This window comes from Setaria italica, chromosome I, assembly GCF_000263155.2.
Source record: "Setaria italica strain Yugu1 chromosome I, Setaria_italica_v2.0, whole genome shotgun sequence".
Taxonomy (NCBI): Eukaryota; Viridiplantae; Streptophyta; class Magnoliopsida; order Poales; family Poaceae; genus Setaria; species Setaria italica.
Genome location: NC_028450.1, coordinates 25,351,593 through 25,423,053, shown reverse-complemented (window position 1 = coordinate 25,423,053; position 71,461 = coordinate 25,351,593). Strand labels below are relative to the sequence as shown.

The 71,461-nt window shown below is 46.1% G+C and overlaps 3 protein-coding genes and 1 long non-coding RNA gene across 8 annotated transcripts; 3 read left to right on the top strand and 1 right to left on the bottom strand.

The window, feature by feature from the left end:
* The first annotated feature begins 27,309 nt into the window (after positions 1–27,309).
* On the top strand, positions 27,310–32,035 carry LOC101765581. The gene is made up of 4 exons (XR_002676046.1): positions 27,310–29,281; positions 29,360–29,819; positions 31,555–31,730; positions 31,813–32,035. It is a non-coding gene; the product is annotated as an uncharacterized LOC101765581 (long non-coding RNA).
* A 922-nt stretch (positions 32,036–32,957) lies between these two features.
* On the top strand, positions 32,958–35,302 carry LOC101765176 (probable BOI-related E3 ubiquitin-protein ligase 2). Its single transcript, XM_004952549.3, has 3 exons — positions 32,958–33,432; positions 33,527–33,947; positions 34,082–35,302. Exons 1-3 carry the CDS (start codon positions 33,371–33,373, stop codon positions 34,583–34,585), a joined length of 987 nt encoding a protein of 328 aa, XP_004952606.1. The 5' UTR covers positions 32,958–33,370; the 3' UTR covers positions 34,586–35,302.
* A 5,520-nt stretch (positions 35,303–40,822) lies between these two features.
* On the bottom strand, positions 40,823–49,707 carry LOC101764096 (inositol polyphosphate multikinase IPK2). Of its 5 annotated transcripts, XR_214499.4 has the most exons (3): positions 48,692–49,707; positions 47,102–47,276; positions 40,823–41,216 (listed from the first exon to the last, which is right to left on the bottom strand). XR_214499.4 is itself a non-coding variant. In XM_004952546.4 (2 exons), the coding sequence occupies exon 1, from the start codon at positions 49,705–49,707 to the stop codon at positions 48,730–48,732; it is 978 nt and encodes a 325-aa protein (XP_004952603.2). In that variant the 3' UTR covers positions 40,823–41,216; positions 48,692–48,729. The 5 variants fall into 5 exon arrangements, 4 of the variants coding, with proteins under 4 accessions (XP_004952603.2, XP_022685380.1, XP_004952604.2 ...); XM_004952546.4 differs by lacking the exon at positions 47,102–47,276; XM_022829645.1 differs by lacking the exons at positions 40,823–41,216; positions 47,102–47,276 and adding an exon at positions 42,356–42,806.
* Positions 49,708–54,236: 4,529 nt separating this feature from the next.
* LOC101763417 (ribonuclease TUDOR 1) lies at positions 54,237–61,080 on the top strand. Its single transcript, XM_004952545.3, has 17 exons — positions 54,237–54,461; positions 55,398–55,563; positions 55,792–55,866; positions 55,969–56,082; positions 56,168–56,272; positions 56,372–56,578; positions 56,651–56,866; positions 56,963–57,070; positions 57,249–57,419; positions 57,514–57,711; positions 57,811–58,173; positions 58,262–58,492; positions 58,570–58,755; positions 58,825–58,902; positions 58,976–59,170; positions 59,679–60,053; positions 60,576–61,080. Exons 2-17 carry the CDS (start codon positions 55,414–55,416, stop codon positions 60,762–60,764), a joined length of 2,961 nt encoding a protein of 986 aa, XP_004952602.1. The 5' UTR covers positions 54,237–54,461; positions 55,398–55,413; the 3' UTR covers positions 60,765–61,080.
* Positions 61,081–71,461: the final 10,381 nt, after the last annotated feature.

Here is a 71,461-nt window from a genome sequence, read left to right as displayed (position 1 = left end):
GCCCAATCAGGTAGTAACGATTTACCGTACTCAAATCTTTGAGGACAATCCGATAAATCTGGTATATCATTCACTCCAATGATCAAGTTGTACTTTATGTTAGTGCGGGGCCTGTAATATCCCGGTCGTCGAATGTCTTGCGTATTGTCTGCCGTCTTGGCTGTCATCTTGTCCGCCATCTTGGCTGCTTTGTTGCTCGCGTGCCATCTTCCTGCAATGTCTGATCCTTCCTTCTTGTAAACTCGTATGACTTGAGGCGGTATATCTGGATCCACCTGTTGTTGTTGTGGTTCCTCTGGTAGGTCCACCTATTGATGTTGTGGTGATGCTTGAGCTGGTGGTGGATGGTCTTCTGGCCAGTCCATCGGCTCTGCAGCTGGTGTTGGAGCTGGTGGTGTGGACACCTGTTGTTCTTCTAATGTTGCAGCAGGTAGTATGGCCACCCGTTGTTCTTCTGATGCTGCAACTGGTGGTTCTGGACCCGGCGGTAGCGAGTGCACAACTGCATGCTCAGAAGGAACCAAAGACAGTATGATATCTCGTTTATGCTACAGTATGGTATTGCCGACGCTTTGTCCAAGGCAATGGATACCTTCGACAGTGGGAATGTCTATCTTGTGATCATCATAGTTTGAATTAATTTCAAGCACTGTTTCGCATAATAATAGCACGGGATAGGTTTTCCCTCAAACAAACCACCAACTGGAATCGCAAGGCCCTTGGCAACCTCCTTTGTCTTGCCAGCTCTGCCAACTGGAATGTGAAATGAGCAAGGAGTACTGATGCATATAGAATCTATCGGATATGGTTGTGCTATCGTAGAGTCGATGCTGCTCAGAGCATAAACTGTATTCGCTTAGCCCAATAGCAGAGGTGATAGCATGAGCATCGGTATCTGTATATTGGCCTCACCGCTTTGTTGCTGCTCTGCAAGTGTTGCCACCAAAAAGTCCTTAAACCTAGCTTCTTGTGCTTTCTTTGCCACCTCTCTTAGATCATCCTTGTAACAGGAGTGGCTCTTGTAGCTAGCCCTATCTCTCTCGAACCCATCCTTGATGGTCAACTTTTAGGAAACCCCTCTAACGCGTCCTCCATGCTCTTTCGTCCCAAGGATCGAAATGAGCACATCTTTATCTATATTTGGTATGAACTCGCGTTTCCTTTAACGCTCGGAAAGCTGGTATATCCTTTCTACCATCTGATTGGTTTTGGATGTTGAAAATGTAGGTTTGCCATCTACTATTGTAGGTTGCCTTACTACAAGTCACTGCTAGGCACGCTCATCGAGGCCTTCAAAAGGGTCGGGTTACCCTGCGACTATTGCTGCCTCCCTATCCTACCACCACTTGTCGATCTTCCCTCGGTACCCACCTGGTCCAAGGTGAACTTTATGTATGTTTCTCAACGCAAGTTCTCTATTCCTAGTTTTTTTCAAAGGTGGAACTCCGCCGGCGCGTGGCTGCAAGGAATGAACGGGAGGAGGCGGCGGCGCTTAAGGAGCGGAAGGTGCACCAGAACTAGTTTATATGTAAATGTTGTCAATGTAATGAACTGGTCTTTTATTTTGGTTGTCGAACTTGTTCTTTTTATGTTTTAACGATAGTGGTAATGGTAACCAGTTAGTAGTTTTATCTTGTTCTTGGAGTTTTTGCCAATGTTACCGGTCAGCATAGTAACCTAAAAACACGGTGCAAAGGATCCAACACTCACTTGAGTAGGAGTAGGTAATAGCAGAAGTTAGCTAGTGCAATCAATGCAAATGTGGCGATCAACATCAAGTCACATCAGTCGCCCAGCCCATTTTGACGTACACATCTAGTACTCGCTTACTGCTGAAGCGGCACATATACACAAGCGGCTTAAAACCAAATGCGCATCTACACACAAGAAGAGACCCCGGAGACAGTGGCATGTAATCATACTTAGTCACATGTAATCATATGTTTCACAAGTCTTAACTAAAATTGTTAGGAATTTGGTAGGTTCTACAATGTTCGTTAATCTAAAAATATGCACAATATATGTAGTAAAAAAATAAAAGGTAAAAAAAAGGACCACTACTGAAGGGGGCCCGATGAGGCTCAACCTCATAGGGAGCCCAATAGAAGGCTCAACCACAGAGGGAGCCCAACCGAGCCCACCGAGAGCAAGCAGTTAGGTAGCGAATCAGGTGGCGTATCATATGGCAAGTCAGAGAATTTTGACGGTGCTTGTGGGCCTCCCTTTTTAAGTATGGCAAGGAGCTTCTTCGTGAGCGAGGTGGTACTAAAAATTGTTGCCACGAACTCTGGCGCAACAGATTTCGTACGTGGGCTAGCCCATTACGAATTCTTCCATGTTCCCCTGTCTCGCTCGCTTCTTCCCACATAAAGCCCCAAATCGCTCTGCCCCGAGCTCCTGTGCTGGCCGCCGCTCTTCCGCCGCACCGAGATCAAGCGCCGCCTTCCGGTGAACTTGGGATCCGACGCCGCCTTAGGGTCAACGGGTAGGTCACCGTCCGGCGGGAAACAGGTAGGTCGCCATATCCTAAATCTTCAGTTTATTATATTGTTAGATTTACTGTTAATTGCAAAGAACTACAAATTATGACTATTAAACAAAAAACACATCTTCCGCTCCATCCACAATAGAATTCACAGGCGCAATGTATCCATCATCGATGTAGTCGTCCGTGTGATCTTCTTCATCTTCATTTGCTAAGTCAATAGTTGTTGGTTCGGGTACGGACTCAGCAAGAGCCTTTTCAATAACAGATGCGTCACCGGTGACACCTTCAATGCCAGTCCTAGTCCAGTTTGTCAAATCTTCATGTGTGCCCGATTTGATCATATCTCCCACTCCGACATCGAGTGAATCAACATCAATTTCTTCCTGGTTGTCTAATTCGGGCATGAAGAACATATTTCTGGGGTTCATTCTAATAACAATGCTCCAATCTTGTTTCTTTGAACCTTTCACATAAAACACTTGCTGAGCCTGTGTCCCCAAAATATAAGGTTCATTTAAATATCGCAATCGAGTTGTATAAATATCTATAATACCATACTGATCCTTATTGAATCCTCTACCTTTGCTCCTACTGGCAGCTGGCACATCATACCAGTCACATGGAAACAGGATGACTTCCTTTTGTGTCGGGAAATCTAGTGCGTAAATTTTTTTGACCACACCATACCAGTCGATGTTGCCAGTAGTAGGATCACCATTCACAACAACACCAGAATTTTGTGTAGTCAGATTCTTCTCTACATGAACAGTTCTGAACAGAAATCCATTGACGAAGCACCTATTGAAAACACGTGCCCGATGGTCTGGTCCCTGAGAAAGTCCCTGAGAAACACTTGTTTTTCTTTCTGCATAAAGTATGTTGATCTGCAAGAAGTATAAAAGAACAATGTATAAGTACATGAGCACTAAAAGCAATAAAACCTGTGAGGAAATTGTACTTCACCCTACACTCGAATCAGCCTACAAATTGTTCTGTATGACGTTGTTCAACATTCCTTACACACTGTTTTCTGAGTAAATCCTTATGCATACTACAGTAACGGGCAAGGGGGGAATACAAAGTCAACAAAAAAACATGTATGTGCATACTCCAATGTAAGTAAATTAAAGTTACTACTTACTTGGCCCATGGAATAACCTCATCACAATTTGTTAATATCCAGTGCCTCATCCGCTGCATATCTAGCCTAGTAAGTTGCTCAATTGCAAATCCTTTCTTAGTATAATCAATGTTGCTGAATATGCTTAAACATGCTGGTGGTTCATTCACTGCAACCCTTTCATGACACTCTGGACGATTAATCTTTGTGTCCACATCATCCAAAAAGCGAGAGCAAAAAGTCATGCACTCCTCTAGTATATATCCCTCTGCTATTGAACCTTCAGGATAGGCTTTGTTCCGCACATAGCCTTTCAACGTACATAGATACCTCTCTATTGGATACATCCATCTATAGCATACAGGTCCTCCTAGTTTAGCCTCTTCAGCAAGATAAACTGGCAAATGCATCATGATATCAAAAAAAGCTGGGGGAAGATCATCTCCATACGACAAAGAGTCTCTCTAATCGAAATGTTCAATTTTTCTAACTCTTCGGTGCTCAACTCCTTAAAACATATTGCATTGAAGAACCTACTAAGCTCAATCAGTGGTTTAACAACCTCTTGTGGTAGTATGTGACGTACCACAATGGGTAATAGTTTCTAAAATATAACATGGAAGTCATGAGTTTTAAGTCCAGAAAGCTTACACCTCGACACATCCACACATCTCTTGATATTAGACATATAACCATCAGGCATCTTGACACCTTGCAGAAATTTGCATAGATATACCTTGTCATCTTGACCTAAACTGTACAATGCTGGAGGCAAAGTGTATTTGTCATTCATCACCAAAGGATGTCGATCCTTCCTCATGCCCAAATGTTTCATGTCCAGACGAGCCTTCTCGCTATCCTTGGATTTTCCAACCATGTCAAGTAAGGTCCCCAGTATGCTCTCGCATATATTTTTTTCAATGTGCATCACATCCAAATTATGCCTTACAAGCAACTTTTTCCACTAAGGCAGTTCAAAAAAATACTCTTCTTCCTCCAATTGTGCCATCTAGTGTTCTCTTCACGCTGCTTCCTCTTTTTAGTCGTGTTCCCAAATGTCACTTGCTCAAAACTTTCATACTGTTTCAGCACACCTTCCCCATCCAGTGGCACTGGAGGCTCCCTGGTTTCCACCTGGTTGTTAAAGCTAATCTTGTTGCGGCGCCACCTGTGATTCATTGGTAAAAAGCGGCGATGACCCATGTAGCAATGCTTTGAACCAAATTTCAGCCATAAATAGTCAGTATCCTTGTGGCAGTATGGACATGCAAACTTGCCTTTTGTGCTCCAACCAGATAGCATGCCGTATGCTGGGAAGTCATTAATTGTCCAAAGTAGAACAGCACGCAGAGTGAAATTCTTCTTTACCTTTGCATCCCATGTCTGAACACCGTTGAGCCAAAGATCTTTGAGCTCATCAATAAGGGGCTGCAAATACACATCAATGTTATTTCCTGGAGATTTTGGCCCCGGTATCAACATTGACATCATCCAGAATGGTAGTTTCAAACACAACCACGGAGGCAAATTGTAAGGGATTAGGATCACATGCCATGTAGTGTATGTCACATTCAACATCCCAAATGGATTGAAACCATCAGATGCAAGACCCATCCTAACATTACGAGGATCCAAAGCAAATTCCTTATAAATTTCATCCACGTGTTTCTATGCCATGGAGTTAGCAGGGTGCCACATTTTTCCATCTTGAACAAGTCTCTCCTTATGCCAACGCATATATTCAGATGTGGTCGCTCTCATGTATAACCTTTGCAGATGAGGGGTCACTGGAAAATACCTTAGGATTTTCTATGGAACACGCTTCTTAGGTGTAGCATCACCACTAGCTGCCTCCTTCTCACTTGAACCAATAGCTTTCAATCTAGTCTCTCCACATGTTGGACATTTATCCAAGTCAGCATATTGTTTTCTAAATAAAACACAATCATTGATACATGCATGTATCTTTTCGTAGTACAGTCCAAGATCACGAACTACCCTTTGCACTTTATCCAAAGTATTTGAAACACAATGACCTTCAGGGAGCACAAGCGAGATTAGCTGAAGCACAGCCTCCAGAGCACTGTTACTGAGACCAAACATGCACTTAATCTGAAATAGCCTGACAATGAATGAGACCTTAGTAGCCTCCTTGCAACCTGGATATAGTTCCTTCTGCGCCTCAATTAATAACTTAAAGAATTTCTTAGCGCTTTCATTTGGCTCTTCAGTTCAGATTTCTCCATGTATTGCACCACTGATTAGTGAGGAAACCAAATCATTCATAGATGGACCATCCCCTGATTCACCATCATTGCCAACTCCTTCAGTGATGCTCGCATATGAATCCTTTTCTTCTCCTTCCCCTTGGATGAAACATTCAGAAAATCCCCTAAAAAGCAAATGATTTCTAATTTCCTCAACTATTCTGTATGACATGGAATGGCATCTTGAACATGGACATGGTGTCGTATCTCCTTTACAAGTGCCTGCAAATCTAGTCTCCATAAATTTCTTCAATTTTTTTTTGCCACTGATCTGATACTTGTGGCAGTCGCATCCAACTCCGATCATCATTATGCGACATTAATCCCCTACATATACAGTTAGTTGCTCATATCAGTACGCTAATAAGTCACTGCTTTCTCCATCTATATATAATTACCTCCACGGCGTCCGACGTCCGGCCGTCGCCATCCTGCTGCCGCCGCAACTAGACCTTGCTGCCGTCGCCGCCCTGTAATTACCCTAGGGCAACGACAAGGGTAGCAACGCCAAACAACAGGCACGAACGCAACGACCAGGGTCATAAGATAATGCAAAGCCCAGCACCACAAAAAAACTAAAGCCCATCCCAACCGTTTTTTCCGTCGACGCCTCCCCTCCCATCCTCGTGCAGTCCGCGTCCTCTCGTCGAGCCTAGACCTCCTCCCCATCCTCCTGCTGTCATCCTCTGCCAAGATCCGCATACCTCCCCCTAGATCCGGTCCCCTCCCAAGTCCCCGCCACTCCCCATCCGCACCGCCTGGGTTAATGAAGGAGTACCATCGCGACGCTAGGGGTCATTTTGCTCGGGGGAACAAGGTCATAAAGTTGGAGACGCCATCAAAGGCCCACACCGCGGTAGGTCGGGGCCACCGTGGCGAAGCTTCTTCCTCACGTTGTCAACAATTGCACAACGGCGTCAACAGGCGGCCTACCACGCGGTCGGTTTCGAGGGGGTTTACCCCGGGGAAATCTTTTCAGGTGAAGATAACTGCCGACTCCGACTACGATTCTGATGTAGTTATCATCGGCCTGAACTCTGAAACTGAGTCCGACAGAGAGACGAATGACGATATTGACCACATGTACGACCAGTGCATCGATGAAATCGTAATGTTCTTACTTTCTTCTATGTTTTTATCTATGTATCCCTCATTTGTACTACAATTCAAAGATGATTAAGATAGTCACTAAACCATTGAACATTTATCTATGTAGCTATGTGTTGCACGTTGACCCCTGAACCATTGAACATTTAGGCAACATTTAGGCAATATTTGGGAGACTGGTTCAACATTGATCATTGAACATGACAGGAATGTGAACAGGGGAATGTCTATGTTTTTATCTATGTATCTATGTCAGAATGTCAGTCATGCATAAACCCCTAAAACATTAATCATTGAACATTAAAAGAATCTGAACATTGAATGTCAGAATGTATTGCAGACTGATTTTATTTAACTGTTTGATGTATTGCAGACTGATTTTGATGAGTTGAAATCTGCTTTCAAGAAGTACGCGAATCATGCAAACCAAAAGTACAACAAAGTGGTGCGGGAGCGCCATGACGTTGCCAAGAAGCTTTACATAACTAAAGAGAAGGCAAAAACATTAGTTGCAGCAGTTAAGAGGCTTGGCAAGAAGAAGGTAGACAATAAGTAGGTCTTGGTTCACAAAGTGTTTAGTTTCGTCAGTAACATAACCTCTAGTGCTATGATCTCCATCTGTTGTGTTCTTTTGGATTGCCTGTGTGCATGGTGGAAAAACGTTGCTTGATAAGCCTCATTTTTATCAATGTGTTTGCTATGATCCCCATCTGTCATGTTACCTTTGATCAATCTGTTGGTCTAGCTGGAAAATACATTTACAGTATTAAATTACTGATTAAATGAGGTTACTGGAATAACTGTCAAAGCCTTGCAACATTGCCTACCTATTGCAATGAATTTTCATAGAATTTATTTCTGTAACTAACATAGAATTTATTTCTTTTAGTTCGGCTCCTATCCATCATCCAACTGTTGCGTAGCGTGGTGGTGAGGTGCTCGAGTCCAAACTCTGGAGACCCTGGTTCAATTCCCTCATTGCATCTTTTAATTTTTCCATTAAGTAAAACTCGCAACCATTTTTCAACTCGTGGCGACAACACCTATCTATTGCAACAATTTTCTTGTTATTGCCATGGGCTATGTGGCAACGTAACAAATTCGTTGCAATATTGCTTCCTACTTGCAACATTACGTATTTCGTGGCAATAACCCTTACATATTGCAACGCAAAAAAAACTTTATAACAACGCAAAAAAACCGTGGCAATTTTTTCAGCAACTCGCAACCATTTTCAACTCGTTGCGACAACACCGACCTATTGCAACAGATTTTTCGTTGTTGCCTTGGGCTATGTGGCAACGTGACAAATTCGTTGCAAAAATGTCAAAGCCTTGCAACATTGCGTATTTCGTGGCAATAACCCGTCGACATTGCAACGAAAAAAATTAATTATTGCAACAAAAAACACACGTGGCGATATCGCCTACCTATTGCAACGAGTTTTCAAATGGTGGCAATAACGCCTACCGGTTGCAATGAAAACTCAAAATCGTTGCAATAACCCCTACCTATTGCAACGAAATTTGAGTTGATGGGATGATGGCCGTGGCAATAGCCCTAAAATCTAGTAGTGGGACATGTCAAGTAGCTACCCATTGTGGGTGCCAAGCTGCAACCAGTTCATGCCACACCCCCTCGTCGACTGCCATAAGTGCGGAATCAGGGTGATTTGGCTCAGGAGCACTGCTGGCTACATCTTCTACAAGTGCCCCAACAATATTAAGGTAAGATTGCAACCCTAACATCATGGAATCAACCGTGTTGGAATCCTAGGGTTCACTTGCATTTGTGTTGTTGATGTAGGGAGATCCTAGAACATGTGACCAATACTGGTTTAAGGCTCAGTACTTGAACCATTTGAAGGAAAAATTTCACCATTTAGTGCCTCCAAACTATCAATTGGTGGGTAATGCTCCATGAACAGCAGTACCTCAATCAAGTGCTGAATGTCAGCCTCCTCAGCTATCAGAAAGCACTGGTTTGTTGAATGAGATAAGTTAGTTAAAGTTGGCAAATTGTAATCTGAAGATGGAGATGTGTGAATTGAAGATCCATGTGGAGAAATGAAAGGGCATGTTAATGAACTGAAGCTGGAAGTCGGAGAGTTGAAGAATCTTCTGGGGAAGAAAAACAAGGTTGTTGTGACCAAGAAAAATAAGATTGTTGGGGTCGATGAAACATGGCTGCCATTACTGCTGTTGTGACCTTAATTGTAGGTGTTATGCTTGGGATCTTTGCCTCAGGAGTAGCTAATGCTAAGTGAAGAAATAGATAGTGTAGTAGTGCTAGTTGTCAATGAATCTTTGTTCTGTTTCTGCTGTGTGGAATTTATCATTTAGTTAGGTTAAGTTGTGATCTATGAACTTCATATGTAATGTGACATGTCTTATCTCTTATGTGGAATCTATCATTTGGTTATGGTTATGTTGAGTTGTGACATATCTTATCTATTGGTTTATATGTCACTTATTTTTGTGACCTATTGTTTATATTTTTATGAGCTGGTTTTTTAACATAATCACATTCAAGAAGGCAGTGAAGCTCTATGCAATAAAGACTGGCTTGAGTTTGCAAAAGGCATAAAGATAGATAAAACAAGATTCATTGCCAAGTGTTCATTACGCATTCATGCATCAAGGATTTATGATGACTACAAAGTACAAAGTGTACCCATCTTTTCTAGGGGCAGATCACGTCATCACCCGCCCCTAGAAATTATTTTCGGAAGCGGGTGATGCCGTCACCTGCCCCTGGAAATGGGGACTATTTTCACGGGTGGGTGATGGGGTGACTCGCCCCTGAAAATGGTGATTTTCTGAGGCGGGTCACCCTATCGCCCGCTCCTGGAAATAGTCCCCATTTTCAGGGACGGGTCGTCCCGTGGCCCACCCCTGCAAATGGTTCTCCAGGAATGGATCGTATGCTACGGTAACCGCTCCTGTTTTGTAGGTACGGGTGGCAAATTCACTCACCCTAGGAAAAAAATGGAACGCCCGTGCAAATGGTTTTTTAAGTAGTGCGATCCCTGCTTGCTTTATTTGTGCCGCTCGCTCGGGGCCCCGGCCTCCCGCTCCCCGGACGTCGGTGTGCATGTGCTGGATGCTGCCGCGCGTGTAGTGGCCGCAGAACACCGGCGCGCTAGCTAGCTCCTGCCCTTCCCTGTCCTCCATGCCAAAATCGTGCATCCTGTGCTGCGCCCCGGCAGGCCCCAGCCGGCCGGCCGGTGGTGACGATTATTGGCGGAGTAAATGAGCAAGTGCCGGCTAGCTACAAGGATATATGTCCATCAGCCCATCACACCGCGGCCTAGGCCTACTAATTGGATTAATTAGATTGTAATTCAACTCTAACCTACACCAATCCACATCAAGTTAATTTATTCTTTCAACCCAACTCACCCCATATTTATGTTATCTAGATCCAAGCCAATCCACCCTACTAGTTGATAGAACCCATGAGTTTGCTATAAAAAATCATGGTTTGCTATATAAACCTATGGGCTCATATAAAAAACTCGTATATATTTGAAATAAATGTGAGTCCGACATGTGGGTCCTATCGAAGTCTCAAACTAAGACATCGTGTTCACACCTTAAAATTTTAGCGAAATTGATCGAAATTTATTGAAGATGATAGAGTTTGACTGCCCGCTACTTTATGCTAAATAGTATGGCTAAACATACATTTGGACCCCGCATTAAAAGCCGGACTCTAGAATTTAAACCTCATGTTCACACCTTAAAATTTTAGCGAAATTCATCAAAATTTGTTGGAGATGACTCAATTTGACTGCCCACTACTTTATGTAAAATAGTATGGCTAAACATACATGTGGATCCCGCGTCAAGAGCCGAACCCTAGAATTAAAACCTCACGTTCACACTTTAAAATTTTAGCGAAATTGATCGAAACTTGTTGGAGATAACTCAGTTAAAATGTCTGCTACTTTGTGTAAAATAGTATAGCTAGACATATATATGGCCCCACGTCAAGAGTCGGACCCTCGAACTAAAACCTCCATTTCACACTTTCAAATTTTAACAAAATTAATTGAAATTTGTTGGAGATGATTTAGTTTAATAATTAGCTACTTCATGCGAAAAAGTATAGCTGGACTTATATATAGGCCCACATCAAGAATCGAATCCTTGTTTTGTGAATCAAAGTAAAGCAACCACTCTAAACCACTCCCAAACTATTTCCTCTTTTTTACAAATCAGCCTATTAGTAACCAATCTAAACAACTTCAAACAAAAAACCAACTCATTAAAATCATTAAACCCAATCCATTTAGCAGGGCTACCGCAACCATACCAGCTGTGCGCGCATGCATGCAATCACACCTTATTTCGTGTACTTATCCAACTAAGGGGGTGTGGATCTATGGACTAATTTTTTAGTTCGGGTCACATCGGATGTTTGGATACCTAGGACTAGGCATTCGGTTTTCGGTTCAGTTTCGGTTCGGTTCCTCAGTTTTTGAAGAAATTCGGTTCTTATAAAATAGGAACCGATCGGTTCTATTTCGGTCGGTTCTAACCGAACTAACCGAAATTTTTGAGAAGAGGTCAAGACAACAATAAATATATTTGTTCTAAGGCAAATTTATGCAACGCTATATCCATTTTCAATATTAATAATTTATAAGGGAACAATAGCAATATAGTAACACAAATATATAGTAGTTCAAATATGAAACACCACACGTAAACCAAACATAATCTTACAAAATACAAGTGAAGTATGATTCATGTAATCGGTTCTTTCGGTTAATTCGGTTAACTGAGAGTAGGAACCGAATTTTCTTCGGTTATTTCGGTTCCTCAATGTCAGGAACCGAATAAGGAACTGAATTTTTTGGTTCCGGTTCTTTCGGTTCAGTTTTCGGTTTTGGTTATTTTTGCCCAGGCTTATGATACCAATTAGAAGGACTAAATGTGAACTAATTATAAAACTAATTGCATAAGCCGTGGCTAATTTGCAAGATAAATCTATTAAGCCTAATTAATCCATAATTAGCACATATTTACTGTAGCATCGCATGGTCAAATCATGGACTAATTAGGCTTAATAGATTCATCTCGCGAATTAGCCTTCATTTATGCAATTAGTTCCGTAATTAACCTATATTTAATACTCCTAATTAATATTTAAATATTTGATGTGACGGGTACTAAACTTTACCTCTTTTCTCCGAACGGGGCCTAAACATTTGCTCCGTGCCTCCGTACGTGCTGAGATTATTGGCAGCTGCAGCGGCGACATGGATGGCGCATGATGTGTAAAAACATCATATCACTGCACTCTATAACGAGACTAGCTAATAACCAACAAGACTACAGCCAGCCCCGCTGCGTGCGTAAACAGCTCGGGGTGCGATTTTGTAAAGTTGCCGGCCGGGACCAGGCGTCCAGCTCGTCGGCAATTTCGTCCGTCCATCTCATCGATTCCATAGGGACAGTGCTCATCAGCTCATGTTTAAATTGGGATGGGGGCACGGGGCCACCCTGCCGTACATACGTACGTACGTGGATGTGGCCCTGACTCCTTTTAAGATGGTCGAGCGAGGACGCCGGCGTCGTGTTTAGCAGTATTTGTTATCAGAGCGCGCGTGGCGTGGCTGCAACGATCAATCAACGGGTCCCGGCCTCCACACTCCACGGGCTCGCAGGGACGACGATTCTTTTCATGCATGAGTTTCGTCGGCTCACCCGGACATACTCACTCCAACTCCATTCCATTTCAAATTATGGATCGTTTTATATTTTTTTTAATTAATAAATATTATTATATATCTAGATACATACGGTGTATAGCAAAAATTATTAAAAAACCCGTACATATCCTCCGGACGTGCGGTGCTTCCGTGCATGCATGATCTCACGTACGATTCCTACGGAGTAGTACTGCCAGTGCCTGCACGGCTGCACCGCTCCGATGCCTCGTGAGGCGGCCAGCAGGGGCAGGGCCCTCTCCGGGCCAGCATATCTAGTTCAACATTATACATACACAGCAATCCTAATCTGCACAGGGCTACCTTTTCTCTTTCACTTTTATCATCTTGCTCTTGCATGCATGCGAAGGCAGGAGCAGCGGGGAGCCAGGGCTGTGGCTGTGGGCGATCAGATCACGTCCGTACCATCACCAGTCGTCGGCCCGCCCCAGGCCGCTGGCAACAAGCATCAGCAGCAGCACGGTGCAGGCCTGCGGTCTGGATCGAGCGCGCCCTCCTCGAAAGCCAAAGAAAAGAGACGAAAGGAAAGCTGCAGCTGGCCCGCTGAAACTGTGCGATGGCCGGCCAAGGAAGCAGGAAAAAGAGGAGGCTGCTGCTGGTCTACAGGCCGGCCTACAGCTACAGTACCGGCTCGTGGCTGGTGTGATGACGCTGCTAGCTACGGATCGTGCACCAAGCCGTGCATCCACAGAGGCCATAGGGCACGGCCACCGGGCGGCTGGCGGTGATCTGCACGAACGCACGCGCGCGTCGTTCTCTTCATCCCGGCCGGCCGGCAGCACGTACACGGGGCGCGCTTTTGCCCCGAGTGCCCTGCGGTCTCGATTGGTCACGGTCCCTATGATCCAGCGCGCGATCGAGCGATGCAGGCGCAGTCTACGGGCTACGGCGACGTGCTTTCCGTCGCCGTCGACGCACGACTATAATCTCTGGTCTGACATGATATATCACGCATGTGAAACACAAGCGGCGGTAGTTATTAGTCGGCCATCGGTCGATCACGCACTTATCTAGCTGTGCTTTATTACCTCGTGACGTGGTCCTCCTGGTTTTGTTTGACCTGACCATCTGACCACAAAATACCGTACTACATGATCGCAAACAAACACTACCCACACGTACACTCTTATTGCTGACATGCAACCACAACCTGCCGGCCATGACATGATGACATCTGCTACTCTGCTGCCGCCTTACGTTGCATGCATGTGCATACACACCGTGAAGACGGCCGTGAATACGATGCCGTTGAGAACACATCATGCGCGCGAGGTGCGAACGTACCCGGCCGGCGGGTCGTACGGCTATATAGGTCTACCGTGTGTCTGTGAGTGCTACCAAAAATTGACAAGGTTAGCTGAAGTGGACCCGGTTGAAAGAGAAATCGATGTGTCATCACATTGATGAGATCTTACTAGCTAGAGTGGCAGGATTAGAATCTAAGGTAGACCTGGCCAAAAATTCCAAAACGCAATACTAATAGCAATTCAGTAACAATATGTTATCTTATTGGAGGCTCCATTTGAAGCCGCTAGGTGAAGCTAGCTAAGATCTTAGCTGGACACTCTAGAAAAAGAGAGAAATACTATAAATTCTCACAAAAAAGCAAAAGATATGGTCATAGACTCAAATCATCGTAACCATTGGATCTATTATTATATTTTCTAAAAAATTACCAACCTATGCCATTATGAAAATAACCTAAAGTAACCCCCTAAATCTACATCTAAATTACCCACCTCTGCCATTATATAAAATAAACTAAAGTAACCCCCTAATCTTCATCTAAAATAATTTAAAATAACCTCCTAAATTTGAAACTAAATTGCCCACCATTAATACTTAAAAATAACTTAAAGTGACCCCTTAAATTTGCATCTATATTACTAACATATGTCATTATTAAAAATAACACGAGGAAACCCAAAATTTGAATTCAAATCATCTTCATTAAAAATATACACCAATATAAGATTCTAAAATTTTTCTATTTATTGGTATCTGATATAATAATTAAGGTACATGCGTATGATGTGGGTCACTACTTACAAAAAATATAGAGGAAATGATGAGAATATAGATTTCTATGTTAAAATTATAGCTCAAGTTTAGGGTCCAATAAAGAAATTCAAGCACATACATGTGATGCAAAGTGAAAAGTTAAATATTATAAATGTGGGTGAAAATATTATAGAGTAATTAATAACTAAAATCTAGCACAATCAGATGAAGATAACAAGTATATATATCTATATAAGTATTGTGTTCGAATATTCAATAAATGAGAGGTAGCTCAGGGTAATAGATTTGTAGCAATGTGGAATTATTTTTTTCCATGGGAGACTCCGTATTACTTCTCACAAGACATGCTAGAAAAAAAAAGACAAATCCCAAAAATTCTCATAAAAATCATAAACAGCAATCCTATAAACTCTAATAATCATAGTCATTTGTCTATTATATTCTAAAAAACTACCCACCACAATTATTATAAAAATATTCTAAAGTAAACCTCTAAATCTATATCTAAACTACCGAGCCCTACATTATAAAAAAATAATATAAAGTAACCCCATAATTTTATCCAATTTACCCATACATATCATTATAAAGCATAACTTAGAATGCCATTCTGAATTTGTATCTAAGTTACCATGTATATAGTTATTAAAAATAACCTAAAGTAAGCACCTAAATCTTAATCTAATTATATTCATGTTCATTATACAGAAATTTCTGAATAACCTAGTTATATTATTGTTAATATACAAACACTAAGCTTAAGGTATAAATGCATGATGGGTGTCATCAACCATTTTGTACATGTATGTGAGGAAGTGATAAAAAAATTGATTTTTATGCTAAACATAAAGTATGGAGGTGCGGTACAAATGAAAAAAAATGTGAATGTGGATAGAAAAGTGTATATAGTAATTAGTAATTAAAAAATCAATCACAACTGAATAAAGATAAGTATACATCTATTGATATATATGAGTACTATGTTGAAGTATTAAAAAATTGAGAGAGTAGTAGGTAAACAATTTTGATTATTAGCTAGGAGTCTAATTTCTAAATAATTTTTAAATACGATAGCTTTTAAAAATAGTAGTCCGTGCGGGAGCATGGGTTGATGGACTAGTATAAAATAATGAAAAGTACAGTAACATATTTAAGAAACTCAATTAAATTTCTTCTCAAAGGGTTATTATATATATAGAAGATTACGATACTAGTCTAGTTTAAGGCTTTTGCTTTACGCCTACTCGTGTGTCCATAAAAGTGTGAAACATGTCATCCTCACTTACACTATTACAGAAAATATCATGCTTGATAAAAGTGAGCAAATAATCATTCAATAATTTATCACCCATACGATTTCTCAAATGATTCTTCACTAGACCCATTGCAGAGAATTTTTTTCCACACTTTTTTGCCACTGGTAGAACCAATGTCAATTTAAAGACCAAGAACACCATATCATAAATATCATGTTTCTTCATTTGTCAAAACAACCTTAATAGAGAGCTCACCAAGATTGTTTAGGCCTTGGAGTCTAGCATCCTCTCTCACATAGTCACATCATCAATATATGTATCAAGTTTCATCAATTAGCACTTGAAAAGTCATTGGGATAAAAAGTTGCAAGCCTAAGTACCTTTTGTGCATCATGGCACACCAAGACAACATGATGTTTTGAGTAGCTAACACCACAATAGAAGTAGACTAATCATTTTTTCGGATTTTATCATCCTATTCATCTTATTCTCTCATCTTGCCACAAAATGTGTGGATGCATATGTAGATTGTACGAATAAATTATGCTTGCTGACGAGATATAATATAATTTTTAGCACGTGGCATGGGCTATGCTTGCCGAGGCTTGTCAGGCCAGCACGGCACAAACATGATGAGAGCAGAGTGCTAACCAAACACGTTATAATGCAAAACGAGACTAAGAAAAATGCCACCTCAATCTTTTAAAAAAAATCGGTAATGCTTTGGTTAGGGCGTCCGACGCCCTATCCTTTTGTCGGACGCGCCATCCACTGTCTGCATCCGTATCTGAATCATACGGCTGTGAGTTACCTCGTGTATATTTCTCCCTAGCAACTTCTTCTACCACATGCCACCCGCCAATTCCCCTACCCGTTCCCTTTCTCTCTCACCTGACTACCCGACGCGATTCCATAGCGACGATGCCGATGCCCCGGCCGGCAGCCCCCCGGCCGACGGCAAGGAGAGTGGCGGAGGCCACCGCTCGTGAGCCAAGCTGACTTGGAGGAGCACAGTGTCTCCTCGCGCACGTGCACATGCCTTGCGCGGCCATCGGCTTCCGCCACGACGGCCCCGGTGGTCCTTCCTGCCTCAAGTGAGGTGATTGAGGCCAGCGATGCGATTGAGGCCAAGGTGAACAACGGCGTGAGGCTAACCAGTGAGTTCATCGTGCCCCTGCATCTTGTTCACTAGTCTGTGCAGATTTGGGTTGTAATTTTGTTCGATTTAAGGTTTAGGGGTTCATCCCCGAAGACAATTTACTGAGTTCATACGTTCCCTGCATCTAGTGGCTTGATTTTGCAGGTATTTGGGTGGGGATTTTGTTCGATTTAGGATCCAGTTTCATCCACTCATACTCTTCATGTTGCAATATTTCATGTTCAGCAGAAATGGTGGGATATGTACTTATTTTTCAGTTAGTTTCACATAGTTAGCATGAGATTCCCCCAATTCATGTTGCGAGATTTTTAGATCCCCCATGTTACCCATGAACTGAGCCATGTACTGTCAAAATGATCGATCCAATAATTTGTTTTTTTAGGTTTTTGCCATGTGATTTAGATCTTATATATGCATTTGTGATGTTTGATTTTGATCGGATGTATGATTTTTGGTGCAGATTTAGTCTATGTATGATTTTAGGCCTGCAAATATACCATGTTTATTTGCTCTGTGTCATGAAATAAAATAAATATTCCTGATTAGTAGTGGTTTGTCTCATGGAACAAAGTTGTTTTTCTTTGTGAAACATCTACAGCTCATTTCAATCTTTTGTATCTAGTTAGCATGACACATACCTCTGTTGTTTAGATATGTTCTTTTTGTCATATCTGCTATGATACTATGGCTTTCTGAATCTATCCACAGTGCATATATGGCTTCATTTGTGTTGCAAATATAGTATTATACTAGCAGGAGTTACAAAAGAAGATGTTTATGTTTTAATATAATGGATGTTTCCCACGGACTACCTGCAGCAAAGAACTTTGTAAGTTGCACACCTTCCATGTTGCAATGCTCTACATTAATGCATGTTTCTCACTATTTTTTGCTACATATTTTTGTGTGTTTAAGGAATGATCGTGGTCTGTACACAATGCTTTATATGGAGTCATGGAATGGGAAGAAGATGGACACAACATTCGAGCCAGCAATTTGCATACCATTGTTTGCCCTACTGTATTTTTTCTCATCCTTTTTATGAACGCTCTCTAGTTTTTGCAATATTTCTAGCTAATGCTTGTGTACCTTACTTTTTTTGGGCAGCCCATGATCTTCAATTACAGGAAATTGGTTGTTGGGGCACTACTACTCTCTCCAACTCCAAGAAATAAGATCGAAACAGCTGAGTTTGTCAAGAAATATTGCAACAAGGAGGATGGAAACTAATGAACTATCTGCCCTTGTTATAGGCTTTTAGCTTCTGTCTAAGCTAGCAGTAGCATGTTTCTATTTTAGCTCATGGAGTATGTAAATTTCAGCTAAGAGATGGGAAGATTCTTCTCCGTCACGTGCCAGATTATGTTGCGTTAGGTATCTGACATTGTCTCAAAAAATATATTGAAATATTGCAATCCCGAAACATGATGATTCAGCTGTTATTATCCCTACTCTCTATCTATCACTCAATGTTTTCATATGTTTTATAATACCTTTTTCTATCTGTCTTTTGGTTATGTATTCAACATGGTGGCATACTCATGTGTCTGTAATGTTTTTTTTATGTTTCACATATGGCCATGGAATGTTTCATCCCGCTTCATCCCATGTTGCAAATATGCAGAACTGTTTTTCTACCTGCAAAATTAGTGAAAAATGTTTGAAACATTGAAGATTTGCTTATGGCATATCAACATATATGATATATACTCCGATGATTATTTAATTTTTTCATATGTTTCGATACTTTATTTTCAATGTTTCAATACTACATTATAAATGTTGCAAGTCACAGGTAACCAATGAAATCCCTAATTAAATAGGCAAACATGTGCATTGTAACATCACTAAGAACATCATGCAAACACTGACATAACTTCACTAAGAACAATACCTTTTGGGTGCGAACAGGCCACCAACATGTTGCAGCAGACCAAACCAATTGTTGGAATATCAATAATTTAATGTTTCACATGTTCAACTTAATGCTAAAAAGAAAAATAATGTAAAATCAGAACTTCGGTTGAGTCTTCTTGAGCTCCCTCGTAATCTCCATGTTGTCTTGCAACATCATGTTGGCTGCCACTGTTGTTCCTTAAGCTAGTTGCACTATGTGGCAGATGGGAAACACACACCTGCAGAATCCATGTTGCGAAAGGCTGAATCAGATGTTGCGAATGTACAAACACGATTTCTATCTACTATGTAAGCCTCAAGGATTGAACATACCTTTGAAAAATCCTCAAAAAACCTATATCATACAGATCCTATCGAGTCTATGCAGCAAAAGCACAAAAAATCCTAGATGCATATGGGTCGAAGGCTACTAATCTGTGGTGGAAATTGAGACATCAATTGGTGTGAAGCAACCGCGCCCCTAATGCCAAATTGCAGCCTTGATGCGGAGCTCAAGCCCCAATGGACGCAGCTCAAATCCCCTGAGCAGACAGACACTAATGGTGGTGGATCTCTAGGGTTCCTTGCAACAATTGGTGGTGGTTTGTGGGGGGATAGAGGAGATGCCACATTTTCCACCGGTTTTTGTCTTCCCGGCAGCGGATTTCATCGAGAGCGCCGCACTTGCTCTCGAGCTCGTGCCGTGGGGAGAGGAACGAAGAAGAACACATGCAAATAGGTTGGGGGTCGTGGCAATATTGCATGCAACATTAAAACGACGGGTGTGATGTTGCGGCGGGAGTTCTCCTAGGGTGCGTCACCATCCGACTAGCGTTGGATTGGACGTCCGGGCGCTAGCCGGTCGGAAAAAAAATTCCACCTCTGCCTGTGCTGATACACGATGAAAAATAAGACGACATCTATGTGTGCGTTCGAAGCGTTTGCATTTTGAACTTCCGTACAATTTATTGCTTCCTTCGAATTGGAATTCGCGTTTCTTCAACCTTGGAAAATTGGCCGGTGTTGCAGTCACGGCGTGAGGATGGACAATAACAATAAGCGCCAGAGATCATCAGTACCAGTCAGGCAGTCAGCAATATCATCTCAGTCCTGTACTGGCCCTGCATCTGTGCATCAAGATGGAGCAGCATTCAAACTTCCGCCGCCTAGTGGTACTAGTAGGAGTACCTGAGAAAAACAAGGGACTGGTATTATATTAGGCAGGAAATTCTTCTACTCCAAATTTCAAAGTAGTCGGGTTTATAATAATTATTCATCAGTTTGACATAGGGAGCTACAAGCAAACGGAGTACCTTTCTGACCTTCAGTTTAGGATGATGCCAACTAAATTATTGAATTTATATGTGGATCTCCAAACGCGTTACTTGATGACGACGACAAAGATCTACGAGGAACATATAATGAGAAGAAGCACTAAAGGGTTCCGAGGCCGAAACCGAAATGCTGAAGCATTCTGCTGAAAGAGACGATGGTCAAGTTAATTTCGGGTTGCAATTAATTCATGATGAGTAGTGACACGTTCCGCGTCGCTACAAACGCGTGCAGCAAGGAAAAACGTTGAGCCTCGAATCTAATCAAACCGACGCGTACGACGTAATAAGGCGGTAAGGGTACGATCGATTTGGCCGACGGTCGCTGCAAAGCCACACTCACGATCACATGACGTGACTCACGTGACGCAACCGATTATTTCTATGTCCTTAATTATTGCACTATTCCGTCAGTATATTTGGCCACACATATACTAGTCGATAACCACCAGCATCGTTCTTCGTCAACATCATCGAAATCGATTGTATTCAAAAGATTGAAAGAGACGTGACAGAAATTAAGGAGCATAATAAGGTCCGGCGACAGCTGGTACGAAACAGACATGGACACTGCGCACACCTATACCATTCCACGAAACTTGGGGGTTGGACGGCAGGAGCTAGTAGCAGCCGGCGGCCGCATCACCCTTCACCTCATCGAAGCAATTGGTACACCGGAGTGGAGAATTTTTGTATACGAAAACCAAGCAGCTTGTCCACCGCCGACGCCACCATCGATCTCGATCGAACTGGACGTACGTGCCGGCCGGCCGGTAGTGGGCGCGCATGCTTTGCGTGACCCCCGGAAAGATGAGGAGACGCGCGCACGCAGAAACGATGGCACGTACGTCGCCGGCTGAGACGCGCAGCTGCTGCTCGGTCAGACGGTCAGTTATGCCGAGACGTCATGACCGGCCGGGTTATTGTTTTCAGGAAAGGATTTATGTGCTGCGCTTGTCTCAATATTATTATTGCAAGTGCTAGCTGATGATCAGTGCCGATCTGGCAGGATAATGTGTCGATATTATTAACGTCACTGGCAAACGTACCAGTGAAGAAGTGGATTATATGTGGATAGATCTCGATGGAGCTAGTTCCCAATGTTAGGTGGCGGGCGGAGATCGACTGACTTCACTCCTTGGCAGGTAGCTGCTTTGTTGATTGATAAACGCTGGTGGCCGCCGCCGCCGTTTGCTTTCGTTCCACATGCACCATTTCACGTCAGGCCTAGCAGAAACGTGCGAAGTGCGACGACGATGGGATCGGATCACACAGGATTTTACTATCCGGTTACGTGGCCGACAGGCCTCGTACTGTTACTGTCGCCGTATGGGCCGGTACAGCATCTAGCAGTGGGCGTTATCTTAAGGGTGGTGTCAGTAGCATCATGACATGATACATCATCGCGCACTCGCCGGTGACCGGCCGACCGAGACCACACGGCGACCAAAGCAAAAGCAAGCGCGCGTGCGAGCGGCGCGCAGGGTGAGGAAGCGATCCGTGAACACCGTCACCAAACAGGCGACACTGCATGCCCGTGCCTGTGCGCTTGCACGAGGAGATCCCATACGATCCACCTAGCTGCCGCGCACACTGCCCTAGCTTACTACTAGTGCAGCACCATGGCTGGTCGCTGTAGCTGTACGAGTAGCACTAGCACAGCTTTCTTCCTTTCGTACCGGAGGAGCGCCATCGCCCGTCGGCTCATGGCACAGTATTGCTGTATCAGCTTTTTTACGTCCTCTTCATTTCTTTACCGTGCGTGCCGTCATCTCTTTTTTGGCTTTTGAGGAGCCCGATCGATTGAGGCACGCGCTGGCTGTGGATCCCGGCATGCTGCTCACAGCTGCTGACCTGCTGTATCAGTATGACCACTGACCAGCTGCATATTTGTTGTTTTAATTTACCGGCGCTGCTCTTGCTGTTGCTGCCACTGACCTGAGAAGCAGGCAGCTAGTGATGGTAGCTAGCATGGACGTGCATGATCTGTTGGCTCGCAGCCCTGGTCTCCTGGTTCCTGGCTTCCCTGCTGCTGTTGTTAAGCCTGTAAGGCTGTAACATGTAAGGTCTACTAGGTCCTGCGCGCAGGCCGGCCATGCCTGGCACGGTGTGGAACCCCACGCACACGTACAAGCGCGCTGCGCAGGCCGATAAAAGTGAGATGAAAATTAAAGGTTGCACTGTGTGGATGAGGAGCACCATATGCATGTTGAGCGTATACGTATGCATGCATGCCATGCAAACTGACGAGTGACGAGATATTGATCCGTAGAACAGGCCGTGACAGTAGATTTCGAAGTTTGGTCGCCTCTGCCAGTCGGGAAGTTTCCAATTATAAATCTTTCTAACTATATTCTAAGTATCATAAGTGAAACTTGTTAACTTTGAAGTTTTCACGAATAAGCACCAACATTAACATTAACATCACTAGTTCATCAACCCGTGCTTCTGCACGGGCTAATAATTTTAAAAAATTATAGTTATTTAAAATAAAATTCTCTAGCTAATAATCAAAATCAATTATATGCTACTCTTTTATTTATTCTTACAATACTCTAGTTTTGATTGAGTTTAATTGGTTATTACTCTATACACTTTTTCATCCAGATTCATACCTTTTTCATCTTACAATGCACCTCTATACATTACATTTAATATTAAAAATCAGTATTTTTCATCGCTGCCTCTCATACATGTATAAATGATCTACTCGGTGACACACATCATGCATATATACATTAACTTAGTATTTCTATATTAACAACGACAAAAACAGCGAAAGGGCATCTAGCCTAGTTGTTAGAGCAACTGACTAGCACCCAGCAAGCCCGAGTTCGACTCCCCGTTGGAGCGAATTAAACAGGTCTGGAATAAAAAAATTATAAAAAAATAGGTAGGGGCTTCCCTACTAACTTCGGTCAAAACAACGACAAAAATAAATAATTTAGAATCACATATTTGTTTACTTTTGGATATTTCTGTACAATAAACATGGAGATAATTAGATTAAAATTTAGCTGCTTACTTTAGATTATTTTTAATAGTGGGTAATTTAGATATAAATTTAGAAAAGAATTTTAAGTTATTTTTATAATTACATGTATGGATAATTTATACAAATACTATGGTTTACTGTAAATTAATTTTTATAGTGCAGCAGTGGGTAATTTAAATATTAGTTTAGGGTTTATTAAATTTTCTGAAAAAGTTACCACCTACACCATTATGAAAATTACCCATCCATGCCATTATAATATTTTTCACAATAATAGTAGTGGGTAATTTTAAAAAATATAATAGACCAATGGCTATGATTATTAGGGGACAAATGTTTTTGAATTTTGTGAGAATTTCATAGCGCGTCTTGTAAAAGTTAATGCACCGTTTCCAATTTTAAAAAATAAGGGCACATAGCTTACTAAAGTTAATGCACCGTTTCCAATTTTAAAAAATAAGGGCACATAGCTTACTATCAAAACTACTACCTTGAACTCTCTCTCATTTGTTAAATATGCTAACACAATACTTATACAACCAATTGTGATAGACTTTAGTTAGTAATTACTCTACAACTTTTTCATCCACATTTAAAATCTTTCTTGTTTCTCACTTTGCATCGCATGTATGCGATTGAATTTGTTTAATGAACTCCAAGTTTGAGCTATATTTTAACATGAAAATCTATATTCTCATCACTTCCTCTATATATTTATAAATGGTGAAACACACCTTAATTATTATTTTCTATATTAATAGTGTAAGAAATAGATAATTTAAAATCATATATTGATGTACCTCTGGGCATATTTTTAAAATGAAGGTGATTTGGATTTGAATTTTTAATAATAGCATATGTGAATATAATGTTAGTAGTGGGCAATTTATATGCACATTTAAGGGGTTATTTGATATTATGGTATAGGTGGGTAATTTATATGAAAATTAGGGGGTTCATTTAATTTATTTTATACGATGGCAGAGTGGGTTATTTAGATATAGATTTAGGGGGTTACTTTAAACTATTTTCATAATGGCATAGGTGGATAATTTTTTTAGAAAATATAATAGAACAATAGCTATAATGATTGAGCCTAGCAAATTGATGGCTAGATGTTTTACTTTTTTGAGAGAATTTCTAGGGTTTCTCTCTTTTTCTAGAGTGTCCACCTAGGATTCCTAGGTAGCTTCATGGGAGCCTCCAATCAGTAATAGTAAGATTCAATTGGTTTTTTTAAATCACAAATATTTCAATAATATATTTATATATGTTAATGTATTTTTTTTAAAAAAAAGGAACATCGTTACAGCTAGAGCATAGTTTATTAGGCTTAGAACAAAACTAGATGAAACTAGTGCCATCGTCCGGCGATGTAGCCACTACCTGGCCCAGCCCAAGAAAATCTGTTCCTTTATTTTGCCCCCAGTTCATTTGATTCGTGATGATCCGCACGCACGGAAGAAAAGGAGTCGGGGTCATCAGTGTGCATATGGGCTGTGGCCGACGTGCCAGCGCCGGTCATGGACAAAGACGACCCCACGCACTCCCTCCGTCCACCCACTCCGATCCGGGCTTCTTCTAGTATTTGAGATTCGTGCACACGATAATATCTGTTGGATGCATCTTCACTCCTCAACCCTAACTACCTCCACCGTCTTCCCCTATCCCGCCGCCGTCGCCCCTGCCCCATGCCGCCGCCCCGGAGCTCGCCAGTGGCCCGACGCCCGCGCTGCCCCGCCTCCGCACGCGGCCCTGCACCGTTGCCGCACCCGCGGGCGCGACCGCAGGCGCCTCCGGCCGCGAGCATCGCTGCCACGGGCACGCCGACCTCGCGTGCCCTGCCACCACCCCTAAGCCGCGCCACCGCTCCTCGGGCCCACCGGCCGCGCGCCGCCGTCGGTTGCACCTGTGCATGCGGAAAAATTAGAATGTTGAATCTTGATTGTCCAAATGTTGAATCTTGTTTGTCCAAATGTTGAATGTTGTGAAAAATATTGAACGTTGAATGTAGTATTTCTAAATGTTGATTTATTTCTCAGAAAATATTAAATGTAATCTTTCAAAATGTTAAATTTATTTACCTATAAGTTGAGCCTATTAGTTAGATCTAATAGGCTTTAAAGCCATATTACTTATCAAGCACACGTAGGAACCCCGCATTGCACACAGTAGCGACTTCGCCGCGGCGCATCTCTGTTGCAACTGTGGCAGCAGCGGCGGCGGCGGCGCGCACATTGGCGCCGGTCGCCACTCGCCACGCAAAAACCGGGACCCCGACTCCCCGATCGAGCAAAGCTAGCATGATGGCGAGCAATCTAGCGCGATCGGTCGGTCGTCGACAGAGACGACGACGCAACCACAGCGCCCCGGCCCGGCGTAGGGCTGGCCGCGACGATCGATCGTCGTCGCCGGTTGCCGGTCGCACCTCTCGCCACGACGGCACCACGACCCGAGACCGGTCTTGAGCCATGTAGATGCAAAAGCGATCGCGCTCGAGAGCCAACGCGTGCTCCGTCCCCGGCGCGTACGTCGATCGGTCACGTACGATCATGTGTGCGTACGCGTTGACGACGCGCACTGTGCTAGCACGAGCGAGCCGTCGCCGTCGTGCGCGGCGCACTGTGCTTTACTTCGATCGTGGATGGATGGGTGGCGATGCGACGCCCATGCTCGGGCCGGGCGTACTGGCATATGGTGGGCCACTGCTAGTGCTCGTACGAAGCGACCACTGTGCATGACGGCCGTAGACGAACGCACACTCTTCGTTGGTCGCCAGCATCTCGTACGTAAGTGCATTCAGATTTAAGTAGGTACAGTACGTCGTTAGATATGGCTACTATGCATTAGGGTCGTCGTCGTTTCGTCTCTGTTGCGTGCGGTGCGGTCATCCTCCGTGTACATTCTCCGGACCGTTGAAATCATGGGTGGGCCCGGGTAGGGTACGTGTACATCATGAGGGGCTAGCTAGATATGGCCGGGAAGGTTGAACATGTTACATGTAAAATCGTACGGGCTGCACAGCACCTGTACGCGCGTACCGGCGACGTTGGTACAGTGCCATGTGGTCGCGGAGAAAGATGGGATCGTGAGTCGTGCACTGACATACACATGCATATGCACAGGCATTTTTATGCTGCTCTCTTCATGCATGATTTGATCGGATATGTGTTGTAATAAAATTGTAAAACTGCCCAGAATCTGGACGGATCGCTTGAGCCACCGAGCTCCTTCTCACTTTACCATGAGCCATGACTTTCTCGCATGCATCCTCTGCTCCTGTCGCTCGATAGATCATGATCGCCGTACAAGCAATGAAGCAAACACATGCAGCTACATATATGTCACTCTTGTTGGGAATTGGAGTAATGTTGGGCACGGACCCAACTATACTGTGAACGTTCTGAGCTACGGGGACTAATTCTGTAGCGTGACGTTTCACATGTGACGGGCCATACGCCCATACGGTACACAAATCAGACAGGGCAGGTCAAATCCTTGTGGGGGCTGCTGCCAACTTTTGCTTAGTACACCTCCTGTTTCTCGGTCGTCACAAGACGGAAACTCGGGAAAGGCTAAAACCGAACTGACGCTGTAGAAGATGAGCGTCGAGGATTGACTTCCTAGCAGAGAAGGTTTATTTGATTCTCAGGCTGCGGGCCTTGGGACCGAGCGAAGCGGCGGTGTTGGCGACCAGGGGCAAATGGAAATGACTCCGATCCGGCGCCAAGGTCCCAAAGCTTCTGGGAGTTTGCTTTTGCTCCAAAAAGTCAAAAGCCAAGTAAAGAGGTACAAAGTTACACAAAAACAGCTTTCAACCGGATCATTTCTGGCAGGTGCTTTCTTAGGCTTTTGGTTTTCACAAGTCCGAAGAAATTACCGACTGACACTCGTTATGAGGTACCGCTTCGTTTTTTCCCTCTCCGGATATTTTTCTCCAGCCGTGGTCCTACGGGCGCACGTGAGCTCCGCTGCGGTGGCCTCGCCCTCCTTCAAAGCCGTGCCGACTCTACTTCCTTTTCTCCCTCTCTCATTCCCTTCTTCTTCCTCCAGCCAAGAAGAAAATCGAGCTGGGCAGTTACCATCCGTCGGGAAAATCCGCCCTTCTCTAGCCACCGCAGCCCAATAGCTCGCACCCTCAGCTTGACCACCTCCCCAACTCCCACCTCCGCCACTTCTTGACGAGCTCCAGCCACCTTGCGGGCACGAGTTGAGGATCCCGTGGCCGCCGTTGCCGCCGGTCCCGAGCTCGTGGAGCATCACCGTCCAAGCCACCCCCAACGTCGAGAACAACTCAAACGGAACCCAGTAAGCTCCTAGTGCCCATGCGCCTGCATCCTCCATCTTTCTACCGCCACTGCTGCCGGAAAACACCGCGCCGTGCGTGGGCGTACCGCTCCCAATTTCACCGTGCTATGTCTTCTCGCCAGCTGCGCCCTAGGCCTCTCCTCTCTCGACAGCGCCGCACCTCACCTGGGCCCCTCCTCTCCCGACGGCTCTCCTTCTCCCTTTCTCCGGCGCGGGAGGGTGCGGGAGCGCGAGCTCTGCCGCCGCCGCCCCAACCATCGGCGAGGCTCCGATCTGTGTACCGCCGGGAGGAAGAAGATGTTGACGAGTGGGGTCCGCTTGTCAGTGAGGAAGGGAGGGAGTTGAGTGGGGTGGATTGTGAATGACATGTGGGGTCCACTCATAATACCAAATGGCTTTCAGTTTTCTCAGATAACAGCTTTTCCACAACCCTCAGTTCACAACTATTTTTTCAAAAGCCACACCTCAACCAAACACACCCTAAGGGCACACGATGGTCCAACGGAGTAGAAATGATGTGGACCGTTATATTGAGATTGAGCAGCTCTTATTCGTCGACCGTGATTAATAAACACCTAACAGGAAGACGACCTATATTTGGACCGTTGAACGTTTCAACAAAGGCAGCAAATCGAAGACGGTCGACGAGATGCAGGCGGGCTGAAGTCAGTTATTATTGAGATCCGCAAATAGTTAATGCGCCCCATGCATCGGTAGGCTACGCCCTGCCGGCGGCTATAGATGTCCATGCAGCCCGCAGCCCGACAGCCCGGCACGAAGCCCGATTTTTTAGCCCATCCAAGCTCGGCCCAGCTCGTAACTCCTCGAGCTCAGGCTAGCCGACCCGATGGCTCGTGCCGGGCGTGGGCTAGTGCCTCGGCCCGACGGGCGGCACGGCCCAGCACAAAATCGAATGGCCATCCCGTTACCGGCCCGTCTATCAAATGGTCGCCTGGCGGCCTGGCACAACCTAGCAACGATCGGGAGTGGGGACATATATAACTAACCCCCCCTCCCCAGTTCTCGGTCGCGCCCCCTCCGTAGACCCTACCCCTCGTCCCTTCCGCCCGCTGCCTCCTCGCGACCTCGCCTCGACTCCTCTGCTCCCGGCTCCTCGCCTCCTCCCGTCCCGCACCCGCAGTCCCTCTCCGCGCCTCCGCGTCCCAGTTGCCTTGCCGCCAGCCGCCGCCACCACCCGCTGCTCTCTCTCTCTCTGCCTCTCTCAGCTTCGGCTGGATCCGCCAGCACCATCGCACCGCTGGCCCGCTGCTCTCGTTCTCCTGATCTAGATCTAGATCCTCCTGATCCTCTTCTTGTTCTCCTGATCTTGTTCCTGTTGTCCTCTCTAGCTCCGGGCTGCAGCGTCGCTGGTTAGTTGTAGATGCTCCTAATCCTCTTCTTGTTCTCCTAGATCTAGATCATCCTGATCCTCTTCTTGGAGGTATCCGTCGACCGTCGGGTGGCGGGTGCCGCGCGCCATTGAGGAGGGACGGAGCGGCTGTGGTGTCACGACCGTTGGCCTTCGTCCTCTCACAGATCCTCTAGGCATCTCATCATCCCGTCATCTTCTCCTGCTCCTGGCTCCAGTGTCGCAGGTACCCACTTGTCCTCCTGATCCTCTTCTTGTTCTCCTGATCCTCTTCTTGTTCCTGATCTTGTTCTCCTGTTTGCAGGTATCTGTCGGGTGTCGCGCGCTAGGGATGGAGCGGTTGAGGAGCGGTTGAGGGACGCCGAAGGAAGCTATCGCCTGCCACACGAGGTCATCGTGATGGACGAGAACTACACCATCAATGACGACCTAAGGGCTTGTGGGCTGCCACGCGCACCATTGTTCCTGATCCTCTTTTTATTCTCCTGATCTTGTTCTGATCCTAACCCTCTTCTTGTTCCTAATCTTGTTCTTCTTGTTCTCATAGGCGACGATGAGGACGACATGGCTGCCGGAGCCGTGGCACTCTTCAGTAGCTTTGTTGCTCCCGTCAATGTGGATGCTGCCGGTGTTGGAGGTTCTACCCCATCTTCTACGCCGACTACCTCAACGGGCACCAGTGTCCGCAAGGGGAAGTGACGATCTGCTGCATGGAACGACTTTGAGGAGTTGTTCTAGGAAGGCGCCAATGGGAAGCAGGTGAGGTACGTTGCCAAGTGCCATCATTGTTCTCACATTATTACTAGCCGATCTTGTGCTAGTACTGGCCATTTGCTCCGGTACCAGAAGATGTGCTTTGCTAAACAAAACCATTCTTCTCTTGTTCAGTCACAACTTCAATTCAATTTTGATGGCTCAATTAGTAATTAGGAATACAAGCCTGATCTTGCTCATAAGGAATTGTGTCGTTTGATTGCTAGACTTGATCTACCCCTAGGCTTTGGTGAGACAGAGGCATTTGAGAAGTACATCCAGCATGCTCATAACCCTCGTTTTGCTAAAGTTTCTAGGCAGACCACTTCTAGAGATCTTACCAAGTACTTTGCCGAGCATCGTGTTTCTCTGGTTGAAACTTTGAAGTCTTCTGTTTCTTCTATCTGTCTTACTTCTGATGTTTGGTCTAGCAATGTTAAGGAAGACTACCTTAGTGTTGTTGCACATTTTGTTTCTGCTGATTGGGAATTAGAGAAGAGAATTATTGCTCTTTGGTTGATTGATTGCTCGCATTCTGGTGTTAACATTGCTGAACGTATTGAACAAGTAGTTTCTGAATTCGGTTTAGAGGATAAGATTTTCTCTGTCACACTTGATAATGCTTCTGCTAACACTTCTACCATGGACACACTCATTCCCAAATTTGTTGGTTATCTTGGTCCAGATTCTGAACCTCTTGATTCTGATTCTGATAAAGCACTTGTTGGTCTTTTGCATCAACGTTGTGCATGTCATATTATCAATCTCATAGTCAAGTCTGGTTTGAAGAGGATCAAATCCTATCTTGAGGCTTTTAAGACTGTCATCTTTTTTTTGAACTCTTCTAACCAACGCATTGCAGCTTTCTATAACTTCTGCATTGTCAAGGGGGTACGCCCTCGTAAGTTTGGTTTAGATATGGATGTGAGATGGAATTATACATATCTCATGCTCAAACATCTACTACCATATAAGATTGTCTTTTCTGTCTTTATTTCTGCTTATTATGGTTTGCACAATGGCCAGCCACTACTGACTGAAAGCTATTGGGTAATTGCTGAGAAAATTTTGTTGTTCCTTGAAATGTTTTATGATTCCACTGTTGCTTTATCTGGTGTTTACTATCCAAAAAGTCCTTTCATGTTGCATCATATTATTGAGATTGTTGGTCATTTGCATGGCCAAGAGACTGATCCACTGCTCAGAAATATTGTTGTTCCCATGAAGCTCAAGTTTCTCAAGTATTGGCAGAACATACCTCTGTTATATTCCTTTGCATTCATTTTGGATCCTAGAGCCAAGATGAGAGGTTTTCATAATATTCTTCAGCTTCTTTCTCAGACAGTTGGTGTTGATTATTCTTCTTATTTCATTGAGATTAGAACTGAATTATATAAGTTGTTTACAAGTATGAAAACAAGTTTGGTGCAGTTATGATGCATAGACCCTCTCAAACTACAGCTGCTATTGGTAAGAAAAGAATTGCATTGGGTAAGATCTTTGGTGCTCCATCTGGTTTAGGTGGTTCTCCTGTTCTTTCATCTACACCTTCTATATCTCCTGCTTCTGAGTTGTCATCCTACTTGGACAGTGACACTATTACTTGCTATGAGAAAACTTCAACATACTTAGTTGGTGGCATGAGCACAAGCTATCCTATTATATTCTATTCATACTAGCTAAAGATGTGATGTCTGTTCCAGTTTCCACTGTTTCTTCAGAATCTTATTTTAGTCTTACTACCAGGGTGATCGAGAAGAGGTGTCGGCGGTTGTTGCCGGAGACGGTGGAGATGCTGACCTGCCTCAAGGATTGGGAGTTGGGAGATGCAAGGGCACAACCTGATGTTGAGAAGGAGATCAATGAACTAAGGAAATATACAGAAGCCCCTACCAAGACCAAGATGAAGGCCAAGCTAGTCAGTAAGTTAATTCCTAACTATTCTTCAACTTCAATTGCTAAACACTTTTCAATTACCAACACTTTTCCTTCTTGCACCTCTAGATCTACCCCGGGAGCAAGCTGAAGCTGAACCCTATTCTATTGGATTGTTGCCTGACTGCCTGTTGGTGTTCTAATTCTATACTTCTATGTCTGTCTGTGTGTGTCTGTAATGTTGAATTCAACTTGACCATTGAACTTGAGCTGGCTGTACTCTTTTTCCCTTTCTAGGGTTTTCTCACAAGGGTGAGTTTTTACCTATGAAGGTTTTTAATGAGGCAGCCAACACTTGATCACATAGATAAAGTGTTAACAGCTCTATCTATATTTATTATGAATTTCTGTGTGATCTGTGATGAATGTGTGATCTGTGATGAACTTGAAATTTTGAATGTCTGATGAACTTCAAAGTTTAAAATTATGAATCGGTGTTTCATCCTGACTCGGTGAATTGTTTTTTCTCGCTGCTGGCCGGCACGGCATGGTCAGGCTCTTCGGGCTGACCCGGCACGAAAAAGGTCTTATGGGCCCATGCTTGGGCCGCCGATGAGACCCGTGGACTAGCACGGCACGGCACGAAGGAGTCGTCGTGATGGGCCAGGCCCAGCACGAAAAATAGCGGGCCATGCTGGGCCCATACTGGATCGGGCTGGACAGCCCGAATGGACATCTATACCGGCGGCCTTGGCGGTGGCTGGTGGCTGGTGGGTGCCTCTGCCTCGTTCCTGTCCCCTCGCCGCGTAATCCGTTGCTTGAGCGGTGCATTGCTCCCGGACGATGATGCTAGATTTGTCGATTATTATAGTAGTATGTTTTGTCCCCCGGGCACGGTGCTTGCCTTTGACCGCTCAAATTAAACCTCCCCGCTTTCACTTTCCAATCGAAATGGCCGATCAAGTTCGTGCTTCTCTTGAAAGCAAAGGAACAGGATGCACCCATGCATGCAGCTGTTCCTTATAGCTTGAATTGAAAAGGTAGATCAACATGGACTTATCACTCATGGAGCACTCCTCGCCACATGCGAGACGCGAGTCGAGTAGGGCAGGCCCCTCGTGCCAAATCCCACATCCCTTCACCATTGCTGGCATTGCTGCGTCAGAAAGCTGGAGCAAAGCCAAGGCGGATATGGCAAACCCATCCAATTATTAAAGCACGGGAGCAGAGAAAAACCCATCCAATTATTAAAAAGGCGAGGCCGCAGAGGCATCCGCATGACCGCATCCCCGCGATCGCCATTTGCCAATCAACCGTCCATCCACCTGTTTCCTTGCCTGTTTGTCCACACCAGACACGCTCTCTCACGCCGATGCTCCCGCCTCGTCAAGCTAAAACAGCAGCATCTGTCGCCTCCACTTGATACGTACGATCCATCCGACGTAGGGGTACGTCGTCGTGGTCCGGCGGCCACGCACGTCGACGTGTCCTCTCATCACCTCACCGCTAAATCCATCGCCCTGCCGTATATAACACCATCGTGCTCTGCTCGTCGTCGCCCGAGCAGAGCACCGCCGAGCTCACTGCATGATCGATCATCATCCATCCCACGTCTAGTAAGACACCGCCCAGCGGCGCCATCCTTGCCGCCACCTCCGATCCCCGCGCCATCCGTCCTTCTCCTCCCATGGCCGTGCACGCGCAGTACGCCGCCCACGCCTTCCCCCACGACCCCCGCGCCGTCACCAGGTTCGTCCTCATTTCACCCCCTCCTATTTATCCTCCTCCACAACGTCGTCTCGTCTCGATCCATCACCTGCGCGTGCGTTTGTGTGTTCCGCAGGCCAGCGCTGGACACCGCGACAACCGCGTCGGCGCTCCTCGGCGAGCACGGCTGCGGCGGCCACCAGCTCGCCGCCGTGGTGCGGCGGCAGGTGCCCGCGGTGGGCGGCGACACTGTGTTCAGCGACCTCACCTGCAACAACAACAACAGCGACATCGGGCCTAGGAAGCGCGCGCGGGTGGGTGACGTGGCCGGCGCGGGCCTGATCATGGACCTGGAAGGCCACCACGCTCTGCTGCCGCCCGTGCCGGTGCCGCAGGCGTTCGCGCCCGCGGGGGATGTGCAGAGCAGCAGGGTGCTCTGCTCTGCCGCCGCTTCCACCAGCGGCCGCACGCCAGGCGACACCGCGCCGGCGTCGCAGGGCTTCCTCTCCCATCTCTACCAACACGGCGTCGAGATCGACGCGATCGTCCGCATCGAGGTGCGTCCACCGGTTTCTTCGCATTGTTCGATCGCGAACGTTGTTTCACTTATCTCTTCGGTCTGGTACTCGTGATACGGTGATACGGTGTCTGATTCTGAACCCGTTCTCGTGATTCGTTCCTGCGCGGACAGACCGAGCGGCTGCGGGCGGGGCTGCAGGAGGCGCGGCGCCGGCACGCGCGCGCCGTGGTGGCGACGGTGGAACGCGCGGCGGCGCGGCGCCTGCGGGCGGCGGAGGCGGATCTGGAGCGCGCGCTGGCACGCAACGCGGAGCTAGACGAGGAGCTGCGGCGGACGGCCGCCGAGGGCCAGGCGTGGCGGGACGTCGCCAGGAGCCACGAGGCCGTCGCGGCGGGCCTCCGCGCCACGCTCGACAACGTCCTCCAGCCGCCGTGCGCCGCCGAGGGCGAGGGCGACGCCGAGGACGCGCGGTCGTGCTGCTTCGAGCGTGAGGAACATGGCGCCGAGGCGCGGTGCCGGGCGAGGGCGTGCAGGGCTTGCGGCGCGGCGGACGCGTGCGTGCTGCTGCTGCCATGCCGGCACCTGTGCCTGTGCAGCGGGTGCGACGCGGCCGCCGAGGCCTGCCCCGTGTGCGCGGCCACCAAGAACGGCTCGCTCCACGTCCTCCTCTCCTGATGACTGATTGACGGCGAGTCCCACCGCATTGCTTCAAAGGAGGCTCAGATTCCATCTTACCAATGCAATGGGAGTGAGCATTTGGGTTCGAGGACATTTCGACTGCCTCACTGGTGCTGATCTAGGGATCTACAGACAGCAAAGTGTGAACTCTGAGCTTGATGAAAGTTTTTATCGCGCAACCGTAACAGATGGACGAGCTTGCACAGATACAGTCGTTCCTGAGCGCAAGGTAGCTGATCGACCGACCGTCGGTGACAGTGTCACACGCGTGTCTGCTGCCGTGAGCTAAGCAGGCCGACCGGCCGACCGGCCGACCGGCCGTCAGTGGCAGCGAGCGACGCAGCCCGTGTGAGGAAGGGTGATGGGCACCTTTGCCGGTTCCGAAAACGATGACATAACATGCGTGATGCAATGCAGCTATGCAGGCCATGCGTGAACATCTAGGCGGTTCCGAGTTGCTACTGTCGCGTAGGAGCTCGGATAAGATAAACAAGCTATGCGCCTATGCCTCAGTAGTACACGTCTTTGAGTTTGTGGTAGATGACAGCGTAGTCATGTTCACGACTTGGATTGGTACGTTGTCGCAGCATCAATGCAAGCGCAAGCATCTTGCGAGTGAATTTCAGGCCTCTGCACTTGTTTTTTTCTTCCTAATTGGACTTTTCGTGCCAGGGATCGAGCCAACCAGTGAAATGAAGAGCATCTTGCCGGATATTTTTGGTTTGGGAGAAAAATCTGGAATGCAGATATGTGTGAACACTTAGTTATCAATCAGAACTGTCTTAGTTTGTTCTGAACGACAGATGAGTGATCCAAACGTACAGACAAAACATCAGGATCAGAGGGGCAAAGGTTAGAGTGGAGTCAGTTCACGAGAAGACGACTGAAGACCAAACACGCTGCACCCGATCGGGGGTGTAGGATTCGGGTTTAGGAACAAGTGCCGGTGTCGTGAAGGCAGGGCTCGATTCGATTACTTTGGCAGGCCGGCCCGCCCGGGTCCGGCCGGTCACCTGTTCATCGGTCAGAGGGTCAATCATGGCACGGAGCACCTTGGCGGCTTGTTTGGTCGCCGTCAGATTCCGGCCGGGGGATTAATGTAGCGTTAATCATCATGAACATGCCCATCTCCGAGCTAGGCCATGTTTAGTTACTCCCAACTTCCAACTTTGACACTATGCAAAAAGAAGATTCTCCATCACATCAAACTTGCGGTACATGTATGGAGTACTAAATGTAGATGAAATTAAAAAGTAATTGTACAGTTTTGTTGTACTTTACGAGACGAATCTTTTGAGCCTAATTAGTTAATATTTGGACAATAATTCACAAATACAAACGAAACGCTACAGTGTGCTACAGTGCTGTAACAGTAATTTGGCACCTCCCAAATTGGCCAACTAAACAAGGCCCTAGTGGCGTCCATCCGTCAAGGAGTCGCCGTCGCTGTGACGCTGTCCCATCGGCCTGCACAGGCAGGAGATGCGTGAATGCGTGATTAGGTGTGGGGATAGAGCGTCGGTTGATTCAGTTGAATTACACGTCAAAACGGGGCATCGATGACGACGACGAGGATTCGTGGCACAACCCCGGCCGGCCGGCCGGCCATCCATGATCCATTACTTACTTTCCAAGTGTGTTGGATAAGCCATCAGCCCATGATAGCTCATGTCATGATGCCGGCCAATTGCCCGTGCATCGTCACCGCTCTAACGGTGAAAAGCACGTTGTGGAGTGTGGACCGGGCCACCGGGGCAGACGAGGCGGACCAGTTCGCGCGTCAGCTGTCGCGCTGCCGTGATCGGGGGCGGCCGGGTGGGGCCGTGGGGGTTCCCATCGATCTCAGCTTATTAGTCAAGCCGGAGCACGACCTGCGCTCGCGCGCGGGGCGTCGCTCGCTAGCTGACAGCCGCCTGACGGGCATCGGCCAAAGCGGCTTTCGTTCGAGACGAGCCGTTTCGGACGGAGGGGGCCGGCGGCCGCCGCTCCCGGACGAGGCGATGATCGACGACGTGGAGGATATGCGCGAGGCTGGGCCGTTGAAACGCCAAATTAGACGCGGTGGGTTCGGACCAAAACCAAACTGCATGCGCGCCGTACGGTGGCGAGCGAGTGCCGGCCGGTCGCGAGCGACGACGACGGCCGGCCGGAGTTTTTGACCGCGATCTGTCACACATTGGCCGAATTGCCGCGCACGTTGCGACCTCGTGTTTGGTTTCTCCTACAGCAGCCTTGCCCGGGCGTGTAGCGCGATCGTACACGTGAGTGACCCCAAGCTTGTGCGCTGTTCGTCATCATGTACGCACCAAGACGCGACGCGCGACAAGTCGCCGAATACGGTCGGAGGTGGCTATCGATCGTCTCGTTTTTGCCCTGCGCCCGTGACGGTGATCGGAGCTGTACAAGACGAACAACGTGGAGGAGCTAGCTGCAGGCCAGGCACTACTGTACAACCGGGGTGACGGACTAATGGGATACTGGGATCCGACTAGTCGAGTCCGGCCGTGGAGGAGTCCGTATGAAAAGAAAAGCCAGCCTGAGCCTCACTGGTCAGCTCAGCTCCGTTACGGCGTTCACACGCTGCTGCCTAGTGGCGCAAGCCTGTAAGGTCACGGTGCCTTGAAAATGACCACGGTTTCCTCCGTCATACTGTCAAGGGACGTACAGAGGCATTCGTGTAAATGTAACACGAGTACACGATGGTGGTGCAAGTAAGTCATCACTGACAGCCTGACAGGCCCACCGGCTTGTTTCTTTGGGACTGAAACGGGCCTAGCTAGCAATTAGCAACAAGCAGGCCGGTTTGGGCCTGTGTCGTCTGCCCGGTTTGGGCCTGTGTCGTCCATCGAACTCGTAAACCCGTTACCCGTGTCACTGCCACCTATCCAAATTCTACAAAGCCCTTGTTCTCTTATCTCCAAACTCCCAACTTTGGCACTATGTAAAAAGAAGATTCCCCATCACATCAAACTTGCGGTACATGTATGGAGTACTAAATGTAGATGAAATTAAAAACTAATTGCACAGTTTTGTTGTACTTTGCGAGACAAATCTTTTGAGCCTAATTAGTCAATGTTTGGACAATAATTCACAAATACAAACGAAACGCTACAGTGTTGCTACAGTAATTTGGCACCTCCCAAATTCACCAAGTAAACAAGGACAAAATGATGGCAGTAGGCTCGTCGCCAGGTTCCAGGAGCTAGGAATCGAGGCGATAACTCCTATGCAGAGCCAAATGTAGCAGGGTCCACGAGACCGCCATACCGATCCGGCTCCAACGGACTAGCGTTGAGCTAGTAGAAACATTATTTTACTCAGTGAGCAGTAAAAAAGCAACATACTTCGTCCGTCCCTTGTTATTGATCGCTCGGAAAGCGGGTTTTTGAGGGAAACACGAATTTTTAGAGATAGATAAAAAGGATCTAGGCACCATAGAAAAGGACCAAGCAGAAAAACAGATCTTCAAATACGATTTTTTAGAGACAGATAAAAAGGGACATAATACTATAGATTCCCTCCGCGCTCATCTCGCACATCTCCCAAAACCCCTCCCTCTCACTGCACCGAGCTCTGATCTGCATGTGTTCCCTTTAGGGGGTGTTTGGATACGAGGTGCTAAACTTTAACAGTGTCACATCGGATGTTCGGATGCTAATTAGAAGAATTAAACATGAGCTAATTATAAAATTAATTGCAGAACCCTGTGCTAATTCGCGAGACGAATCTATTAAGCCTAATTAATCCACAATTAGCAAATGGTTACTGTAGCACCACATTGTCAAATCATGGACTAATTAGGCTTAATAGATTCGTCTCGCCAATTACACTCCAACTGTACAATTAGTTTTGTAATTAGTCTATATTTAATACTTCTAATTAGCATCCAAACATCCGATGTGACGGGTGTTAAACTTTAATAGGGTGGAGCCAAACAGGCCCTTACTCTCTCCTAACTTTGAGCTACCTGCTATCTCATACCACTGGAGCTGCCCTGAAAGCTACGCGCAGCCACGCAAGCGCCAACCTGACAGCCGGAAAGCTCCAAAAACCGCGACGACGCAGCACCGGATTCACGCTCAGGCGAGCAAAACAGCCAACCAGCCAACTACTACCTGCTCGCATTGTACGGAGCATTCTGTACTGGTCTAGTAGCATCATACGGAGTACTATCAACTATATAAGTTATTGCTAACCACCTATTCAGGGAAGCGAAAGAATTTTATAAACGCCGCGTGCTCAGCTCGTGGGAGGCTCGGGCCCCAAACTCTCCCGTCCACGTCGCCACGACAGCAGCTCAGGCGGACCCCGCCGCCCCGCACCTCCAACCCCGACCCGCGCCCCCCGCCTCACCGCCGCCCTAGCGAGCTGCCGAAAGCCTCGCAGTTGCAAGGAGAGCGGTAGCGGGACTTCTTTCCACCTGCTCGCGAGCCCCCCTCGAACCCTAGCCCGATGGCCGCCACCACCACCTCCGGCGCCGGTGGCTCGCGGTGGCCAGATCTGCTTGTCACCGGTGCGGATCCATCGCCTTTCGGTGTGGATCCGTCGTTCCCCTGTGCCTCCTCCCCGTTGCTCGTCCCGGCGGTCATGTGGTTGCTTGCTCATCGTCGTCGACTGGGAGGGGCCGTCGGTGGTTGTCGCCCCAGGGCCGCGGGGGACTTGTCGTCGTCACCCCGGGGTCGGGTGACAGGGCCACGAGGGGCGCGACGTCGTCATCATCGCCCCGCGCCTCGCTGCGCGGCTCTGGGCCGCTGGTCCCTGCGGAGCTGCTCTTGGCGACGCCGCGGCCTACGGCTCCTTGGCGCTGGGGCGGTGGGTCTGCCGCGGCCACAAGCGGGGTGCGAGGCGGTCTGCGACGGCGGCAGCGTAGTCCGCAGCGGCCGCGCGTACCCCTCCTTTCTTCTCACGGCCGGCTTGAGCCTCCTCCCTGCCATCAAGGCAGCCAATGCGTCGGGATGTCGTCGGCACATCCAAGGTCCCACCTTTACGGGCCGGCTCACCACGCTCCCTCTAACAAGGTCAGGATGTCACCGGCACATCCAAGGTCGCGCCTTTCAGGGCCGGGTCACCACGCTCCCCCCGCAGGTCGCTGCTTCATCACCGCTAGCTCCCTCCGACAGCTTCATGGCGGACGCCCGCCGCGGCAGCCACACTAGCGGTGCCATGGTCGTGGTGGAGGATGGCTAGGAAGTTGCCGCACAAGAGGAGGGCGACGCGCTCGCCAGCCCGGCCCCTACCACTTGGTGTCGGCTGACCTCGTTGGCTTGTGCTTCAACTGCTTCGAGGATGACCACGTGGCTGCCCTCTTCGGTGTTGGCGGTCGCCGCAGTGGGTCGCTCGCTGCCGTTGGTTGATGCTCGTGGGGCCATGCCTCCTCCAACCGTCTTCTTTGCTAGCAGGGATGGGAGGATGGGTCTTCGTCCTCCCCATGGTGCTTCAGCTTGCCGCCACCCCTCGGCAACTGCTGCTACCACGGGTCGTCCTCAATCATCGTCGTGGAGTGTTGCAGGGTGGGGTGGGGGGGAGCCAAGCTCCCCCTTTCCCACCGTGGTTGTTTTTTGGTCATCGCGGTCGCCGCCGTCTTTGGGTCATCGTGATAGCGGGCGCTGGCACGCGGATGTTCCCCATCGTCATTGTCGTGGATTGCTCGCTGTCATCCCATCGCTTTGGCTCCCATCCAGGTCTTAGCGGTCGGCTGCGTGGAGTTGGTTTTGGGGTGGGGGAGGGGGGCCTTAGCAAAAGCTTTGCCTGGCATTCGCCGATGCCGACAACAGTTGTGTTCCTTAGCGTAGCTCACCTCGCTAGGAGTATTGTTGCAGCCACCGAATCCATTTGGTTTTGCCCGGTGAAGACTTGGTCTGATCCTCCATGGACAGACGGACGATGGCGGCGTTGGCGTCACTCCCCCTTGGAGGCATTGTCTGCATGACATCTCGCTCTACCTCCGCTGGCTCCGGGTTGCTAGGCAATCAGTGATGTGCGTGTATTCATGATGACCTTATCTCATAAAATGTGAACTCGTAAAATGTGCAGATTTCAGTCATCTTAGATCGTGTTTAGTGTGATGGTGGTGCTATGGTTTCCTTTTTTTCCTGTCTTGTGTTTCTGTTATTGGTCGCGGGTGATAGTTGTAACTATGCGCTTTGAAATCTCTTTTAAAATTGCAAAATTGTAATTCAGAAGAAAACATGCTATGCACGTCTTTGAAAAAAAAAGCAGCAGGTCGGAGAGATCTAAGAAACAGAACGCCAATCGCTACTCAAAGCTGGCACGGCCCCGTCACATGCATGCAATCTTCGCCTCAGAAAAACAAAAACAAAATATGCTCGGACAGGCACGGCAAGCAGCACAAGACTGGCAGCGTTTTGCTGGATCAGCACGCCTGCATAGCATGCGTCTCAACGTCCACCTACCAGGAGGAGAGTGGCAACTCTTTATGGTTTTCTTTATGCAATCAGATCCAACGTACTCGAACCCCAAAGTATTACCCCAAAGTATTTCAGAAGATCAGGTTTCAAAAAAGGCACAGGTCGCCGTATGTTTGCAGGGAAGGCAACCAGCTGAGTCGTCTCATATTTCCACACAACCAGCAGCTCGGAGGTTTCTTTTTGGGGACAAAACTTTAGGCCTGCAAGACAGCAACGTTCTATGTCAAATAATAGTGATCACCAGACGATTAAAAAGAAACAAAATGCATGATCCAATGTTCTACTTATCAATCATGAGCATCGAATAGGAGCAATAAGGATCAAATGTTCTGCTTATGAGGGCCTGTTTGTTTCCACCCTCCTAAAATTTTAGCTCCTAAAAAGTGACTAAAAAGTGACTAAAGAGCCAAACACTATGACTAAAAGTGACTAAACTTTTAGGAGGCTTCAATTTCTTTAGGAGCTCCACCCCCTCCTAAAACCTCCTAAAGCCCATCCTGAACCCCACTGCCCTCATTTATTGCCCCCCCCTCTCTATCTCTCACCCTCCCTCCCACCATTCCGCCTGCCGCCGGCGTCCCTCCTCGCCCGGCCCCCGCCGGCGGCGTCCTTCCCGCCGCCCGCTGCTGTCGCACGGCAACCCCACCCCTGCCGCCCCCGCTCCCTTGCGCCGCCGCACAAGCCAGCCAGGCGCTCCCCCGCCGGATCCCCGCCGCCGTCGGATCCAGGCGAGGGAGGACCGAGAGGGGGGTGGCGGTGCCGGGGAAGAAGAGGAGGGGAGGGGCGCGGCGGTTGGGATTCGAGGGAAGGGGGCGGCGTCGGCGGGTGGACCAAGCGCCGACGGAGGGACGGTGTGGGGCCGGCGGAGGGGTGGTGCGGGGCTAGCGACGGACAAGCCAAGCGCCGACGAAGGGGCGGTGTGGGGCCGGCAGCGAGCGGGCCAAGCGCCAGCGGAGGGGCGGTGTGGGGCCGGAGTACGTGCCAACAGCAGGGGCATGGGGAAGGGCATCTTGGGTATTTTACCACTTCATTAATTGCATTTAGTCACTTTTACGAGGTGGAACCAAACATACATACTTTTAGGAGGTGCCTAAAAACTGCCTAAAAACCTTTAGGAGCTAAAACTTTAGGAGGGTGGAAACAAACATGTCCTGACTCACAAGCGTAGTTATACACCCAGGCCTGGTCTAAAAAATTAGTGAAGCAAATAAATGCAACATGCCACAAATACACATTTTTAATAGAGTTAAACACCTAAAGTATAACTAAATAATTCTGAACAAAAGTTGCTACCTCAGTCACATAGTTAAACAACTTACTTCAAACAACTGAGATCGTGTGGGGAAAATAGCACAAGCATTATATGTCGGGAATTTCCTGGATTTGCCACTGACATTTGGGTGGCACATCCTGAAATGCCGAGAAATACAACTTCCACTAGTTGTTTATATCATTAACATAAACCATCAGTAGTACAAGGAGGACATTAAATGCAGTTCCCGAAAAAGTTGCAAAACACCTCAATCTGACAATATAGCATAACTTTTTATTCAGGCTTCTGTTTAGAATCCTGTCGTTCTTAACGCGGGCAAAGACTTGCTTGTTGATTCAACTCCTTGATTTCTAGACATTCAAACTGTCTCAAAACACCTTATGTTTCAAATTTACATCTACCTAATTACTGTGGGATTCCTTATCCAACTTAGCTCTATCTTTGTCAATCAACCAAAAAGTTCAATTGTAACGAGTGCAGGACCGGTGCATTCCACCATAGCTTACATTTGACAGTTCTATTTATTAGGAAATAAAGGCCGTTAGCATCACAAAGAAGCAGAATCAAAGGAAATAGTATCAATCAGCAACATCAATTTTAATGCAAAATGATACTGGAACAATTAAACATATAAACACTAATGACACAGTAAACTATCATAATTGAAGTAACTATTAATGGTACCACAACTTCCATACTTATCACGATTGCTATATAGTTATCTGATGGCGAGAACAGCACCATACACTAACAACTAGCAACAGCAAGGTAAGTGTAATGGTCAAGCGAACTACGGAATGAATAAAAATTACCTTTTATCATTTCTCAAAAATAATTATTTTTCGTTAGCCTAGTGCAAAGCAGCAACATACTTGTCCTCTTCCATTATCCAGATATAATGAGAATAATAGGATCTATCGTGCTTTTTTTAACAAAAGGATCTACAAGGTCAGTAATACAGATTGTAAAAAAAGCAACAACTTGCCGTAAGCCTATATATAGAAGCTGACATAATGGTCCTGCTTTCCTTATCTCCTTAAAATAAGAAAAGTAGGATCTACGCGAGTGCCGAAATAAAGACTATGAAATTCGCGCCAATGGTAAGTGCAATATGGAATTGATCATGAAGAGTGTGCCAGAAAAAGTAGGAGTTATTTGACTAGAACATAAGTGCAATTTATTCCAGTCCATATCAGTAGGCATATAGCCACTGAGGTCAACATCAAGATATTCTTTGCATATATCTTATCCTTTTTATTGAGAAAAGTGTGAACTATTCGAGCATTAGATGTCTAACATTAGATTGAAACCATTGCATTTTTTCCTCAACACTCAACCTGCTTAGGGCTTCTATTCAGTGTATAACAGACACCAAGCTTCAAAGGGTCATCAAACCTATTATCTATCACCACCAACAGAATAAAAATAATTTCAAGAATCAATTAAAAAATATTGGAGGCTGTGTAACAATCTCTAACATACGAAATCCGGGTCATTCCATGGCTGCCCGATAGGGCCACGTCACCCGTTAGCTCACTAACCGTTCGATCCAGCAAGCTCACGTTATCAGCCATCGGATCGGCGTCAGCGCGGGTTTCTCACCTGCTAAGCGGCAAACCTGGGCACTCGGGAGGATTCGCAAACCCGCCTAACTGAAGTCCTCATCCACTCTGCCAGCCGGCTGCCGTGCCATGGCCTTCGCCTCATCGCCCACCTAGCGTGCCTCCATCCCTGCGTCTCCTCTGCCTATCCCCTGCCCCGCCGGCCGCTGCCTTTCGCTTGCCGCATTGCTCTCACCTCCCTCCACCTCCAGCACCGCCTGCCGCCGTCTACCTGCCGCGCTGCCCACCGAACTCCCTCCCACTTGCCACGGCCGTCGTGTTGTTCCCAACCTCACGCGCCCTCTAATTCGGTAGGCGCGCCACGCGTGCCATCACCTTCCCTGCCTGTATGCCGCTGCTGCCGATTGAATGAGACACGATTCTCCCGAGGCGTCTGCTGCGCTGGTCCGGGGGTCGCACGAATCGGCCATGAGGTGGCGCCGGTGGTCGCCCCTCGCCTTTCCCCCCTGCTCCATCCCCTTGCCTCCCCAGCAGCTGTCCCTGCAGCGTGCTCAGCTGCTCCCCGCACAAGAGCAAGGAGCAGTGCACCGCGCTGCGAGGGGACGCGCGGGACAATTGCTGTAAGGCTTGCGCCTTGAGCATGGCACATATCCCCTTGGTAGGCTCCTCCTCACGGCCAAGGCCATTGACAATTGTGTCCTGAGTTGAGCCTAAACACTGTACCCTGCTGCTCACCACTGTCTCTTCAGAGCACAAGTACACCAAGTGCTCGATGCATTACCTCTGTGAGTTGATTTAGTCCATATATAATTGTTTTCATTGCCAACCAAATGCCTCATTCTTCCTTGCCATTTACCAGAATGTGTAACCACAAATGCAGATGACAAAGGCTCCTACTTAATGAATGAACAAGACAAGAGAGAGAAATCCTTAGGTGTTGTGCTTTCCTAAGCTAACCATGCTAGCTGGGACATGAATTTTATGTTTAGTATTTTATTTCACATATCTTTATGTAATATCATAATGTTTATCATTGCTGTTTCTTCCACTTTGTAGGATTATCAGAGAGACATGACAGTTTGCATGAGATATATTCTAATGGTGGTATTGCAGTCTATAAAATGAACCATTGATTACACAATACCTTTAATCTGTGAGTATGCATCATCACTATCCAGTGCTTTTATTATATTTAAGATTAATATGTACAGACTTATACTTTAGTAGAACACTAGAACTACGACAGGTAAGTAGAATAAGATAAACTGCATGTATAGGTGGACTAGCTTGCTATTAATTTCTCTGGACATTCTTTTACTAATTTTGGTTTTCCTGGTGAATTTTCTAAAATAGTAAACTCTCTAATATGATATTGCTGTTGGAATATTATGCATGACTCATATCACCTAGAGTAAAGCTTAGATGATTCAGTTCTTCTAGGTTAACATAGCAATTCAGTATCGCAACCAAAGATCAGCATCGGTTCCTATTTCAATTTCTAATTTATTCCTGTCCCTTTGTATTTGGGATGCCTACTTTCCATGGCTGGAAGGACCCTAGCAGCTGAAAAGCTTTGCTAGCTCTTTCAGGTTTGATTCCTCCTTGTACTTGCTCCTGTTTTCCCCTTTTTTCACAATTTAGTGTAATCAGGAGACTTCTGAATATTGTGTTTAGTAGAAATGCATCTACTTCTCCATAAGGATATAATAGAATTTCATCTACTTGAGAATGTTGTTTGCTTCAGTCTTTAAGTTATTAGCTTTATGCCATTTTGCTCTCATTTAGCTTGCAAGCTTGGTCATCTCTCAGCTTTGGAAAAGATAAAAAATAATGAGGACTTGTTGATGTTAGGAACAATCTACCAGTTTGTCATTAACAGATCAATATTCTAAGGTCTGGGTGTTCCAGATGGACAAAGTAGGCAAATATGGGAAGTTCAGATAGATAAACATTAACAAAGGAACTACTAAAAAATTCAGGAGCCTCATATCTTCAGTGTGCAATGATCTGGGCACAATTAACCAGATTTACAGTGAGGCTTCCATAGTGTTGTGATTCAGAGTATTACAAAGCATAGCGGCATGACCAAAACAGATTCGGAAAAATTAGAAGTTGACCAAGAGGTAAATAACCAATGCTTCTAGATAGTACTAGGAGAGCATATCACTTTTGAACATCTCAATTTCTAAGCTTGATTTCAATAACAGGATATCAACTAGGACCACATAAATGATAATACATCTTTGAAAAGATCTATGATAAAAAAAAAAAAGGCGTACTCAGTGCGAAAGCTCCCACACAAGATGTGGGGTCTGGGGAAAGGAAGAAAAGATCTATGATATTGATTGAAAAGTAAATCAGGTTATTAAGCTTCATTATTGCTTCCGCCTGTATGATTATAACCATACCTGATAAGAATGGCTCATAAGAATGGTGATAACTGAAGTGGCAAAATGTGTGCTAACTAATGTTAATTTGAAATGTCACTGTTAAATGATGGTCCATTGGTACTATTTTGTCAACACTGTTATCTGATTGGGTTGGTGGAAATTTTGCCATTGATTTTGCTTTTATTTGACAGAAAAATGTGAAGACAAAGCACCCTCTGTACATGCTTCTCCAAGGAGGAAGTAAGCTACTGTCATAAAGCCTACACGTCTAGCACGGTGGAGTTGCATTGACCTTTTGTTACAGCTGGCATTGTGCTTGAAGCGATTTTGTGTCAAGGGGTAGTACAATGTGATGGTGATCGATCTCCTCAGGTGTAGCCTTGAGGACTTGTCCAACTATTGCAGTACAAAGTTCCCGCTGCAGACTTTGCTCATGCTTTTCTGATAAAATGGTGAGTGCAGTATACCTTCGATTTCAAACTGTTTATTCTTCCAGTTTGTTTCTTAGCTTAGTTGTTTATGGTACTGGCATGCCATTTGCTCCCCAATATGAGCAGCTTTGTGAAGTATTCGAAAATTATGATGATGGCATTTTTTTATGTTATTAATTGTTTCCAGTTACAGTATTACACTATAATTAGCTGCTTCAAATATTTGTGTGAACTATTAATATGACCATCTCTGCTGCTGGAATTAAGCGAGGCCCCTACTTGCTATGTCTTGCATTGTGCGACTTGCCATGGTCCCTTGTTCCCAAAAGTTGCTTTCCCCCACTCAGAAGTAGTTTACCCCCAATATTCATAGCCTGGCATTGATAATAGATTATAATAATGTAGGTGCAAATTTGACTGTGAACGTACCGGTTAGCATATTCATGTGTGTTTTCCTCTGTGATGGACTTCAGTTTAGCCCTCTGATGATTTCACGTTGATGGGTTTATCAATCTTTTCGTCCTTGGTGAAAACACATTTCTGCATTTACATTGGTCATCTACAATTTTGTCATTGCATCTGTCGTAAGGAATGCAGCCCCTACCTGCACAGCCATACTAACTGAGTATCTTTGTGAAGAAAAGGAATGAAAAAAATACTGTGAATGTTCTGTGTTAGCACTGCAATTTCTGAATAGTTAATTTTACCGCTTTTGTCTACTAGCTATCTGCAAACACCACTCTGTTATAAGAGCACACAAAATCAAGTCATGGATCAGTAAATCAAACAGTTTTCCTTAATTACTTTTGGCTTATTGATTTTTTGGGATCCTACATTGCACTGAAACAGTGTGAATGTGCTTTGTCCATGTGAGAGTTTTGGAAAAAATACATATATCATCTTGTTGCTTTTGGAAAAAAATGTAAATGACAATATTAGACTGTTTACTATTTAGCGACCACTAATTAATTATTGTTTTAGTTTCCTACTACTTTCGCTTCAGCTTTCTCAATTCTAACGCAATCCACATTTAGTTTGCAGTTTGTTCGTAGGTTGTAATACTATAATAGAATCTTTTCAGCTCATTATTCTGCATGATCTATAAGTGCTGCTTCTTGTCCAAGTGCTCCTGACTTGGCTCTGAGTTTCCTTGCTCAACTGATATCTATTTTGTATCAATTGCTAACTCAATTAGCTGGGCTACCCTGCTTTCCAGTTTTGCAACACTATATTTAGTTAGGTCAGAAACCAAAAGATAACGTCATGTATTTGATCAGTACTGACCACCTGAATTACAAATGTTCTGTATCAAACTTTGCCTTCATGGCTTTTGTAGTCTGCCACTTTAATCCTTTCTCCATTTTACAGGTTCTAACAATTTTATTGAAACACTTTGAGAACGAATGTTTATACCAGTTCAGAACAACCATTGCACCAACAGGCAGTGTTGAGAGCATCAAAAGAAAATGCTGGAACTAAAAGAATAGGCTGATTCACACCGACAGTGGATCGGCAAAGCCGCGCCTGCTTTCTAGTATACTCTAATTCCAAGACTCTGATACCCTCTACCTGAACTTTTCATGTTCCGCATACCACTCAAAAATCAAGGAAAAAAAGTACTCAGAACAAATGCCTTCACTTGTGAATAGCATGTTCTTGTCATCATTTAACTTTTATATAGTTCGGGAGATGCCTAAAGCTACCACAATCTTTCACTAACATCTGCAGATGCATAATCAATTATTTCTTTTGGTACCCTAGCTTTTGCACAAGTGACAATATTATAATCTCATCTTTAGATAATCGAACATCGTAGCTGATTTGATGACCAAAGTGACATCAGAAAATCTTTCCATTTGCTTTATCTTCTCCACCCATAGCAAGATAACATCTAAGCGATGAACAAATCTCCCCTTCCACTTTATATCCATGAACCTACATCTCCTATTATCATCCATATAAAGCAGCAAATCTAATAAACAAAAAGGAACAACGAACAGATATAGGATGAGCTTTTACCTTTGTCATCAACTCCCAAATGCCAAGATGTCCTCCTCTTAAGGACCCAATGGCGGCGTATCAGGAGTCTCCGAAACAATCTCAGAAATGAACTTAATCAGCGAGCAGAGCCCGCCCAGGAAGTTGTGATCAATCACCCCATCACCCTCGGCGACATGAGCAAAGTCCACCAGCTTCACCCTCACCCCACCCCCAACTCCGGTTGCTGACACCGCATTGGCATCATAGCCCAGAAGAATCGACGCTGAGTAGAAGTGGAACAGAGTCTGCTCCTCGAACCACGCCTTGAGCTCGCGCAGCTGCGACAGGACGCCCCCTTCCCCGCCGTACACCGCCGCGGCGAGCGCGCAGTCCACCACCTCGCCGGAATCGGACGACACGTAACGCCGCAGCATGCGGCGGACGCCGGCGGTGTCCAGCGCCTTCACCTCCGGGCGCTCCGTTCGCCACACGGCGCCCCCGGGGCCCACGACGCGGACGCCGGAGACGCGGAAGCCGAGGAGGACGCTGGTGGTCCCGCGGTCCTTGGCGAGGCACTTGGCGACGTAGGGCTCCGGCGAGCTGGGCGGCCACGTGATGGCGCCGATCTTGATGTCGGCGACGGAGGGCGCCTCGAGGCCCGCGAGGAGGTCGTCGAGGACGAGGTGCGGGTGCGGCTCCCCGGGCCGCGCCTCGGTGGGGAGGAGGCGCGTGCCGTGGAACCGCGGGAAGAAGGCGTCCCGGATGCGGGGCGGGACGGCGGCGTGGGCGGAGAAGGCCTCGTAGAAGGCGAGCTCGTGCTCCCCGCGATCGCCGGCCTGGAGCGGCTTGTAGAAGAGGCCGGAGCCGTCGACGACCGGGCCCAGCTTGCTGGCGGAGGCGCGGTGGCCGGCGACCTGGTGCTCCGGCGGGCGGAGGTCGGACATGGTGGCGGGGGCGGGAGGGGGCGGCGGGTGGCGGTGGTGGTGGAAGGAGCGGTGGTTCCGTGGGCTCGCGACGCCGCGGAACTTAAAGAGACCTGGGAATCTCGAGATCATCGATGGCCATGGCCTCCGTTGCTTCCTCCGTGATTGAAGTGTCCTTTTCGCTGCAACCTGCAGGTAGACCGGCGGCGCACAACCTGTGTGCTGAAGGTGGACCTGATCATCCACCGGTTCGGGTTGGGTTCGGGTCGGGCCAATCAAAACCCGATGGTTGCTTTCGCTGGCCCGTGCCCGACCCGACCTGAGCATCGAGCTGAAAATCACGGCCTGCGCCCGACCCGAGGCTGGCCCGGCGACCCGTGGGCCAGCCCGACGCCTTTCCTACGCGCACTGCGCACTGCCCCGTCGCCCGCTTCAACTGCTCCACGCTGCTGCTGTTGCTCGCTTCCACAACTATCGTCGCGTTGCCATGCCTTGTTCGACGAATGCAAGCTGCGAGCTGTGAGCCACCGCCGGCGCCGCCTGGTGGCTTGGGGAGTTGGGGCAGCTGGAGATGCGAAACGGGGTGACTTGGGGGGCGCTGGATGAGAAGGGAGACGGGGTGCTTGGCTGCTTGCGGCTTGGGGTCGCTCGGACCTGGATGGCCGCCTGCCTAGTGCTCGCTCGGGGAGATACGGTTGAGGGAATAATGAGTCGGATAGGATAAATGTTGACTGACGGTGGGAACTGGGAACCTCCGAGCCTGGAAGGCCATGTGCACGTTAAAATTGTTGTTCGTTGGGCCGTATTGGGGTTGTTGGGCCGTATAGAGTGTTTCGAGATGTGGTGGGTTGTATGAAGGAAGAGACATGAAAGTGTTGGCCTGGTGGTGTATTTTCGGGCCGTCGGGTCGGCCCGTGGGCTACAATTCTGACCCGCTCCCGACCCGAAAATCACCTCGGGTCAAATAAATAGGCCCGAGCCCATGTGATGTTCTAGTCGGGTCAGGTTGGATTGGGTTTTTTCGGGCAGGTCGGATCGGGTTTGTCGGGTCGGGTGGCTCGTGATCGGGTCTAGCCGAAGGAGGAATTGTCGAATTTCCAGTGTGATATGGTAATTTGTAGAGGTGGGAATTTATCGCGCAAGGCATGAACGTTTTAGTTCCAAATTCTTCTTTAAAATATTTTTATGCTGAATCAAAATCACTTTGTTACAAAATCACTTGTTAAAATCTTTTGGCTATCAATATTTTTTTATTCAGATTCTCCCTTAAACGAATTAGAATCGGTGAAATACACCTCTTTGGAGATTCCATTCAAATGAGAAACGTTTCAAGGTGCTTGTTAAAAAGATGGCTATCAAAAATTAGAATCGCTGACAAACACCTGTTTGGTGATTCCATTATTAAAATGAGAAATGTTTCAAGGCGATTCAAGGAAAAATATTAGTTGTTTTCACCGTTTTGGCAAATATTTTGCTGATTCTAGTAATAATCAAAACGATTCTTGCAACCAAACCGATCTTACGTTGTGCAATTGTGCATGGTCCGTTGCTCTTGTTGGCCGTGCCATTTGCGCCATACCAGCTCAAAGCTTGTATTTGCTTCCCCGATCTACAGAAGGTTTGTCTATTTTATCACCGATCATATTGTTTTCATGCAATTGGTATGATGATTCGACTATCTTTGCGCAATTGGTAGGATGATGAGAACTCAACTCGCTTTTGTAGGAATGTAAATGACATGATATAAAAATGCTTAAAAAATAATTGCAGTGAATGCTTTTTTGTGGTTTTAGATATTTATCATCATTTAGACTATACATCGAGAATTGGCACAACTCCGAAGCAGCCCTGGAATCACTACCTCACTATTGTTGTCCTTTTTTCCATGGAAATTGTGACGTTGGATTAAACACAACTTTCAAAGGCCTCTTTTATTTTATTTTTCATCAAACAGAGCAAGATGATACAGGCCGACTTTCTCGAAGTAGGATCACTGAACCACAAGATGTGGTGGGAAGATAACTATTGCACTCTCTGATCACCTTGGATCAGCAAGCACAATTTTGATAGGTTGCCATTGAACCCTCAAACCCCGAGGAAAAGGAAAAGGAAGCACGATCTTTGGCACAGCATCCAATTCCCCTTCTATGATATGCATAGGAAGAACATGTATGAGACTTTTATCATGAAGAAGCAAATAGCTAAATCAATTCATAATTTGAGTCTACAATTACATAGCTAACTTACATAGTATCTAAGGAAACCTAAAATCTAAAGTTGGACTCTTACAAACTTTGGACTTAATATGTTGCCGTCTTCCCTTTTGAAGTGCTGCGCATCCTTAAGGATCCTCGGCCTAGGACTCCAGCCATCATGTAGGCAATCAAATAAGCTTTCCAAAGAGTAATCAAATGTCCAAAATGAACTCCGTACGTAGGATATATGGACTTTATAATCCAGAGTTGTCAAGCGGTGACGTGGCAATCCGAATTGAATTCAAATCTTCCAATCTTCAAACTCCATCTTCTATTCGAACCCAATGCTTGCCAAACTTGAAAAACAAAGTATTCAAATCTCTTCTAAACTTGGGGTAGAGTCGAATATGATGAATATGGGCTTCCAAACAGAAGGCTCTCCACGTTATACAATGTCCGCGCGTCAATGTGACAACCTGCGCAATTTTCAATCAAATTACCATAACTCTTTGTACAAAACTCCAAATCTTGTAAAGTTTCATATGTTGGAAAGAATACTTGATAGCCTTTTTAAATATTACATTTTAAATCCATGGAATCTTATGTATTGGTGAGCACAACACAAGAGATATGATTGGCAAAACAAACGTCCCGATCCTTATCAGGAAATGGTGAGGTTTGATTGATCACAGCTTTTAGAGTCCTATTTTATTTTATTTTTTCATTGAAGAGAGTACCTACCTTGAACTCCTTCGAGCCATGTAAGGGCAAGAGCAACAACTTATGAGCAGCCTATTGAAACAAAAAAATGTATTCCAAAGAAACTCGAGTTAAACACATCGTAAACAAACATAATGCCAACCAACGGTTGATTATAAGAATGCGTTGTTAAATCTTGAACAAATAAATGGCTTCTATAAATATGTAATAATATTGTATTGTAGTGTCAAAAATTGACAAGTTAGGTCAAATGCTACTATACATCACACACTATAAATGATTTTATTCATAGGCGGTAATATCGTTAGCATCGAATTTGGCATGGGTAGGGTTACAAGGAATTTTACATTAACTGAAATATAGTAGCATATCCGACCAATTATAGCCCCTTGCTTTTTTCGAGATATGTAACCTAGTGGTTGGACCCATAGAAGCCAAAACTTTCAATTGAAGTAACGATTGGAGTTTATAAGTAGAATTGGAATATAATAATGGTTGGAATTTTATGTGGTCTCTTAATAAATGAAAACATTTAATGATATTTTGCTTTTGATTGACTTTAGATCTTTCTTTAGTGTAAACAAAGCTCACATTGAAATTTAACAAATTTTAATAAAATAATCTCAATTTCCTAATACCATTTTACTTTTCATTCCAATTTTAGTTATTTTCAAATCATGCAATGAATGGCTTCCTTTTTTATTCAATTTTGGTAATACCCAAGGACTTTTGTTTTGGAATTTGGATAGACATCACATCACCAATGTATTTTATCATATTTCAAACTTTGGTGTCGAGTTATAGTGGACCAATGGTCTTTATTTTCATATAAACCCACATTGCCGGTAATATTTCTTATTGTTGTACAACATCTTTTAATTTGCAATTGTGCATATCTTTACCTTTTTCTTAATCTAATAAAGAAATTAGTCAAAGAGAAAAAAACATGAGGTTAAATGGGTGATTTTAGCACGTGTAAGTTTATAATGAATATGCATTTATTCAAATTTATTAGAATATAACGGGAAGTAGCTCATTCAACCGAATTAACGACTGTGTGTTTATTTTTCCGTTACCTCTTGACTCCTTGTCGCATAGTAAATAACACGCCTCTTCTTCTACCTCCGTCTTTCCCCTCCAACTCTGATTGTGTAGTGCCGGCACCGCCATCATCGTCATCATGCCGGTCCGCTCCCTTTCATCGTCCGTCACCGGAGATACGGAAGGGAAGCGTCCTATAGCAACCTAACATCTAGCATCTCCCCCTGCTTCAGTCATCGCGGTGGTGGCACGGTAACTGTGTAAAACACGTCGACCAGATAGAATCGCATGAAGGAAAAGCTAAGCTAACCGCTAGCACACGCCATGACCAAACCTTCTTACACTTGCCCCCACCTTGCCCTCACCCGCGTCTTACTCATCTTACCGCGACGAACAGAACAAATCAGCAGCCTACCACACGCAGAGCTTGCCCTTTCCAGCTCCCGCTGGTGCCGTCGGATCTCGCGCGCCCCCAACAAACTCCACGCACATTTCTGCGAAAGCGAGCGGCGGGCAGGCCTCGTCGCCTCGTCGAGCCCATCCATTCCATGACGCGGGCGCGGGCGCACGCGCACGGGACGGGTCGGTCCCCCAACCAAGCCAAACCGGCCTGCTGCTTCTCCACCTCCCCATCCATCGCGTGGCGTCGCGCCCCGGCCCGCTCGCGCTCCCTCCCTCTCACTATAAACTACCTCCCTTCTCCCCCAGTCGCCTCTCCCCTCCCTCATTTCGCCACTCGCTACACCCCAAAAACCTCACGCGCTCCCGTTCTTCTGCCCCTCGCCTCGTCGCCGCGCCGGCGAGAGGGGCGCTCATCCCCCCGTGCCCGTGTACCGACGCCGCCGGAGCGGAGGCAACCCGCGCCTTATCCGGTCGCCCCAGATCTGCCTCTTCTTCTCGCCGCGTCGGGGGCGATCCCGCCGAGGCCAGGTGAGCTCCCTTTCTCCCTGATCCGATGCGCACGTACCGGTTTTGTGGCGGCTTGGGTGGGTTAGCTCGCAGATCTGGGCGTTTAAGACCGCTCCTCGGCCCGATCTGGGCGTTGCGGCCGCGGCCCGCGCTTGATCCGATGCGGGCGCAGCCTGCTCTGCTCGGTGCCCGGCCGCCGAGGCCGGAATTCTACGAGATCGCGCGGATTCGTGTGGTGCCAGTGCCAGATCTGCGCTTGCGTGTACGGTCGCGGCTCTGCATGGCGTTAGAGGGTGGGCTACTGATTATTAGATTTCAGTAGGATTTGGATTTGGATTTACGCGCTCTGAGCGCATTGCCCCTGCTGTTCTGCCGCGCTTTTGCGCCGTGGCAGAAAGGTGGCTGGGTTCGCGTGACCCTCCTGCGAGTGGGTGGTTGGACTCTTGCGGGTATTTGGGGGTAGGGGTGGGCCAAATCTTTCGTGTGCAATTCTTTCCGTGTTTCCCTTTACAGAAACCTGCTCGTGCTGAATAATTCCTTTGTAGGATAAAAGTGGGAGGTCATCTGGTCATGGACTATCAACCTGTGCACTTTATATTCCTGCATGCCTGTGACGCATACTCCTGAGATATCAGTTTCCCTTTCAATACATGCAGCCCTGTTGTTTATTCTTCTTTGTTGTTTGAAAAACGGAGTGGCTGGTATTGTCTGACCATGGGACACAGTCCTAGGATTACCCGAATTCGTTTGTATGTTCAAAGGGGGTTTATGTGAAATCTGACATTGTTCCAATTAAACATCTCCGTGTATTTGCCATTTTCATCATTTAGCTACCTGTGGTTCTGTAAAATGCAAATATCAGAAAAAAATGAGAGTTATCAATTGCGATAGGAAATGAGACTAAATTAGGTTACACTAATCTCGTAATAAATGCTCATCCTTTTCATTTGATCGCAGGGTGTAAGCTGCTATCATGGCGACCAACACAGGAGCCTCAGGATGGTTGAGGGGTAAGGTGAAGGCTGTGACATCTGGGGATTGTCTACTCATCATGGGAAGCACAAAGGCTGAGATCCCACCCGAGAAGTCCATCACCCTGTCCTACCTTATGGCACCAAGACTGGTAAGATTCAATCTGCGTGTCATGAAATCTTTGTTGGTAATGCAGGATATCGTTTGGCCTTTTCACTTAACCTTAATTTTGAATTTGGTGGAAGTCATTGGTTTGTTACTAAACTTCCAACCTAGGAATATTTACTTGCATCAATTGTAGCTTCTTGATATTCCACTCATTTGTGAAGTTTTTCATTTTTTGCTTCCTAATTCACATCGAAAGTTCATGGTGTTCTAGGCTCGCCGTGGTGGAGTGGATGAGCCCTTTGCATGGGAAAGCAGAGAGTTTCTGAGAAAGCTTTGCATTGGGAAGGTGCTACATTTGAACTTCATTTATTTTCTGAACTCACATATAATTCATTGTATTCATAAGTTCCTTTTTTGGACAATGTAAAATTATAATCTGCTGTTATAGGAGGTCACATTCAGAGTGGATTATACAGCTCCTAATATTGGACGCGAATTTGGCACTGTTTATCTTGGTGACAAGAATGTTGCATACTCAGTAGTGTCTGCTGGATGGGCGAGGGTAAGGACCATTTTACCTTTTTTTTGGACTTCATTGTATTTATTGCACTAGATGTGTTGTTTATTTCTTCTATTTGCTTAATCAGGTAAAGGAGCAAGGCCCCAAGGGGGGTGAACAAAATCCATACCTTACTGAGCTGCTGAGGTTGGAGGAAGTTGCCAAGCAGCAGGGTGTTGGTCGTTGGAGCAAGGTTAGCAATTTTTCATTTCTGTGGCCAACTTCTTTGTATTGCATGAGATGAATGCCTTTCTTGATTTTGCTGTTGTACGCATCTTATATACAACTTCAGGAACCTGGTGCTGCTGAAGAGTCAATACGAGATCTTCCGCCATCTGCAATTGGTGAAGCAAGTGGTTTTGATGCAAAGGGTTTTGCGGTTGCAAATAAAGGCAAGAGTTTGGAGGCCATTGTTGAACAAGTTCGCGATGGCAGCACCATTCGTGTGTACTTGCTCCCTAGTTTCCAGTTTGTGCAGATATATGTTGCTGGAGTACAGGTATGCTTATCATAATTTGATGTTGTTTTCTTTCACAGTTATAAGGTAAATTTTAATTGGAAATAAATCTAGGCTCCATCCATGGGGAGGCGCTCATCGGCACCTACTGTTGTTGCTGAAACGGATGGTACTGCTAATGGTGCAAACGGTGAAGATTCTGAGGGAGCACCTGCTCAACTGACTACAGCACAAAGACTTGCTGCATCTGCAGCTTCTGCTGAAATTCCACCAGATAGGTTTGGAAGAGAAGCCAAGCACTTCACAGAGACTAGAGTTCTCAACAGAGATGTAAGTTATCTCCTCTGTGTTTCTATCTTCCTCTCCTTGGCATGAAGAGTTTACTGTGTTAGTTAGCCTAACTTTCCCTTGTAAAAAAAATTCTAGGTGCGTATTGTGGTGGAAGGCACAGACAGCTTTAGTAATATAATTGGCTCTGTGTACTACCCTGACGGAGAGACTGCAAAGGACTTGGCCCTCGAGCTTGTCGAAAATGTACGACCAATTATTTATTCATATAATTTCTTTTGAGTATCATGGTAGCAGGCATCATCAAGTTCTTACATTAAATGTCATCTGAATGCATAAAAAATTCTGCGCCAACGATCATAACATTCTTAAGTTGTTGAATGTGACTGCATTAAAGATTTATGTGCTAACCTTTCTCTTACAGGGTCTTGCAAAGTATGTTGAGTGGAGTGCTAACATGCTTGATGTTGAAGTCAAAATAAAGCTGAAGAACGCCGAACTTAAGGCTAAAAAGGATCAGTTGAGAATCTGGACAGGCTTTAAGCCACCGGTGACAAACTCAAAGCCCATCCATGACCAGAAATTTACTGGAAAAGTGTGTCTTTCGTTCTCAATGATAGTGTGTATTCATCATGGTTCACATAATTGCATGATTTTAACTTGTTTCTTTCATGCTGATCTCTTCAAAGGTGGTAGAGGTTGTGAGTGGAGATTGCATTATTGTAGCTGATGATGCTGCTCCATATGGCAGTCCTTCAGCCGAACGTCGGATTAATCTCTCAAGCATTAGAGCTCCTAAGATGGGCAATGCTCGTAGGGATGAGAAGCCTGACAATTTTGCTCGTGAAGCTAAGGAGTTCTTGCGCACGAGGTTGATTGGCAAGCAAGTATGTAGATTGGCCTGTATCTGGCTGAAGTGAATACATTATAAAAAATGTTCCCTAGTTGAAAACTGATTGAGTTTTATCCCCTCTCTTTAACTTCAGGTGGCTGTTGAAATGGAATACTCTCGAAGGATCAGCACTGTGGATGGACAGAATGCTGCTCCCACAGCCAATGCAGCTGATACCAGAGTTTTAGATTATGGTTCAGTTTTTCTGGGTTCACCTTCACAGGCTGATGGAGAAGACGTATCTTCTGCTCCGAGCTCTGCCAGCCAACCTGGAGTTAATATTGCTGAACTTTTGCTCTCAAGAGGCTTTGCTAGGATATCTAAACACAGGGATTATGAGGAAAGGTCACACTACTATGATGCTTTGTTAGCAGCTGAATCACGGGCTGAGAAAGCAAAGAAAGGAGTGCATTCTCAAAAAGAATCTCCTGTGATGCACATAACAGATTTAACAACAGTAAGTCATCTTCTTTTATTCCATTAGCTTGATTTTAACTTTATTATACACCATCATTAACCTATCAGTGTGGATCTTGTATGGTTAGGTATCTGCGAAGAAGGCCAAAGATTTCCTTCCCTTCTTGCAGAGGAACAGAAGGCATTCTGCCATTGTTGAATATGTTTTTAGCGGCCATCGATTTAAACTAACAATTCCAAAGGAGACTTGCAGTATTGCCTTCTCATTATCTGGTGTTCGGTGTCCTGGTAAAGGCGAGCCATACTCAGATGAAGCTATTGCCTTGATGAGGAGAAGAATACTACAACGTGATGTGGAGGTAAAACTTTATTTGTCTCTGTTTGCTCTTCCATTTCCCCATTTTCTGTTTCTGAAGGATGCAAGTGATTCACGCAGATAGAGGTTGAAGCAGTTGATAGAACAGGAACATTCATAGGTTCATTGTGGGAGTCCAAGACCAACATGGGCTCTGTACTTTTGGAAGCTGGGCTGGCCAAGCTGAGTTCATTTGGCTTGGATAGGATCTCAGATGCTTATGTCCTAACGAGAGCTGAGCAGTCGGCAAAGCAACAAAAACTTAAGGTAATCCTTTATTTTTTTCTCCTCCGGTATACAAAAGGGAAAGCCAGAACTGACACTTCACTTTTCAAGATATGGGAGAACTATGTTGAGGGTGAACAAGCTACCAACGGATCCACACCTGAATCTAAACAAAAGGAAATTCTCAAGGTTTGGCCATGAAAGATATTATTGAAACATACACTACATTTATAGCAGGGAAATCTAACTTCTTGACTCTTAGGTTGTTGTCACGGAAGTTCTTGGTGGTGGCAAGTTTTATGTTCAGACAGTTGGTGACCAGAGAGTGGCTTCAATTCAACAGCAGCTTGCATCTTTAAAACTTAAAGATGCGCCAGTCATTGGTGCTTTTAATCCTGTGAAGGGAGAAATTGTGCTCGCACAATTTAGCCTTGACAACTCCTGGAACAGAGCTATGGTATGTGTAGATTTACTGAGCATGTATGATGAAATCACTAGTCTTTATGGGCCAAAGTCGTAGTTGAAATATGTCTTAGTAGATTATACACTAGGACCCTACTGAAATTTCTTTTCCTCTATGACCAGTGTAAGTTTGGTGATTCTAAATTAACCCAAAAGTAAACCTATAAGTTTTGGTCTGTTAAGCACCTTGTTGATGGCATTTTGCTTCATCTATGTGCCACTTGGAGAAGTTATATCAGAACATTACGCATTAGCAACTAGGGAAGTGTCCTCATGGTATCTAACAAATTTAGGAACGAATAAGCTTGTTCTTGTTCCCATGATGTCTGTTTTAACTAACGGTCTCCCTCACTTATGACACCGCATGCCCAATTTGTCAAGTCCTTCATGTTTATTTTTAATGGTCTTATCATACCTCAGTTTTGGACTTTATGCACAAATTGTCATTATTATCTTCTGGTAGTTCTAGCAATTTCAATACTAAGTCCTCATGCCTTGCGCAGATTGTGAATGGACCTCGTGCTGTAGAATCTCCAAATGACAAGTTTGAAGTATTCTATATTGATTATGGCAACCAAGAGGTGGTTCCCTACAGTCGATTACGGCCTGTGGACCCATCAGTTTCCTCGTCTCCTGCTCTTACTCAGTTATGCAGCCTTGCTTTCATAAAAGTGCCCACTCTAGAGGATGATTTTGGTCAGGAAGCAGCAGAGTATTTAAGTGAATGTTTGCTCAGTAGCTCGAAGCAATACCGGGCAATGATTGAAGACCGTGATACTTCTGGGGGAAAATCAAAAGGACAAGGAACTGGAAATGTTCTCATTGTTACTCTTGTTGATGCAGAGACAGAAAGCAGCATAAATGCTACCATGCTTGAGGTTTGTGGTACTGACTGCTTTATTTTGAGCTAGTCTTTTGGTGTACTGCATAGCATGGCATTTAGTTTGTTTTGAAATATTGAATCGTTTAAGCTAACACAAGCAATGTTCATTTGACCCTTGAATGGAAACAAGAGACATCATATATTAGTTATCTGCATTTCATTTGTGATTTGCCAGCTAAATCTAGGGCATCACACCTGCAAACTGTTGTTGAATGCATTCATTCCTACTTTGCCTTTTGTTAGGACATACAACTACTTGCTACAAACTTTTGCTCATGTTTGGTAGAACATTCCTACTTTATGATGGTAGACAGCTGCTTGGAAACTAGTCCAGATGCTGCGCAAAATGCCAATGGACATATGTTCATTCCTAACTACTCAGAGCAAAGAAACACATGTTCATTTCCTGACAGACAATGGGATCAATTTCTTGCAAAGCTATGTGAAAAGCTGTATTATGGCCAGGCCAGAAATATATGTTCATTTCTAACATTACCTACTCTGCCTGTATCTTCAGGAAGGGCTTGCCCGACTTGAAAGAAGCAAGAGGTGGGACACTAGGGAGAGGAAAACGGCTCTCCAGAACCTGGAGCAGTTCCAGGAGAAAGCAAAGAAGGAACGGCTGCGGATCTGGCAGTATGGAGATGTTGAATCTGATGAGGACGAACAGGCTCCAGCTGCAAGGAAGCCCGGAGGCCGTCGGTAGAGACTGGGCGTAAGCTATGAAGTTTTGGACACCCCGAGTGTGATACTCTGCCGGGAGTTATAGATGAAAAACCTAGAGTGAGCGGGTACCTTATTTATTCGGTTAGAGCAGGGTACTTAGTGAGGCAAAAGTTTCTCATTTTGAGCACTTCTGATGGCAGGTTATTCCGTTTTGACATCGTAAGGTTAAAGGTTACAGATACATTGTTTTTTCCCTGAACTTAATAAGGTTGTGTCTGTTCGCTGCGGTTCTTTGTAGACAAAAGTATAATGTTGAGAATTGCAGTGAATTAAAATTCAGGATTGCTGTTATTCCATTGTCGTACTGTGTTGATTTATCTTTTATGCGTTTACTGGTTGCTTTGCTTGATAGCAATTTTCCGAGGGCAGTTTACGGTCGCCCGTGAGTTTCGAAACTCACGGATGAATCTCCGACAAACAAAACAAAACGACAAACACACCGTCTTCTTCCTCCTCTGCCTCCCCTGCTGCCTGCTTCCCCCGCAGCTGGCAGCGACCACGTCGCCGTGCTGCCAGCCCACCTCCCGCCTGCAGCCCCACCCTTCCGAACCAGTTCAGTCATCACTCCCACCGCTGGCCCTCCCCACCGGATGTCTCCTGCCGTCCGGTCGGCGGAGCCCTCGCCGCTTCCCTTCCCGCCCGCCGTCCGCAACCACCACCGGGCCGGCCACCTCCCAGCCATCCCTCTACAACCGTCGGCACCCCAACCCCAAACCTCATATCTCCGATCCTAAAACCTGAATCCTCAACCGGAACCCGAATCCCCACCCCTAAAACCCTAAATCCAATCCTCCTCCTTCGATTCTGGCAGGTGAGCTCCGGCCACCACCATGTTCTCCATCCGTGAGAGAGATGAGGACTAGAGAAGGAGGAGAGAGGGAGAGAGGAAGACGAGGAGGAGGAGGAGGAGGAGGGCGAGGAGCATCCCGGCCTCCGGCCGCTGCAAGAGAAGTCCGAAAGGGTGAGAGAGAGAGAGTTCACATGGGAGAGAGCATCGTGGCCTCGTGGGGTGGTGGGAGCTGGAGGATAAGGTTCTAACGAAGTGGTGTCCATCGACCGGGAGTTTTAAAGTACCCGGGTGATTATAAATTTAATATTGCGATTTTTCCGAGGTCTAAGTAGTTAGAATCTTTTAGGGTGTACTATGGGAGTGTTTGGTTGGGTGGTTAAAAGCTAGCCAGGTTTGTGTAATGCGGGCTTCTGGTTTTTGGTTGCCTTGGCCAGGCCTCTTAGCCAGGCCCAGCGAAGGCTCCTAGCCTGACCACGCTAGAACGTGCGCTGCTGCGAGCGTACTAGGAATTTTTTTATTTTCATATTTTTTTTGATTTTGCAGAAATATATAGCGGATGAAAAAATTGCAAATCTAGGCTATTGCCGCCGGCTGAGCCGGCGATAAGGCCTTACCGCCGGCCCTCCCGCCTAACGGTCAACAGGCGCCGTAATTGCCGCGCGCGATTCGAGGCACGATCGCCGGCCCAGGCGGCGGTAAGGCCCTTACCGCCGCCTCAGCCAGCGATAACGCCCTTTTCGCCGCTTGGGCCGGTGATAGTCGCCCCCCTACAAAAACCGCCCGCGCCCCTCCCCTCCTCCCGCACCAAAGCGAGCGCCAGGCATCGCGAGGCAGAGAAGATAAAGAGGAAAGGAGGGAAGAAAAAAAAGAAAGAGAGGAGAGGAGAGGAGGGAAGAAAAAAAAGAAAGAAAGGAGGAGGAGGGGGAAGAGGGAACGAATTTCTTCCGTCCTTCTCAGGTAAATCTTCTTAATCTCGTAGTTTAATTAAGTATAGTATAGTGCAGTTTAATTTAGTTTAGATCTAGATTTAGAAATATTAGTGGATCTGAGATTTAGAAATATTAGTAGATCTAGATTTAGAAATAATAGTGGATCTAGATCTATACTTAGAAACTTTTAGCTGTATTTAGATATAGGAAAATGTAGGTTAGTTAGTATAACTGATTTAGCTTATACAGGGAAATAGAGTCAGCATTATTAGATTTATTTGTTATGGTAAATGGCTATGATAAATATAGTTAGTAAATTCTGATATTTTGGTTAGGTATTACATTGTAGTTTTTAGGTAACAATGTTAGATTTGTTTGTTCTAGTAAATGACTATGATAAACCTAGTTAGTAAATTATGATTTTTTTGGTAGGTATTTGAATATAGTTTTTCGGTAACAATATTTTTGTTTGTTCTGGTAAATCACTATGTTAAATGTAGTTAGTAAATTATGATTTTTTGGTTAGGTATTATAATATAGTTTTTCGGTAACATTATTAGATTTATTTGTTGTGGTGCATGCCTATGATAAAGTTAGTTAGTAAGCTTGGTTTAGTGTTACATAGTTGTTTGTTTATTCAATTGAGGTCATTATTGCAGTTAACTTATGTATAGTGCTAAGATTAATTTGGACTGCCCGTTTCATGTATGTTGCCAGGCATGTCAGATAGTGTAAATATTCAAGTGTACTATGGGTCGGGGAAGTTAGATATGGTCCAGAAGGGGTTGATTTGAGTGGATTTGCCTGTTTCACCAAGTGTGTTCCAAGAGCAAGAGAGAGAACTTGGGGGGGGGGCATATGCAAGTGGCTTTGTAGGGACTTAGGTGTTGACAGAGATCAAGCGGATGTGTTTGTGAGGGTTGTAGTGAAAACACGGCCCGACATAAACTTTTGGAAGTTATATCCACTTGAAAGAACTCCGAACCATCGGGCTTACATAAATGGTTGCACGAGAAGAGGTTTACCAATTATATGGTATATCCATTTTTTCATGAAGGGTGGACCTAGCACTCATATTAAAGAACAAGTCGGAGGTGATGAAGTTGAAGCCGAAGAAGATGTGCAGAGTAATGCGAGTGGAAACGAAGAACTTGATTACGAAGAACAAGAAGGTGGAGATGCAGAACATGATGTAGCATCTCGGGAACCAAATGAAGAGGCTGATGAGGGGGAGGAAATTCCTGAGTTAGTAGAGTAGATGGAGATGGAAGGAGGGGAGGCCAATGGTGTCGTGGATGAGGACTCGTCCAATGAGGAAGACAATTATTCTGTACCGCGAAATTGGTCAAATTACGACCATTCCGCCCTACAGGTCAATGTAGGGGAAAATATTTCTTGGGAGTACAGGGAGAATGAGGTATGCGTGGGGGCTGTGTACCAAAGTGGGGATGAAGTGAAGGTGGCTATTAAGAGATGGTCCACTTTGTGTTTGCAGCGTCAGTTTAGGGTGAAAAAGAGTAGTTCGAAGGTGTATGATGTCCGGTGTGTGCGAAATGATTGACCATTTAGGATGCATGCATACAAGGGCAAATGGAAGGATTACTGGAAGGTGACTATAGTGGTTAAGTACCAATGCTTGCTAGCTGAATTGGAAGGAACACACTGCAACCTCACTGCTGAATTTGTTGCTCAATACATGTACCCTCAGATAGTGGAGAATCCAAGCTTCGAGCCCAAGTCTATTATCTGTGCCATAGAGGAGAAGTTCAAGTACAAGATCAGCTACAACAAAACTTACTGTGCTAAGTAGAAGGCGATTGAGATGAAGTGGGGTACGTTCGAAGCATCCTACGACAACCACCCTGCCTTGTTGCACACCATTTGCTAGAGAAATCCTGGAAGCTTCTACGACTTGAAAGCATATCCAGTTCTTCAGGTTCCAGGCAAACAGGTCCTACAGTGGTCATTCCTTGCGTTGGGTCCTTGCATTCAGGCTTTCCGGCTTTGTCGACCAGTCATTTTCATTGATGGCACATTTCTGACTGGAAGGTACAAAGGGACAATATTGACAGCTATTAGGACCGATGGCAACAATCAGGTGTTGCCGCTTGCGATCGCTTTTGTGAAGGAGTCTGGAGATAGCTGGTGCTGGTTCCTCGAGAGGGTGAAGAACATAATTGTGTTGGATGTGGAGGGGGTCTGTCTCATCCATGATCGGCACAAAAGCATTATACAAGCAATCGATGACCTATAGGTTGAGTGCGGCGGGCCTTCTCCCTGTGGCTAGGCTTATGGAGGGCGACATGGTCGACAGTTCAGCGCGACGTGGCTGCGAGAGACCCACACAGTTGCAGTTCGACATGTCACTGCTAGCAGCTCTGCTGGACCGTTGGTGGCTAGAGACGCACACCTTCCACCTCCCAGTCGGTGAGTTGACCCCCACACTAGAGGACGTCTCGATGCTACTGGGCCTTCCTTGTGCAGGAGCCGCCGTAGCCGCGATGGACGTCCTACCTGTCTGGCGTGACAAGCTGCTGGGTCGGTTTGCGGACATTCCCCGCGTAGACGGTGCCCCGCAGTACCACACTTTTAGCAACTCCCACGGCCCGACGAAGGCATGGTTCCAGCAGTTCAGTGTGAATATTTAATTAGCAGGAAGTCCAAATAATTTTTGTCAATTTTTCTTATTGTTGACACAAGTCTGAAATTGTTTTGCAGGCCGAGTACATGAGAGAGGACGCAAACGAGGCCACAGTAGCGCGTCACTTGGAGGCGTACCTGCTGTGGCTCTTCGGCTGGACCCTCTTCTGCACGTCGCAGGGGAACTCGGTGCCTAAGCACCTTCTTCCTTACGCGAGGGCCATTGCGGAGGCCCCGCTTGCCTAGGTTCCACAGTACAGCTAGGATTTAGCTATGCTGGCGGCCACATACAGGGGTCTCTGCACGGGCTGCGTGAAGGTGAGTTCGGCGGAGCCAATCTTCCTTGGCTGCCCGCTGCTGCTTCAGCTTTGGGCCTACGAGCGGTTCCCGATAGGGCGACCTCGTATGGACATGTCCCCCTACCCTGGGGTTTAGACGAGGACGACGTCAACAAGCCCACGATGGGGTCGTTGTGGTGCCTGAGGAGGGTACGGTTCTGCTACTACTATTTTTCGATTCATATTACACTTTGGAATTTTCGAGGTCCTAACTGAGAAATTGTGATTATATTTGTTGCAGGCGGTTTGGACGGGGGTGCAAACAAAGAAGTCGTACCCGGACTTCGTCAGTATGTTCGACGCTCTGGTCGACACCGATGTGAGGTGGAGACCCTATAACTTCGAGGAGGTGGACGCTCGTGCCCTGCATGGCCTGTCTTCGCTATGCTATCGGGACATGGCATACTGGAGGATGAGGAGGCTAGTAGTTTACGACATCCACGTCGAGGACTACACGGTTGACCGTGTGATGAGGCAGTTCGGCCTGTACCAGCACTCCCCGCTTCCGGCAACGTCAGCCGTTCCGGCTTACATTCACAGTTACAATCCAGCCCATTCATTCTCCTTGCATTAAGAATTTTTCATTTATGTAACTCGTGTAACGATGGTTCCATTAGAGCTAGCCGTCAGGGTGGTGGTGGTGGTGGGCCTGGAGTCCTATGGGTTTCGAGGATGGTTCACTGGGTCGCCCTATGGGCGACCGCACTAGATGAGGTGGTCCAGGAGGCCCGGGCACACGACGCCGACGCTTTCGCAGTGTACCTTCACTGGTTCTTACCAAGAACCAGGACGCGGGTCCTATTCGTTCCGGTCGAACCACCGACGGAGACCGCTCCAGTCACGCAGACGTACCCTCGCGCGAGAGACGTCAACTACGACCGTGCGGTAAGCTACTGTAATTTTTGTTGTTACTAAACTTGCATCATTTGGTGTGACTAACTTCAAATTTTTTTGCTCCCCAACTGTTCGACATTATTGCGGATTTGGACACACAGCTGACGTACGGCATCGAGCACTTCGACGTGCTAAATGCCCTTCAGCACCGTTCGCTGCTTACGAGGGCTAGAGATGTCTGCAGGAGGTTTATCAGTGCCGTCAGCTACCGTGGCGGGCACGGGGACGTCTTCCTTCCACCACGAGCTCCCTACCCCCGTGCGTCCTCTTCAGCTCCTACTCAACAGGCTAGTACATCCTCTCACCCGCCCGTTCGTCCGCCAGCAGCCAGGACGTCCTACGCCACACCACCACCACCACCGTCTTGGCACGCCACAGCAGGTCCGTCCATTGTTCCGCGGAATGTTTCGCGGAACATTCCGCGGAACATCTTGCTATTTGCCCCGCAGATGCAATCCGTATGGTCCTCTTGTCCATCTTCAGCTACACCGGAGATACGACCAGCAGGTGTGTGGTGCATACATTTTTTATACTCCATTTTAAGTACGCAATGAAACTAACAAAACCATTTCCTTTGTGATTATAACAGGCTACACAGACCAGGGATGGGTTTCGGAGGATTCACACGACGAGGCAGCGAGGTCCAGTGGCCAAGCTTGGTTCGATGAGCTTTTTCAGAGTGGATCCCAACCTGCTCAGTCCCTCTTAGCTGGCAGATGCCCGCACGGTCCTACACAGGGTGCGACCCAGTACCTCAGGACACCACAAGGTCCTACACAGGGTGCGACCCAGTACCTGGCAACACCACATGCGGAGGGAGCGGGAGGACGTCCGACTCACGACGTTCACCCGCCGGAGCCCTGGACGTACGACCGACAGCAGACTAGAGCAGCGCAGCGGGCAGCGAGGTGTGGTCGTGGTGTCGGCGAGCCTCGTTTCAAGTGAGGACGCATTTAGTGCGTAGGATGACTTGTTATTTTTTTATCATTTGTAGGATTATGATGTGTACGATTATCTTTATGTGCGAGGACTGCTCTATCCAGATAAGAAGTTAAATGCTTTTCATTATTCGTGTGCGTTCACTATACAAGTCTAAACATTTCGCAATTAAGAATTAAAAGCACACAATTAAAATAATCGATCAGTACAAATGAAAATTATGCTGCAAATAACGAAGTACATATGAAAGGTCCAACAGTACACAACATTATCCATGAATAAATCATGGACACACAATGAAAGGTCCAACCGCACACAACGGAGTACTAGCCAATAACAGAGCCTACTGAGTACAACGAGGCCACTTTCCCTTCCTCAGGGCATCGGGATTCTCCTCGATCGCTGCTTTCGCTCGGCGTACACGCTCAAGCTTTCTCTCCCTTTCCTCCCTCTTCGCAGCAAGACGCCTCCTTTCCTCCTCTTCCTTGTGCTCCTTCTCTGCAGCCTCCTCTCTGAGCCTCTTCTCCATCCTCTCCTTGTTCTCTTCCGCCCAACACAACATGTACTGCATCTCCTCCTTGTCCTCAGGCTTCATCTCAGTGTCAATCCACTGTTCAAAATTACAGAGTGGTGGAGGAGTCTGCAGCAAACGGAATAGTTACAAAAAAAAAACATGCAGGATGTCACAGGACAATAAAAAAATTAATAAACAACATCGATTACTCACCATCTTGTTGATCCGGCGCTGACGAAGCAAGGCTCAAATTGAAAGTTGGAACACATGCAATACCTCTGCCTATACGTGTCCTCTTCATCGGACTTGGCTACCTTGCAAGGATCGCCGCAAAAGCACATGGGCACTGGAACACCACTAGGCAGAGGCAAAGGGTCGAAGGTATTTCCGGTCAATGCAACACCACTCCACCTTTACCATTTTCGTTGTAAGAACCAGAAGCAACTAAGGTTAAATCATACGACTAGCAGTTAACGTAATAACGTGCACTGAGATTACCTTGGTTTCCTAGCTTTTCCACGCCTTGTCATCCTACAGTTTTATAATAAAAATATTAAAATTTCATGAAACTATACTACTAAATACTTCTAGATCTAAATACTAAACTATGAACTAAAAATCGAATCTACTATACTAACTAAGCTACATTTTTAACATCTAAAAGTACACAACATATTTGTAGATCTAAATACTAAACTATGAACTAAATACCGAATCTACAGTACAAACTAAGCTAGATTTTTAGCATCTAGAAGCACAAGATATTTTTAGATCTACTATACTACGACATTGAAAAACTTACCTGATGCCTAGGAAGTTTCTTCCCCTTCTTTCCTCTCTTTCTTTCTTCCTTCCCTTCCTTCTCCCCCTCTCTGGTTCTCCTCTAAAAAACAATAGGTCTAGCTCAAGAGGTGGGAGGCTTGAGGTCTGGCGGGAGGTTTTATAGGGGGAACCCCGCTGGCCCAGGCGGCGGTAAGGGGCCTTATCGCCGGCCCAGGTGGCGGTAAGGACCCTTACCGCCCGCGCGCTGGTCGTACCGCAGTGGTGCAGGAGGCCAGGTCCTTACCGCTGGCCCAGAGGTCCTTACCGCCGGCCCAGGCAACGGTAGGGCCGCGGCGATAAGGACACGCGCCCGCAGTGTCGGTGCTGTACCGCCGGCTGAGGCGGCTGTAAGGCCTTATCGCCGGCCCAGCCGGCGGCAATAGCTTAGATTTGCAATTTTTTCATCCCACTATATATTTCTGCAAAATTGAAAAAAAATAAAAAAATAAAAAAATTCAGCGTACTAGCTAAGCCAGGCTTGCACAAGCCCACGACGACGCAGCCCCTCACCTCCCTCGCGTTCACCTCCTGCGCGCTGCCGTCTGCCGTCCCCTCATCCGCCCATCCCGTGCAGCCGTGCCTTCCTCTCTCTGCTTCCCCGTGCGGCCGCGCCCCAGATCTGCGACGGCGGCCGGTCGTCGCACTTGAACCACCTCCGCTCCTCGTCCCACGATGGAGCTGCTCCTCTACTCCCACCACCCCCGTTACCTCCGCTGCTCCGACTCCTCGGGGCGACATGTACGGCGCCGCTCAAGAAGCTCGTAAACACCAGCCATGGTGCTGACTTCCTGCTCAGACTCAGAGGGGGCGTGCGGGGAGGTTCGATTGGTTCAGCGAGCAGGGCCAGTTCGGGATCAATTAGCGCGAATCTTGCTTCCAGATGCTCGCTCGCGAGTAAGCAGGAAGTGCATTAGCAGGATTCTTCTAATATGGAGTTAATTGAAGTTTGGATCGATCTTATTTTCAATAATTTTCTTGAATCGCTGCACGCATGCGGTTTGATAGATTGATTCAGCATGGGATTATTCCTAATCCTAAATGCTCATATGTTAGATCTTACCAGCGAGATTGTTGAGGTAATTTAACAAATTGGTGAGTAACGATACTAGTAATCTTCATTTTCTCTTCAAATCAGGTGTCTCGTTTGATGCAATTGTGTCACGTTGGTGTTATTTCTCAATTTTGCTTCAATTTATGGGGTAAGATTAACCTTACCACACCAAGGAAGAGGTGATTGTACCAGGCAAAACTAGACAACCAAACAAAATCTATTTCGATCCAGGCTTAGCTAATGCATACAACCAAACTCGGACGTCTTGCACTAGGCTAGCCAGGCTTGGGATGGCCTGCTTAGTTCCTTAGCCAGGCTAGGACTAGCCATACAACCAAACATACCCTATACAACCAAACATACCCTATGTTGCTTTGCTACTTGTCATGTCTGTGTAAAAAGTATAATGCATGACTCAAAAGTTCCATCGTCAATTTTTTTAAACTTTTTTAATTAATATTTTAAAAATTAACTCACCTAACAAATATTTGCAGATCTCACTTTTTGATCGTGTCAGAAAGGATATGCCAACATATAGGGTTGTGTCGAAAGGGATCTGCCATCTTATATTCCATGTGAAAAGTTTGTTACCCCACTTGTGCCGACGTGACAAGGGCAAGATAGTCTTGTCACGCCACATCTAAAATAGCGTGACAAGCTCTGATTTTAGAAAAATTATATTTTTTTTCATATGAACTTGAATAAAAATATTTTGTATGAAAATTGTAGTTCTCGAAGAGAACTACAATCGTTGTAGTTTTGAGCTTTTTCATTTGAAGTCGTTTAGACACATTAATAATTGATCTAGACTTTAGATAGCATATTAAGCACATGATCCTCTTTCATGTCATCTTCGACTTGACTTTGTTCATCATGGTTCCACCAAAAAATTCTATACAATATCTTATCTATGAAATTATAGGTACTAGCTAAGACTAATATGTCAAAAACTAATACAACTAAAATGAAAGATATATAATTATCAAATATGGAACAAAAATAATGAAATTTGGGTATATATGAAATATGTTATTGGTGACTTATGCGAATTTTGTGGCATATTTAAATTTTCAAGGTACACCTTAGAATTAGATAGGTTAAAATTTTACACACGTGCATCATCTCATAATTCATGGTACACGATGAGTGAGCATGTTTGAGTTATTTTTTTTTTGAAATTTCATATAACAACTTTAGACAAAATCATATTAAGATTGAAGTAAGATCCCTAGTGAATATTTTGGACTAGTCCTTGATCACGACAAACATTGTTTGAGTATTTAAAGTGGAGTTCAGAGTTCAAAAGTTTGATTGTTTGATCTAATAGCTGAAACACCGAAGAAAACATTGAATCAATAGTTTTTTCCTCAAAGTTCAAACCTAAAAAACTTGCAAACCATTTTATTTATGAATTAAAGTCCTATGTACCATTTACAACTTCGATTAAAGCTTTGGAAGAAGTTGATGTACTGGTCCAATTACCTGATAATGCGCATATATACACACACTCCATGACTGACCATAGAATACTTATTATGTAGTCAGGTCACCTGCCATGCCAGGATTGGCCAGCAGTAAGGGGGTGTTTGGGAGCACTCCACTCCACAAAAAATTGCTCCACTCCACCAACTCCAAAAAAACTCGCAGCCAAACGCGTTTAGCTCCAGCAACTCCGGCTCCAAGAAAAAGGTGGAGCAGGAGGTAGATCCACGTTTTTTGTGGAGTACCTCAAGAGGTGCTCCAAAAACCCCATTTACAGA

Excerpts from the sequence above, each read along its gene's own strand:
- LOC101765176 (XM_004952549.3), top strand. The coding sequence starts at position 33,371 with ATGGCCGTGCACGCGCAGTACGCCGCCCACGCCTTCCCCCACGACCCC. Across the intron at positions 33,433-33,526 it reads GACCCCCGCGCCGTCACCAG|GCCAGCGCTGGACACCGCGA; the intron begins GTTCGTCCTCAT and ends TGTGTTCCGCAG. Across the intron at positions 33,948-34,081 it reads ACGCGATCGTCCGCATCGAG|ACCGAGCGGCTGCGGGCGGG; the intron begins GTGCGTCCACCG and ends CTGCGCGGACAG.
- LOC101764096 (XM_004952546.4), bottom strand. The coding sequence starts at position 49,707 with ATGATCTCGAGATTCCCAGGTCTCTTTAAGTTCCGCGGCGTCGCGAGC.
- LOC101763417 (XM_004952545.3), top strand. The coding sequence starts at position 55,414 with ATGGCGACCAACACAGGAGCCTCAGGATGGTTGAGGGGTAAGGTGAAG. Across the intron at positions 57,071-57,248 it reads CCCTCGAGCTTGTCGAAAAT|GGTCTTGCAAAGTATGTTGA; the intron begins GTACGACCAATT and ends TTTCTCTTACAG. Across the intron at positions 58,903-58,975 it reads AACAAAAGGAAATTCTCAAG|GTTGTTGTCACGGAAGTTCT; the intron begins GTTTGGCCATGA and ends CTTGACTCTTAG.